The sequence below is a fragment of the Arachis hypogaea genome, chromosome 20 (assembly GCF_003086295.3).
Source record: "Arachis hypogaea cultivar Tifrunner chromosome 20, arahy.Tifrunner.gnm2.J5K5, whole genome shotgun sequence".
Lineage (NCBI taxonomy): Eukaryota > Viridiplantae > Streptophyta > Magnoliopsida > Fabales > Fabaceae > Arachis > Arachis hypogaea.
In genome coordinates, this window is record NC_092055.1 from 119,740,191 (window position 1) to 119,812,279 (window position 72,089).

General features: G+C 39.5%; 1 protein-coding gene and 1 non-coding gene across 2 annotated transcripts in view; both read right to left on the reverse strand.

Annotated features, from left to right (window-relative positions):
• Positions 1-29,192: 29,192 nt before the first annotated feature.
• LOC112787615 (small nucleolar RNA R71) lies at positions 29,193-29,300 on the reverse strand. Its single transcript, XR_003195019.1, has one exon. It is a non-coding gene; the product is annotated as a small nucleolar RNA R71 (small nucleolar RNA).
• Positions 29,301-60,796: 31,496 nt separating this feature from the next.
• Positions 60,797-72,089, reverse strand: part of LOC112786935 (uncharacterized) — a 16,219-nt gene continuing 4,926 nt past the window's right edge. The window contains exon 2 of the mRNA XM_029296632.1: positions 60,797-60,892. Within this exon, the coding sequence (XP_029152465.1) occupies positions 60,797-60,892 (96 nt within the window). The remainder of the gene's footprint in view (positions 60,893-72,089) is intronic.

The following is a 72,089-nucleotide window of genomic DNA, read 5'->3' on the forward strand; positions in this document are numbered from 1 at the left end:
TTCTTTGGTTCCTCATTAGGGAACTCCTTAGTGGTCAGTGGACGTCCATTGAGGTCTTCCTCACTGTAAATCACTGCCTCTTCCTCCTCTATAGGTTCGGTCACTTTGGATATATTGATGGCCTTGCACTCTCTCTTTGGATTCTCTTCTGTATTGCTTGGGAGAGTACTATGAGGGATTTTAGTAACTCTTTTACTCAGCTGACCAACTTGTGCCTCCAAATTTTTTATGGAGGACCTTGTTTCAGTCATAAAACTGAGAGTGGTCTTAGATAGATCACAGACTATGGTTGCTAAGTCAGAGAGGCTCTGCTTAGAATTCTCTGTCTGTTGCTGAGAAGATGATGGAAAAGGCTTGCTATTGCCAAACCTATTTCTCTCACCATTATTATTATTGAAGCCTTGTTGAGGCTTCTGTTGATCCTTCCATGAGAAATTTGGATGATTTTTCCATGAAGGATTATAGGTATTTCCATGGGATTCTCCCATATAATTCACCTCTTCCATTGCAGGATTCTCAGGGTCATAAGCTTCTCCTTCAGAGGAAGCTTCTTTAGTACTGCCGGATGCAGCTTGCATTCCAGTCAGATTCTGAGAAATCATATTGACTTGCTGAGTCAATATTTTATTCTGAGCCAATATGGCATTCAGAGTATCAATCTCAAGAACTCATTTCTTCTGAGTCATCCCATTATTCACAGGGTTTCTTTCAGAAGTATACATGAACTGGTTATTTACAACCATTTCAATGAGTTCCTGGGCTTCTGCAGGTGTTTTCTTCAGATGAAGAGATCTACCAGCAGAGTGGTCCAATGACATCTTGGATAATTCAGACAGACCATCATAGAATATACCTAAGATGCTCCATTCTGAAAGTATGTCAGAAGGACACCTTCTGATCAATTGCTTGTATCTTTCCCAAGCTTCATAGAGGGACTCACCTTCCTTCTGTCTAAAGGTTTGAACTTTCACTCTAAGCTTGCTCATCTTTTGAGGTGGAAAAAATTTAGCCAAGAAAGCATTGACCAACTTTTCCCAAGAGTTCAGGCTTTCTCTAGGTTGTGAGTCCAACCATATTCTAGCTCTGTCTCTTACCGCAAAGGGGAAAAGCATAAGTTTGTAGACCTCGGGATCAACCCCATTGGTCTTAACAGTGTCACAGATTTGCAAGAATTCAGCTAAGAACTGATGAGGATCTTCCAATGGAAGTCCATGAAAGTTATAATTCTGCTGCATTAGAGAAACTAATTGAGGCTTAAGCTCAAAGTTGTTTGCTCCAATTGCAGGAATTGAGATGCTTCTTCCATAGAAGTTGGAAGTTGGTGCAGTAAAGTCACCAAGCATCTTCATTGCATCTCCACCATTGTTCTCAGGTTCGGCTGCCATGTCTGCCTCTTTTTCAAAATTTGCTGTAAGGTCCTCTCCGGAGTGTTGTGCTTTAGCTTCTCTTAACTTCCTCTTCAGAGTCCTTTCAGGTTCAGGATCAACTTCAACAAGAATATCTTTATCCATGTTCCTGCTCATATGAAAAAGAAGAGAACAAAGAGAGAAGAGGAACCCTCTGTGTCACAGTATAGAGATTCCTTTATGTGTCAAAGAAAAAGAAGAATAGAAGAATAAGGTAGAGAGAATAAGAAGAATTCAAACACAGAGAGAGGGAGAGGGTTCGAATGATTAGATGAGTAGAAGAGAAATGTTAGTAAATAAATAAAATAAATAGAAAGAGATGAAAGAAAGAGTATTCGAATTTTAAGAAGAGGGAAAAGAAAAATATTTTTATTTTTATTTAATTAATTAAGTTAGTTTCAAAAATTTGAAAAAGAAATACAAGAAAATTAAAAACTAAAACAATTAGTTAATTAAAAATATTTTTGAAAAAGTGGTTAGTGATTTTCAAAAATTAGAAGTGGAAAAGTAGTTAGGTGGTTTTGAAAAAGATAAGAAATAGTAAACTTTTTAAAATTAAAACAAACAAGTCAAGTAGTTAGTTAAAAAATATTTGAAAATAAATTTTGAAAAGATAAGAAGGTTAGAAAAAAATTTTGAAATTAAAATTTTAAAAAGATATGATTGAAATTTATTTTGAAAAAGAATTGAAAAAGAAATTAAAAAGATTTGATTTTTAAAATTAAAGTTGATGACTTGACTAACAAGAAACTAAAAGATATGATTCTAGAATTTAAAGATTGAACCTTTCTTAACAAGAAAGTAACAAACTTAAAATTTTTGAATCAAAACATTAATTGATAGCAAGGATTTTTGAAAATATGAAATAAAATTAAGAAAAAGATTTTGAAAAATTAGTTTTAAAATTTTCGAAAACATTAAAAGGAAAATGAAAAAGATTTTCAAAAATTTTTAAAATGAAATTCGAAAATCATAAAAAAATGAAAAGAATTGATTTTGAAAAGATAAAGTTTTTAAATTGAAATTTTGACTTGACTAACAAGAAACAACTAAATTTTAAAAATTATTGACCAAGTCAACTCAAAATTTCGAAAATTATGAGAAGAATAAGGAAAATATATATTTTTTTACTTTTGAATTTTTAATGAGGAGAGAGAAAAACAACAAAACGAAACAAAACATAAAATTTTAAGATCAAAACAAATAATGCATGCAAGAACACTTTGAATGTCAAGATGAACACCAAGAACACTTTGAAGATCATGATGAACATCAAGAATATATTTTTGAAAATTTTTAAGAAAAGAAAGACATGCAGGACACCAAACTTAAGAACTTTTGCACTAAGGACACTAACAATTTGAAAATGCATATGAAAAATAAGAAAAGACACAAAACAAGAAAATGTAAAGATCAAACAAAGAAAATCATGAAGAACAACTTGAAGATCATGAAGAACATAATGCATGAATTTTTGAAAATTTTAGAAAAAATTAAATTAAAAAAAAATGCAGTTGACACCAAACTTAAAATTTGACACAAGACTTAAACAAGAAACACAATTTTTTTTTTTGGTTTTTATGATTTTATTAAACTTTTTGTATTTTTTTCAAAATTATTTTGGAAAAAGAAAAAAAGAAATTCAAAATTTTTAATAAGAATTCCAGGATTCATGTAATGTTAGTCTAAAGCTTCGGTCTAAAAGAATTAGACATGGCCAAATGGCCAGCCAAGCTGTAGCACAGAATTATAAATGAGAATCTAAAGGCTCCTCCAATAGCTACAATGATAAGTGGAAGCTTCAGTCCAAAAGATTAGACATGGCTTAATAGCCAGCCAAGCTTCAACATATCATCATGGAGCTCTAAGGTGGAATTCATTCTTAAAATTTTTGAAGAACATTTTTTTTCGAAAACTTTTTTTTGAAATATTTTTAAAAACTTTTTGAAAAGAAAATAAAGGTTGAAACAAAAAAGAAGGTTACCTAATCTAAGCAACAAGATGAACCGTCAGTTGTCCAAACTCGAACAATCCTCGGCAACGGCGCCAAAAACTTGGTGCACGGAATTGTGATCACACTTTTCACAACTCCAGTACAACTAACCAGCAAGTGCACTGGGTCGTCCAAGTAATAAAACCTTACACGAGTAAGGGTCGATCCCACGGAGATTGCCGACTTGAAGCAAGCTATGGTCATCCTGTAAATCTTAGTCAGACGGATTCAATTGGTTATGAGTTTTGATAATTGAAAGATAAATAAAACATAAATTAAAATGAAGATACTTATGTAATTCATTGGTGGAAATTTCAGATAAGCGTTTGGAGATGCTTTGTTGCTTCTGAACCTCTGCTTTCCTATTGTCTTCATCCAATCATACATGCTCTCTTCCATGGCAAGCAGTATGTTGGTGGATCACCGTTGTCAATGGCTACCATCCGTCCTCTCAGTGAAAATGGTCCAGGCACGGCTTCTGTACGGCTAATCATCTGTCGGATCTCTCGTCTTGGATGAAGAATACCAGGCACAGCTACCGCACGGCTAATCATCTTTCGGTTCTCACTTGTGTTGGAATAGGATCTCTCTATCTTTTTGCACACTGTCACTGCGCCCAACATTCGTGAGTTTGAAGCTCGTGTGTTCTAGCCTTTACCACGAAGGTTCTTATCTCTGTGAGTTTGACTGCTCTATTGTCAGGAGATGTAAGTCAAAGTCATGAACCAGAGGCCTAAGAGATTATACTCCAGCTGTCGTCCAATGACTATGTTGAACATCATGTAGACCGCTTGTGGTTGTCAGGCACACGGATCTTGGCTAAGCGAGTAATGAAGATAGTATGTGATTGTCACGGGTCACCCCTTCATTCTGACTTAATTGAATTAAGAATGAGAATATATCTTGGAGAAGAGACATGCGTGAATTGAAAGAGAAACAATAGTACTTTCATTAATTCATGAAGAACAGCAGAGCTCCGCACCTTAATCTATGAGGTGTAGAAACTCCACTGTAGAAAATACATAAGAGAAAAATGTCTTGGCATGGCCGTGTGGCCAACCTCCAAATGTGAAAAATGGCATAAGATGATGATACGAATACAATAGTAAAAAGTGCTATTTATACTAAACCAGTTACTAAGGATTACAGAAAATAAGTAACTAAGTGCAGATAGTGCAGAAATCCACTTCTGGAACCCACTTGGTGTGTGCTTGGGCTGAGCATTGAGCTTTACACGTGCATAGGCCTTCTCTAGAGTTAAACACCAGATTGGATGCCAGTTTGGGCGTTTAACTCCAGTTCTGGTGCCAGTTCCGGCGTTTTACGCTAGAAAAGGGTCTCTAGCTGGCGTTGAACACCAGTTTGGGCCATCAAATCTCGGGCAAAGTATAAACTATTATACATTGATGGAAAGACCAAGATGTTAGCTTTCCAGCCCAATTGAGAATGCGCCAATTGGACCTTTGTAGCTCCAGAAAAATGCGTTTGAGTGCAGGGAGGTCAGAATCCAGCAGCATTTGCAGTCCTTTCTCAGCCTCTTAATCAGATTTTTGCTCAGGTCCCTCAATTTCAGCCAGAAAATACCTGAAATTACAAAAGAATACACAAACTCATAGTAAAGTCTAGAAATTTGATTTTTGCATAAAAACTAATAAAAATATAATAAAAAGTAACTAAAACATACTAAAAACTACCTAAAAATAATGCCAAAAAGCGTATAAATTATCCGCTCATCAGCAGGTCAATTATATGTGAAGTTCCTCTAGAAGTCCCGATGATATTCCTTATTCTCAGAACTTTAACCAACGATGGAGAAATCACCCAAACTTTGGGTGGAGGGAGCAGCCTCAGAGACAGCAACCAAATTATGTCAACAACCTCCCTTCTCAACCTCCACACCCTCAGAGTACTCCTTACTTAGCATCCATTATTGCAGAACTCTCGAAAAGCTTTATACAGGAAGCTCGACCTCCTTTAGGAACCTGGAGATGTGAATGGACCAGATAGACCAGCGAATGTCTGAGCAAATTGCGCTAAATAATATGGTCCTCAATTGCAGAGAAGAGTGTCATGCAGTTCGACTGAGGAGTGGCAAGACAGAAGTCACTCAACATAAAAGTGAGGAACCGGGTGAAAAAGAGACACCGGAGCAAGAAATTACAGAGTTAAAGAGTAACGGGGTTGGCGCTGAATGCCCAAGAGGACTTAAGGAACGCCACCTCAAGGCACCCTGACTGTTCATACCCTGGGTCGAGCTATGCGACCCGGGCTGATTGAAGACAAAAGCGACCGACCTCCTCAGGTCAGGTCCCCCGACCTCTCCTTTAAAGAGTTCGGCCAAATCGCCATAAGAAGCCCAAGCAGGCCCAAACGAAGGGACACAGCCCAATCTAAAGGCAGCCCAAGCTTATAAAGATAAAGGCGGTTCCCCTTAAAGATAAGATGACTTCACTCAAAGATAAGATAAGATAACTAACTTATCTCAAAGGGAGGTCACTCTACACTACTATAAATACACTAGAGCACCCAGGTATAACTCATACTCTGATTCTACTAAAAACCTGCCTAAAGCACGTGCTAACTTAAGCATCGGAATCTCTTGCAGGTACCACCACTCTCCGGTGATCAAGGATCAGCAGCTCCACCAGATCCAACAAGTCAGACACAACAGCTCCGGCCACCACAGCAGATCTCATCCGAGATTGACCTTCAGTTTCAGGTAACCCTCAGAACATTGGCGCCGTTGCCGGGGAACCTAGAAGTCATCCCATCATCATGGCGGACAACCTTGACAATGATCACAACTTTGGTTTGGAAGAAAGAACCCCGCTTAAAAATACGGATGCCACATCAAAGGATGTGCCTCAAACCAAGGGAGACAAGCAATCTCCAAACACCAAAATCCTGGATGCTCTACAAGCTCAATATGATCATCTCAAACAGCTCGAAAAAGAGGCCGAGCATCAACGAGAAGCCGAGAGGGACCTCCGGAGAGAAACTAGGCGACGTTGAGAGTTAAAAGACAAGCTTCTAAAGCTCGAGGCTGATCTCAAAGCTAAAACCATTCAGTCCAGTCACGATGACAGCTCCCACAAGGACCAAGATCCCTTCACCAAAGAGATCATGAAGGCTAAAGTTCCAAAGAATTTTAAAGCTCCCGACATGACCCCATATGAGGGTACCTCTGATCCAAGCCATCATCTCAACAATTTCAGAAGCAGAATGTATCTCACTGATGCCTCGAACGCCATTCGATGCAAAGCCTTCCCAAGTACCCTAACAAAGACATCAATAAAGTGGTTTGACAGTTTACCTCCTAGATCCATCACAAGTTTTGATCGACTTAGCCAAAAAATTCCTTGCCAGATTCTCCATCCAGAAGGACAAAGCTAAACACGCCCCGAGCCTATTAGGGATCAAGCAAGGAGATTGCGAAAGTCTTTGGACAAACAAAGTCTGCCAACAGAAGCAGCCATCATGGGTCTCATCAATGGATTGCGAGAGGGACCCTTTAGCCACTCCATATCAAAAAAGCATCCAACATCTCTAAACGAGGTACAAGAACGGGCAGAAAAGTATATTAACTTGGAGGAGAATTCTCGACAAGGAGAAACCTCAAAACCTGGATTCTCCTACCCCTCTCGGGACAAGGATAAAGAGTCCAAGAAAAAAGAAGATCAACCCAGTGAGAAGCCTAGAAAATACCACAATTACACCCTTTTCGGGTGTCTCTTATGGATGTTTACCGAGAAATATACAACACTGAGAAGATCCCACCACCTCGACCAATCAAAAACAAAAGGGGAGGGAAGGGCGACTAGATCGATACTTAGCCAACAAAGCGAATGAACCAAGAAAAAGAAGAAGGGATGAAGAGGTCGGACGGGTTGAACGACCACCCCACACTCCTAAGAGACATGTTCATATGATAAATGGAGGATTTGCAGGAGGAGAGATCTCTAAATTATCTCGCAAAAGACACCTTAAAGAGGTATATCATGTCGGGGAAGGAGAGAGGTCATCCGACCTCCCCACTATTACCTTTACCCGAGAAGATGCAACAGGCATCATCCCGGGGCATGATGATCCCATGGTCTTACTATCATATTGGCCAATGCTAATCTCCATAGAACACTGATAGACCAAGGAAGCTCCGCGGATATCTTGTTTAAATCCGCCTTCGACAAACTCGGTTTGCAAGATAAAGAGCTAAGAGCATATCCAAATAGCTTGTTCGGACTGGGAGACACTCCAATCCAACCACTTGGATATATTTCACTACACACAACCTTTGGAAAGGGAACCCGGTCAAGGACACTCAACATAGACTACATCGTAGTCGACGTGAGCTCAGCTTACAGCGCCCTAATAGGTCGGACAATACTGAACCAGCTCGCCGCAGTAGTCTCGACTCCACATCTGTGCATGAAGTTCCCAACTCCGGAAGGGATTGCCACGATAAAAGAAGATAAAAAAATTGCACGACGCTGTTACAATGAAAGTATAAACCTTAAAGGCAACCCCAAATGAGAGAAAATCAACACTATTAAACTCGGGGGAGTTCGAGTTCGCGAGGAACTTCGTCCACAACCTGAAGGTGAGACTGAAGAAGTCCAAATCAACGATGCCTGGGATAAGACAACAAATATTGGGCCAACCTTAAAGGGAGACTTAAAGGAGCCTCTGATACAGTTCCTAAAGTATAACGCCGACCTCTTTGCATGGAAGGCCGCAGACATGCCAGGCATAGATCCCAAACTAATGTGCCACAAACTGGAGGTATACCCAAGATCTTGGCCAGTGCAGCAGAAGCATAGGAAGCTCAGACCGGAAAGGTCCCAAGCTGTAGAAGAGCAGGTACAAGCCTTACTGGAGGCAGGATTCATAAGGGAGGTCAAATATCCACTATGGCTAGCCAACATTGTCTTGGTAAAAAAGTCAAATGGAAAGTGGCGGATGTGCACTGACTACACCGATCTCAATAAAGCCTGCCCAAAAGATCCCTACCCACTCCCAAGTATAGACACTCTAGTGGATGCCTCTTCCGGATACAAGTACCTCTCCTTCATGGATGCTTATTCAGGATACAATCAAATCCCGATGTATCCACCCGACGAAGAAAAGATCTCGTTCCTAACCCCAAAAGCAAATTACTGCTATATCGTCATGCCATTCGGGCTCAAAAACGCAAGAGCTACCTATCAAAGATTGATGAACAAAGTCTTTGCAGACCACATTGGGAAACTAATGGAAGTTTACGTAGACAATATGCTGTAAAAACACCAAGTGAGGAATCCTTGTTGTCCGACCTCACCAAAGTGTTTGACACCATCAGAAAGCATGGTATGCGACTTAATCCCGCAAAATGCACCTTTGCAGTAGAAGCTGGCAAATTCTTGGGCTTCATGCTCACGCAAAGAGGAATTGAGGTGAACCCAGATAAATGTCGGGCTATACTCAACATGAAAAGTCCGACCTACGTCAAAGAGGTACAACAGCTCAACGGAAGACTGGCATCCCTGTCCAGGTTTCTAGCCGGGTTAGCCATAAAATCTCTCGCCTTTTACGCCACATTAAGGAAAGGAAAGAGGTTTGAATGGACCACAGAGTGCGAGCAAGCCTTCCAAGATTTCAAAAAATTCTTGGGGCAACCACCCATTCTTACCCGACCATGGGAAGGAGAAGCACTCATATTATACCTCGTAGTAGGAAATCGGGCAATAGCCTTAGCACTAGTCAGAGAAGATGAAAGTGGGCAACAACCCATCTACTTCATCAGCAAAGCTCTACAAGGGGCCGAGCTAAATTATCAAAAGATAGAAAAGTTTGCCTATGCTCTCATACTCACTTCTCGACAACTTTGCCTGTACTTTCAAGCTCACACTATCAAGGTTTGGACCAACCATCCCATAAAAGGCATCCTACAGAAGACAGACTTAGCTGGAAGAATCCTGCAGTAGGCAGTCGAGTTATCCAAGTTTGATCTTCAATATGAAGCTCGGACATCCATCAAATCACAATATCTGACCGATTTCATAGCCGAGTACACTGATACCCCGAGAACTCCCATAAAATAGAATCTCTACGTGGACGGCTCTTCAAACAAAACCGGGAGTGGTATAGGTGTGATAATAAAAAGCGATCAGAGAACCCAAATCGAACTCTCGCTAAAGTTCAGATTCCCTGCTTCCAATAATTAGGCAGAATATGAGGCATTACTGGCTGGTTTGAGACTGGCTAAGGAGGTAGGAGTTCAAAAGCTTACCATCTTCAGCGATTCACAAGTAGTTACCTCACAAATAGAATGAAACTACCAAGCCAAGGATCCTACCATGAAAAAATATCTGGACAAAACTAGAGAACAACTCGGACAATTCAGGGAATATGAGGTCAAACATATACCTCGAGAACATAATGCTCGGGCGGATGCACTCTCAAAACTACCCAGCACCAAACCAGGGGCAATAACAGAAGCCTCATCCAGGAAACATTGCAAAGCCCATCGATCTCGGAGGAAGAAAAGGTCCTAACCATATCAGATCAGGATCAAGGATGAATAGCCCCCATAATAAACTACCTCAAGTCAGAGACACTCCCCACAGATAAGAAGGAGGCAAAGAGGCTAATACGAGAAGCACAGTACTACACTATAGTGGAAGACATCTTATATAGGAGAGGGATCTCAACACCCCTCCTAAAATGCGTACCGACTTCCAATACAAGGGAAGTCCTGGAGGAAGTACACAGTGGCATGTGTGGCAACCACTTGGGAGCACGAGCTCTTTCCAAAAAGGTACTCCGAGAAGGGTTCTTCTGGCCAACTTCGCAAAAAGAATAGCAACCGAGTTCGTTAAAGCATGCCCACCATGTCAGAAGCATGCTAATTTTCATATTGCTCCACCAGAGGAACTCATCAATGTTACATCACCCTGACCATTCGCAAAACGGGGGCTCGACCTCCTCGGACCCTTTCCCCAGGGGTCGGGACAAGTCAAGTTCCTCATTGTAGGGGTAGACTATTTCACAAAATGGATTGAGGCAGAGCCCCTAGCTAATACCACCGCTCAAAGAAGTCAAAAATTTCTATACAGGAATATTATAACAAGGTTCGGGGTCCCTTACTCCATCACCACAGATAATGGCACCCAATTCAATGACACATGTTTCAGGAACTTGGTAGCTGACTTGAAAATAAAGCACCAATTCACATCCGTAGAACACCCACAAGCCAACGGACAGGCAGAAGCTGCCAACAAAGTCATATTAGCTGGGTTAAAGCGGAGACTACAGGATGCAAAAGGAGCTTGGGCCGAAAAGCTCCCATAAGTTCTAGGGGCATATCGGACAACTCCGCACTCCACCACAGGAGAATCACCCTTCCGACTCGCTTATGGAATGGAGGTAATGATCCTAGTGGAGATAGAACAGAGATCTCCCAGAATGATTGGTGCACGAATTGTGAATAACACTTTTCACAATTCGTACCACTAACCAGCAAGTGCACTGGGTCGTCCAAGTAATACCTTACGTGAGTAAGGGTCGAATCCCACGGAGATTGTTGGTTTGAAGCAATCTCTGGTTATCTTGTAAATCTCAATTAGGAGGTCAATTATAATTATCAGTTGACTTGCAAATGAACAAGGGAACATAAAATAAATACTTGGTATGCAGTAATGGAGAATATGTTGGAGTTTTGGAGATGCTTTGTCTTCTGAATCTCTGCTTTCTCCTTGTCTTCTTCTTTACGCACGCAAGGTTCCTTCTATGGCAAGCTGTGTGTTGGGGCATCACCGTTGTCAATGGTTACATCCCCTCCTCTTGTGAAAATGATCCAAATGCTCTGTCACAGCACGGCTAATCATCTGAGGTTCCCGATCATGCTGGAATAGGATTCACCCTCCTTTTGCGTCTGTCACTACGCCCAGCACTCGCGAGTTTGAAGCTCGTCACAGTCATTCAATCCCTGAATCCTACTCGGAACACCACAGACAAGGTTTAGACTTTTCGGATTCTCATGAATGCCGCCATCAATCTAGCTTATACCACGGAGATTCTGATGAAGGAATCTAAGAGATATTCATTCAATCTGATGTAGAACGGAGGTGATTGTCAGACACACGTTCGTGGATTGAGGAAGGTGATGAGTGTCACTGATCATCACCTTCTCCATAGTTAGGCGCGAATGGATATCTTAGATAGGAACACGCATGTTTGAATGGAAAACAGAAATACTTGCATTAATTCATCGAGACACAACAGAGCTCCTCACCCCCAACAATGGAGTTTAGAGACTCATGCCGTCAAAGAGTACAAAGTTTTGATCTAAAATGTCATGAGATACAAAATAAGTCTCTAAAAGTTGTTTAAATACTAAACTAGTAGCCTAGGTTTACAAAAAATTGAGTAAACTATGATGGGTGGTGCAGAGATCCACTTCTGGGGCCCACTTAGTGTGTGCTGGGGCTGAGACTTGAATAATTCACGTGCATAAGGCTGTTTTGGACATTCAACGCCAGGTTTGGATCCATTTCTGGCGTTGAACTCCAACTTTTGATCCTTTTCTGGCGCTGGACGCCAGAATTGGGCAGAGAACTGGCGTTGAACGCCATTTTACGTCATCTATCCTTGAGTAAAGTATGAACTATTATATATTGCTGGAAAGCCCTGGATGTCTACTTTCCAATGCAATTGGAAGCGCACCATTTTGAGTTTTGTAGCTCCAGAAAATCCACTTTGAGTGAAGGGAGGTCAGAATCCAACAACATCAGCAGTCCTTTTTCAGCCTGAATCAGATTTTTACTCATCTCCCTCAATTTTAGCCAGAAAAATACCTGAAATTACAGAAAAACACACAACTCATAGTAAAGTCCAGAAATATGAATTTTTCCTAAAAACTAATGAAAATAAACTAAAAACTAACTAAAACATACTAAAAACTATATGAAATTAACCCCAAAAAGCGTATAAAATATCCGCTCATCACAACACCAAATTTAAACTGTTGCTTGTCCTCAAGCAACTAGACAAATAAAATAGAAGACTAATAGGTTGAGAAGTAATAATATCTCAGAGTTTTTGAGTGAAGCTCAGATTCTAATTAGATGAGCGGGACTAGTAGCTTTTTGCTTCCGAACAGTTTTGGCATCTCACTTTATCCATTGAAGCTCAGAGTGATTGGCATCTATAAGAACTTAGAATTCAGATAGTGTTATTGATTCTCCTATTTTAGTATGATGATTCTTGAACACAGCTATTTCATGAGTCGTGGCCGTGGCCCTAAGCACTTTGTTTTCCAGTATTACCACCGGATACATAAATGCCACAGACACATAATTGGGTGAACCCTTTAGATTGTGACTCAGCTTTGCTAAAGTCCCCAATTAGAGGTGTCCAGAGTTCTTAAGCACACTCTTCTTTCTGCTTTGGACCTTGACTTTAACCGCTCAATCTCAAGTTTTCACTTGACACCTTCACGCCACAAGCACATGGTTAGGGACAGCTTGATTTAGCCGCTTAGGCCAGGATTTTATTCCCTTAGGCCCTCATATCCACTGATGCTCAAAGCCTTGGGATCCTTTTTATCACCATTGCCTTTTGATTTTAAGGGCTATTGGCTTTTTCTACTTTTCTCTCTTTTTTTTTTGCTGCTTTTTCTTGCTTCAAGAATCATTTTTTATGATTTTTCAGATTATCAATAACATGTCTCATGTTCACCATTCTTTCAAGAGCCAACATATTTAACAGTCTTAAACAACAAATTCAAAAGACATATGCACTGTTCAAGCATTCATTCAGAAGACAGAAAGTATTGCCACCACATGTAACTAATTAAAATTTCTCTTATTAAAACTCGAAATTTTATTGCCTCTTATTCAAAAGATCTACTATTTTATTCATGTTTGCTGATGATGAGAAAAATAAACTATGGCTTAATTGGAGATAAAATCGAAATAGATACTAATTACTACTATATGACTCCTAAGGTGAACTTCTATAACGACACTATCACAGAGTTAAAGCAGAAATTGGAATTTAACAACCTTAGTTTTGGGAAACGGGTGTTCCTCTGATCTTTGGGGTGCTTGGTCCTTCAAGAGATAACTTCTGACGCTTCAAGTCCCTCAAGTCACGCCCTTGCTCCTCTTGTTCTTTAAACATATAGGTGAGAATTTGACTGTGCTCCTTTTGTTCTTTCATTATTTGTTCCATAGCTTCCCGTATCTTGGTAACAGACGTCTCAAGATACTCCCAGTATTCAGATTGAGGGATTTCTGGGAGAGATTCCTGTGTTTTCTTCTTGGTGGAATCATCTTGCGCTTGTTGTTTTTCCATTGATGCTTTGGTGATTGGTTTCTCAACTGAGATATACTCAGTTATTCCCATCCTTACCCCAGCATCCTTGCAGAGCAGAGAAATCACGTTTGGATAAGCCAACCTGGCTTCTTTAAAATTTTTGTTAGCAATTTTGTAGAGTTCAGCTGAGATCAGCTGATGAACTTCCACTTCTATTCCCATCATGATGCAATGGATTATCACTGCTCTTTTAACTGTGACTTCATAACGGTTGCTAGTAGGCAACAGAGAATGCCCAATGAAGTCCAGCCATCCTCTGGTGACTGGTTTGAGATCTTCTCTCTTGAGTTGATTTGGGACACCCTTTGTGTTGGTGGTCCACCTGGCTCCAGGGATACATATGTCCTCTAGAATCTTATCCAGGCCCTTGTCTGTTCTCATCATTCTCCTGTTGAAGGAGTCTGGATCATCTTTCAGCTGAGGTAGCTTTAAGATCTCTCTGATCTTGTCAGGGGTGGTATGAACAATCTTTCCTCTGACCATGGTCCGATATTCATAGAAAGTAGTTCCAGATAGTTTTTGCTTGTCAGTCTGCCACATATTAGCATAAAACTCCTGGATCATATTCCTTCCCACTTTCGTTTCAGGATTAGCTAGGACTTCCCAGTTTCTGATTCGAATTTGCTCCTGGATCTCCGGATATTCATCTTCTTTCAGATCGAATCTAACTTCCGGGATCACTGATCTCAGACCCATTATTTTATTATAATGGTCTGAATGTTCTTTAGATAAGAACTTCCCTTGATTCCAAAGTGGTTTTGGAACGCTCTCTTTCTTGCCTCTTGGAGTGGGTTGTTTTCCTTTAGGAGCCATGATCTTAGTGATCGCGGATAAACACACCAAACTTAGAGGTTTGCTTGTCCTCAAGCAAAAGAGAAGAAAGGAGAGGGAAAGAAGGAGAGCTAGGTGCAATTGTTGATGGGAGGGGAGGGAGGCCGAACTCAAATTTAAAGGGAGGGAGGGTGGGTTTTTGAAAAAAGAGATAAAGATATGATAAAAAGATTGATTTTGAAAAGATAAGATAGAAGATATGATAAGAGAGGATATAGTTTAAAATTGAAAAGATATGAAAGATTTTTGAAAAAGATAAATCTAGATTTTGAAAAAGATAATGTAGAGATTTGAAAAAGATATTAGTTGGAAAAAAATTAGATTTGTTTTGAAAATAGGATTTGAAAAGAGTTGGATTGAATTTGCAAAGAGGCTTGGTGCTTATGGATTAAGATACATTTGATATTTTTAAAGTAGGATTTTTAGAAATTAGGGATTTTAGAAATCATGGTTCTTAACATGTTTATGCAAGAAATCATGAATTGAAGTATGAAAATCAAGATTAGAATGAAAAAATATGAAGAAAAATGAGTTTGCCTCCTCCCTGCCATCCAGGCGTTTGAACGCCCAAACACTGCCTGTTTTGGGCGTTCAACGCCCAAATGCTGATCTCCTGGGCGTTCAACGCCCAGTTGTTGCCCTTTTCTGGCGTTGAACGCCAGATTGCTACCTTTACTGGCGTTCAGCGCCCACTGGCTGCCCCTTTTGGGCGCTGAACGCCCAAAATAGGCTCTTACTGGCGTTTTCTTGCCAGTGAGCTCTTTTTCTCTGTTTTGTGTGCAGATTCCTTCTGTAACCCTGTGAACTTATGCAATTGATTCTTTACCTTGTCATCAATGAACTCTATATAAACAAATAAAAATAAAAATAGAAATAGGGCAAAATTCTTAGAGGATTGATGCCCCATGGCTGGGTTGCCTCCCAGCAAGCGCTTCTTTATTGTCTTTAGCTGGACCTTGCTGAGCTTTTAGTCTAGCTTCAGCCTTGAGCACTCTTGCTCAATGTTGCCTTCAAGATAGTGTTTGATTCTCTGTCCATTGACAATGAACCTCTTATCAGAATCGATATCTTGAAGCTCCACATAACCATATGGTGATACACTTGTAATCACGTATGGTCCCCTCCACCGGAATTTCAATTTCCCGGGGAATAGCCTGAGTCTAGAGTTGAACAGCAGAACCTTCTGTCCTGGCTCAAAGATTCTAGATGACAGCTTTCTGTCATGTCACTTTTTTTATTTCTCTTTATAAAGCTTGGCATTTTCGAAAGCTGTGAATCTGAATTCCTCTAGCTCATTTAGCTGGAGCAATCTTTTTTCTCCTGCTAATTTGGCATCAAAGTTTAGGAATCTGGTTGCCCAGTAGGCTTTATGTTCCAGTTCCATGGGCAGGTGACATGCCTTACCATACACAAGTTGGTATGGAGAGGTCCCTATAGGGGTCTTGAATGCTGTTCTGTAAGCCCACAGAGCATCATCCAAGCTCCGTGCCCAATCCTTTCTACAGGTACTTACTGTCCGTTCTAGGATTCTCTTTAATTCTCTGTTAGAGACTTCAGCTTGCCCATTAGTTTGTGGATGATATGGAGTAGCCACCTTATGGCGAATTCCATACCGAACCATGGCAGAGTAAAGCTGTTTATTGCAGAAGTGAGTGCCCCCATCACTGATTAGTACTCTAGGGACACCAAACCTGCTAAAGATATGTTTCTGGAGGAACTTCAGCACTGTTTTAGTATCATTGGTGGGTGTGGCAATGGCCTCAACCCATTTTGATACATAGTCAACTGCCACCAGAATATAAGTGTTTGAGTATGATGGTGGGAAAGGTCCCATGAAGTCAATTCCCCATACGTCAAACAACTCAATTTCTAAGATTCCTTGTTGAGGCATGGCGTAACCATGAGGCAGATTACCAGCTCTTTGGCAACTGTCACAGTTACGTACAAACTCTTGGGAATCTTTATAGAGTGTGGGCCAATAGAAGCCACATTGGAGGACCTTGGTGGCTGTTCGCTCACCTCCGAAATGGCCTCCATATTGAGATCTATGGCAATGCCACAGGATCCTCTGTGCTTCTTCTCTAGGCACACACCTACGGATTATTCCGTCTGCACATCTCTTAAAGAGATAAGGTTCATCCCACAAGTAGTACTTTGCATCAGTAATTAACTTCTTCTTTTGTATCCTGTTGTACTCCTTGGGTATGAACCTTGCAGCTTTATAGTTTGCAATATCGGCAAACCATGGTGTTTCCTGAATGGCAAATAAATGCTCATCCAGAAAAGTCTCAGAGATCTCAAGAGAGGGGAGGGGCGTCCCTTCTACTGGCTCTATCCAGGACAGATGATCAGCCACTTGGTTCTCTGTCCCTTTTCTGTCTCTTATTTCTATATCAAACTCTTGCAGAAGCAACACCCATCTGATGAGCCTGGGTTTTGAATCCTGCTTTGTGAGTAGATATTTAAGAGCAGCATGATCAATATACACAATCACTTTTGATCCTACTAAGTATGATCTGAACTTGTCAATGGCGTAAACCACTGCAAGTAATTCTTTTTCTGTGGTTGTATAATTTTTCTGGGCATCATTTAGAACGTGACTAGCGTAATAAATGACGTGCAAAAGCTTGTCATGCCTCTGTCCCAACACTGCACCAATGGCGTGATCACTGGCATCACACATTAGCTCAAATGGTAATGTCCAGTCTGGTGCAGAAATAACTGGTGCTGTGACCAGCTTAGCTTTCAGCGTTTTAAACGCCTGCAGGCACTCTGTGTCAAACACAAATGGTGTGTCAACAGCTAGCAGATTGCTTAGAGGTTTTGCGATTTTTGAAAAATCCTTTATAAACCTCCTATAGAATCCTGCGTGCCCCAGAAAGCTTCTGATTGCCTTAACATTGGCAGGTGGTGGTAATTTTTCAATTACCTCTATTTTTGCTTGATCCACCTCTATTCCCTTGTTTGAGATTTTTTGCCCAAGAACAATCCCTTCAGTCACCATGAAGTGACATTTTTCCCAGTTTAAAACTAGGTTGGTCTCTTGGCATCTTTTCAGAACAAGTTTCAGGTGATCAAGACAGGAGCTGAATGAGTCTCCATATACTGAGAAGTCATCTATGAAGACTTCCAGAAATTTTTCCACCATATCAGAGAAAATAGAGAGCATGCATCTCTGAAAGGTTGCAGGCGCATTACACAGCCCAAATGGCATCCTTCTATAAGCAAACACTCTAGATAGACATGTGAATGCTGTTTTCTCTTGATCCTGAGGATCTACTGCAATCTGGTTATAGCCTGAGTAGCCATCCAAAAAGCAGTAATAATCATGACCTGCTAGTCTTTCTAGCATCTGGTCTATGAATGGTAAAGGAAAATGATCCTTTCTGGTGGCTGTATTGAGCCTTCTGTAATCAATACACATGCGCCACCCTGTAACTGTTCTTGTAGGAACCAGTTCATTTTTTTCATTATGAATCACTGTCATGCCTCCCTTTTTTGGGACGACTTGGACAGGGCTCACCCAGGGGCTATCAGAAATAGGATAAATAATCCCAGCCTCTAGTAGTTTGGTGACCTCTTTCTGCACCACTTCTTTCATGGCTGGATTTAGCCGCCTCTGTGGTTGAACCACTGGTTTAGCGTTATCCTCCAATAAGATTTTGTGCATACATCTCGCTGGGCTTATGCCCTTAAGGTCACCTATGGACCACCCAAGAGCTATCTTGTGTGTCCTTAGCACTTGAATAAGTGCTTCCTCTTCCTGTGAATTTAAGGCAGAGCTTATGATCACTGGAAAAATGTCACCTTCTCCCAGAAATGCATATTTCAAGGATGGTGGTAGTGGCTTGAGCTCGGGTTTAGGAGGTTTTTCTTCTTCCAGAAGAATTTTCAGAGGCTCTTTCATGTCCTCTGAATCCTCTAGATCAGGCTGAACATCCTTAAAGATGTTTTCCAACTCTGATTCGAGACTCTCAGCCATGTTGATCTCTTCTACCAAAGAGTCAATAAGATCAACTTTCATGCAGTCTTTTGATGTGTCAGGATGCTGCATGGCTTTGACAGCGTTCAACTTAAACTCATCATCATTGACTCTCAGGGTTATTTCTCCCTGTTGGACGTCAATGAGGGATCGTCCAGTTGCTAGGAAGGGTCTTCCTAGAATGAGAGTAGCACTCTTGTGCTCCTCCATTTCCAGCACAACAAAGTCAGTGGGGAAGGCGGATGGCCCAACTCTGACAATCATGTCTTCAATCACGCCTGATGGGTATTTAGTGGAGCCATCAGCAAGTTGGAGACATATCCGGGTTGGTTTAACTTCTTCAGTTAAGCCAAGCTTTCTGATAGTGGATGCAGGTATTAGGTTGATGCTTGCCCCAAGATCGCATAAAGCTGTCTTGGTGCATTGACCTTCTAATATGCATGGTATCAGAAAACTCCCAGGGTCTTTGAGCTTCTCAGGAAAGCTTTTCAGAATAACTGCACTGCATTCTTCAGTGAGGAGAACTCTTTCTGTTTCTCTCCAATCCTTTTTATGACTCAAGATCTCTTTCATGAACTTGGCATAAGAAGGTATTTGCTCAAGTGCTTCTGCAAATGGAATCTTTATTTCAAGAGTCCTGAGATAATCTGCAAAGCGAGCAAATTGCTTATCCTGCTCCTCTTTCCGGAGTTTTTGAGGATAAGGTATCTTGGCTTTATATTCTTCAACCTTAGTTGCTGCAGGTTTATTGCCTACAGAAGTGGTTGAAGAAGCCTTTTTAGAGGGGTTGCTTTCAGCATTTGTGTGTGTCTGATCCCTCACTAGCAATTGAGTGCCAGAGTTAGAGACTGGAGTGACGTTAGATGCCAACTCCTTGTCTGTTCCTGACGTCTGAACGCCAGGACTGTGCCCATTTTGGGCGTTCAGCGCCAGATCTTGCCCATTTTGGGCGTTCAACGCCAGATCCTTACCTATTTCTGGCGTTGAACGCCAGTCCTGCCTTGTTTCTGGCATTGAACGCCAGTCCTGAGCATGGTCTGGGCATTCAATGCCAGCCTTCCACCAAATTTCTGGCGTTTTAGTTCCAGAATTACTTTTCCCTGGGCTCTTACTGTCCTCAGGTGAATTTTAGGTGGTTTGCTCATTTCTTAGCTTTTTGCTGCCTTGAGGTGGGGTATTTAATGTTTTCCCACTTCTCAGTTGAACTGCTTGGCATTCTTCTGTTATTTGCCTTGATAGCTGCTGCTTTGTTTGCTTAAACTATTCGTCCATATGTATATTAGCCATCCTTGTCTCTTGTAGTCTATCTTTGAATTCGGCTAACTGCTTTGTTAGAAAGTCCAATTGCTGATTGAATTCTGCAGCTTGTTTTACAGGACTGAGTTCAGCAGTTGCTGTTTTAACCTCTTCTTTCATGGAAGGGTCACTGCTTAGGTACAGATGCTGATTCCTGGCAACTGTATCAATGAGCTCTTGAGCCTCTTCAATTGTCTTTCTCATGTGGATAGATCCACCAGCTGAGTAATCTAGAGACATCTGAGCTCCTTCAGCAAGCCCATAATAGAAGATGTCTAACTGAACCCACTCTGAAAACATTTCAGAAGGGCATTTTCGTAGCATCTCTCTGTATCTCTCCCAAGCATCATAAAGAGATTCACTATCTCCTTGTTTAAAGCCTTGGATGTCCAGCCTTAGCTGTGTCATCCGTTTTGGGGGAAAGTATTGATTCAGGAATTTTTCTGTCAGCTGTTTCCATGTCCTTATGCTGGCCTTAGGTTGGTTATTCAACCACCTCTTAGCTTGATCTTTTACAACAAATGGAAACAGTAATAGTCTGTAGACATCCTGATCTATTTCTTTATCATGTACTGTGTCAGCAATCTGTAGAAACTGTGCCAGAAACTCTGCAGGTTCTTCCTGTGGAAGACTGGAATACTGGCAACTTTGCTGCACCATGATAATGAGTTGAGGATTCAACTCAAAGCTACTGACTCCAATGGAAGGTATGCAGATGCTACTCCCATATGAAGCAGTAGAGGGGTTAGAATATGACCCCAGAGTCCTCCTGGACTGTTCATTTCTGCTTAGGTCCATGATGGAGAAAGGGGGATGATGTAAAATAGAGAAAATATTTTTATTTTTTTTTTTTGAAAATAAGATAAAGATAAATAAAGATGGTGAAGATTTTCGAAAAATTGAGGAGAGAGGAAGTGGTTAGGAAATATTATTTTAAAAAAGATACGATTTGGAAAAGATTTTAAATTTAAAAAAAAAAATCTGAATTTTAGAAATAAATTTCGAAAATTTGTTTTAGAAATAGAGAGAAAATATATTTTTGAATTTAGTGAGGAGAGAGAAAAACAATAAAATAGCACAAGATTTAAAATTTTTAGATCTAATGCTCCTAGTTTTCGAAAATTTTGGAGGGAAAACACCAAGGAACACCAAACTTAAAAATTTTAAGATCAAGATACAAGGAAAACTTAAGAACACTTTGAAGACTCACAAGAACACAAGAACATGAAGGAAGAACACCAAACTTAAAATTTTTAGAAAACCAAACTAAAATTTTTGAAAAACACAGAAAAATCAACAAGAAAACACCAAACTTAAAGTTTGGCACAGGATTTAATAGAAAAATTATTTCTGAAAAAGATTTTAAAAAAGAAAATAAGGATTCTAAAATTTTAACACGATAATAATAAGAGACTCTAAACTAAAAAGGGAAATTTTTCCTAATCTAAGCAACAAAATAAACCGTTAGTTGTCCAAACACGAACAATCCCCGGCAATGGTGCCAAAAACTTGGTGCACGAATTATGAATAACACTTTTCACAATTCATACCACTAACCAGCAAGTGCACTGGGTCGTCCAAGTAATACCTTACGTGAGTAAGGGTCGAATCCCACGGAGATTGTTGGTTTGAAGCAATCTCTGGTTATCTTGTAAATCTCAGTTAGGAGGTCAATTATAATTATCAGTTGACTTGCAAATGAACAAGGGAACATAAAATAAATACTTGGTATGCAGTAATGAAGAATATGTTGGAGTTTTGGAGATGCTTTGTCTTCTGAATCTCTGCTTTCTCCCTGTCTTCTTCTTTACGCACACAAGGTTCCTCCTATGGCAAGCTGTGTGTTGGGGCATCACCGTTGTCAATGGTTACATCCCCTCCTCTTGTGAAAATGATCCAAATGCTCTGTCACAGCACGGCTAATCATCTGAGGTTCCCGATCATGCTGGAATAGGATTCACCCTCCTTTTGCGTCTGTCACTACGCCCAGCACTCGCGAGTTTGAAGCTCGTCACAGTCATTCAATCCCTGAATCCTACTCGGAATACCACAGACAAGGTTTAGACTTTCCAGATTCTCATGAATGCCGCCATCAATCTAGCTTATACCACGGAGATTCTGATGAAGGAATCTAAGAGATATTCATTCAATCTGATGTAGAACGGAGGTGATTGTCAGACACACGTTCGTGGATTGAGGAAGGTGATGAGTGTCACTGATCATCACCTTCTCCATAGTTAGGCGCGAATGGATATCTTAGATAGGAACACGCATGTTTGAATGGAAAATAGAAATACTTGCATTAATTCATCGAGACACAGCAGAGCTCCTCACCCCCAACAATGGAGTTTAGAGACTCATGCCGTCAAAGAGTACAAAGTTTTGATCTAAAATGTCATGAGATACAAAATAAGTCTCTAAAAGTTGTTTAAATACTAAACTAGTAGCCTAGGTTTACAAAAAATTGAGTAAACTATGATGGGTGGTGCAGAGATCCACTTCTGGGGCCCACTTGGTGTGTGCTGGGGATGAGACTTGAATAATTCACGTGCATAAGGCTGTTTTGGGCGTTCAACGCCAGGTTTGGATCCATTTCTGGCGTTGAACTCCAACTTTTGATCCTTTTCTGGCGCTGGACGCCAGAATTGGGCAGAGAACTGGCGTTGAACGCCAGTTTACGTCGTCTATCCTTGAGCAAAGTATGGACTATTATATATTTCTGGAAAGCCCTAGATGTCTACTTTCCAACGCAATTGAAAGCGCGCCATTTTCCATTCATATGTATATATTCTTGTCTATATTCCTATTTTCCATTTGAATAAAATTTTTCAGATTCCCTAAAAAGTTTCCTATCAAGATGCATTAATCTGAGCGCAAAAAATTCATCGCCCGATTACAAAGAAGTCGGCAAGGTGAAAATCAAATTCATCGCCCGATTACAAAGAGGTCGGCAAGGTGAAAACCAAATTCATTGTCCAATTACAAAAAGTCGGCAAGGTGAAAGCGATAAAAACAAATTAATGAAAGAAGTTATAAAAAGTAATCCATAAAAAGTGGCCTGACAAGGTCTGACTAAAAATGGACTACTAAAAATAACTTAAGAAGGACCGACAGGAGAAGTCGGACCAATGAAAGGATCACTAAAAAGGGACAAGGCACCTCCAAAAGGTCTGAGCCGCTTAGCTATAAAGGTACAAGTCTTGCAAAAAGGATACTACCTAAAAAGCAAAAAGCACAAGTCAAGACGGCGCTAAAAAGTCATCCAAACAAACTATAAAGAAAAGGTTCCTTAGCGGAACACTACCTAAAAAGTTGTTGGAATGTGTCTAAAAATCCCGGGTAACGAAGCCCTACAGGTCGACATCGGCCAAAAGGCGCAAGCACAATCTCAAAAGAACAAGCCGGAAGGTTGAGAAACAATCCAAGGCTTAAAATGCCTGGCAAAAGGGGAACAACTCCACTCAAAACAATGGAACAGGGCTACAAGGAAGTCGACAACTAAAAAGGTTCTAGGAGAACACTAAAAAGTTGTTAGACAAGTCGGCCCGGACACCAAGGGATCACCTCACTCAAGCAGAAAGTAAAGCGTGATCCAACAAGAGCCAAAGGCTACACTTCAAAGGAGGTTGGACAGTACAAATACCAAAATCCACAAAAAATATAAATGTATGATCAACATATCAAAGAAACATAACCAGCAAAATAAAACATTAAAGACTCAAACGGCTACTTAAGGGGCAGCCTCTGAGTTTAAAAGTGTTTTGTTTTTTCAAAATAAAGTTGCATAGAAGCATCCAAAGTATCAGAAAAGTCACCCACACAAAGAGTTACAAAAAATAAAAGTTCAAAAGTCCACAGGCCGGACTATGCAAATATACAGAAATCATAAGGGGTCCAAATTCTCCCCAGTAGCGACATCCTTGGCTGAAGGAGGAGGAGCAGTCGCGAGCGGGACGGCATCAACAGTTCCATCGGGGCGAGTTAAGATCTGCACGTCGGGATTGGACTCTGGCTGGTCGACCTCAGAGTGCGCGGAAGATGCTAAAGTAGCTGCAGCTTTACCTGGTGGCACAAGGGGAGGGCTTTCATCCTTATTATCAGGGACATGCACTATCTTGCCGTCTTCCACCACATTATCCAAGCTGAAGAGAGTCAGGTCGAGCTCAGGGGTAAGGACCCGGACTTGAGCCTTCAAGTTCTCATAAGCATCAGTCACACTACCCACCAGGTGACCCTAAAGCTCGGCATAGTCAGCATGAGCAGATTGAAGCCTTTCTGTGATCTCTAGTAGCTCTCCATATGTGCAAGTGTAGCTCTCCTTGTGTTTTTTTGCCGTTTCCTCCGCCAAGTTCGTAGCTACCTCAGCTCTGGTAGCTCGGGACTTTTCCTTCTCCAGATCCAACTCCAGCTTAATTACCTTAGCATCAAGCTCATCCTTCAACCCCTTGATTCTATCAAATTCCGATTTAGCATCCTCCATAAAAGCCTTAGTCGCATGGACCGGGGAACCCTGGACAGTACAGAACAAGGCTACACCCATATGGGCCATCCGAACACTATTGCTGATAATGAAATCCAAGTGGCGAAGGATGGACACATCGTCCATTAGAAGATGGCCATAAGGAGCAATCTGATTGTCAACAAACCCCACGGCGTCAAAATCAGGGGCATTCAAGTCACAGGGATAAACTGTCTTTTTCCTTTTTGGAGGAGGACCAGAAGTAGGAGCAGAAGCCGCACTAGAAGTTGGCTGGAGAGGGTCGGAAGGAACCACACGAACATGGGGAGTCGGAATGATCTTCCTCGGTCCAGAAGTATCCGAAGTCAGCTTCTTCGGGGGAACTTAAGAAGATCCTTCTCCGGAAGCCTTTGCCGAGATGTTTTGGGTAGCTGTTGCTTTCTTAGCCCTAGGAAAGTGTTTCATGGAGTCCATAGATTTCACTATCTCTGTAAAACAGAAACCAGGAAAACAAGTCACAAACAGAAAGAGGCAAAAATCAACCACAAAGTAAAACTATAAAAAAGAAGTCGGCCACTACCCAGTTCAGCACGAAGGAGGGAAGGATCTCCTAGAAAATTTTTCGTATCGATATGAGGAGGCTCTCCCCAATTCTCCTCTAACACACTCACAAAAGCCGGTTCAACCTCATCCAGGCTCTCCCAAGAATACTTAGTAGCAACTACATCTTTTTGCCAACACAAAGGAAAAGTTGGCTCGTTATTTTCATCTAAAAAGAAGGGGTGGACGTCTTTAACAGCTCGGACTTTAAAGTAGTAATTCTTAAAATCCTGAAAAGATTCATCATACATAGAAAACACCTTCTTTCCCTGAGTAGCTCGGAACGAGACCCAAGAAGCCCTTTTCTTGGCTACTCCAGGTTTGGTCAACACGAATAGATAAAGGAAGAGAGATATGGAAGGTCAAACACCCAACTCTTGACATAGCAGTTAAAAAATCTTAATGAAGGCCCAGGAATTCGGATGAAGTTGGGAAGGGGCCATGATGAGCGGATAATTTATACCCTTTTTGGCATTGTTTTTTCATAGTTTTTAGTACGTTTTAGTTACTTTTTATTATATTTTTATTAGTTTCTATGCAAAAATCACATTTCTGAACTTTACTATGAGTTTGTGTGTTTTTCTATAATTTCAAGTATTTTCTGATTGAAATTGAGGGACCTAAGCAAAAATCTGATTCAGAGGCTGAAAAAGGACTGCAGATGCTGTTGGATTCTGACCCTCCTGCACTCGAAATGGATTTTCTAAAGCTACAGAAGCCCAATTTGAGCTCTCTCAATTGTGTTGGAAAGTAGACATCTTTGGCTTTCTAGAAATGTATAATAGTCCATACTTTGCCCGAAATTTGATGGCCCAAACTGGCATCTAAACGCCGGTTAGAGACCCTTTTCTGGAGTAAAACGCCCAAACTGGCACCAGAATTGGAGTTAAACGCCCAAACTGGCACCCAAGCTGGTGTTTAACTCCAAGAATAGCCTATGCACGTGAAAGTTTCAATGTTCAGTCCAAGCACACACCAAGTGGGCCCCGGAAGTGGATTTTTGCACTATCTGCACTTAGTTACTTATTTTCTATAATCCCTAGTAACTAGTTTAGTATAAATAGCACTTTTTACTATTGTATTGGAGCTCTGGATGTTTAGTCTTTAGACTTGGAACACTTGGAGGCTGGCCACAAGGCCATGCCAAGACTATTTTCTCTTATGTATTTTCTACGGTGGAGTTTCTACACCTCATAGATTAAGGTGCGGAGCTCTGATGTTCCTCATGAATTAATGCAAGTACTATTGTTTTTCTTTCAATTCACGCCTACTTCTTCTCCAAGATATACTCTCGTACTTAATTCAGTTAAGTCAGAATGAAGGAGTGACCTGTGACAATCACCCAATCTTCGTTACTCGCTTAGCCAAGATCCGCGTGCCTGACAACCACAAGCGGTCTACATGATGTTCAACATAGTCATTGGACGACAGCCGGAGTATATTCTCTTGGGTCTCTAAGCCATGATTCGCATTGTCTCTTCTGACAACAGAGCATCCGAATCCGTGATTAAAACTTTCGTGGTATAGGCTAGAACCAATTGGTAGCCATTCTTGAGATCCGGAAAGTCTAAACCTTGTCTGTGGTATTCCGAGTAGGATCTGGGAAGGGATGACTGTGACGAGCTTCAAACTTGCGAATGTTGGGCATAGTGACAATGTGCAAAAAGATAAGGGTCCTATTTCGACGCTAGTGAGAACCGACAGATGATTAGCTGTGCGGTAGCTGTACCTGGTATTTTTCATCCGAGACGAGAAATCTGACAGTTGATTAGCCATGCAGAGATCGTACCTGGTATTTTTCATCTGAGAGGATCATACAGCTTGCCATGGAAAGGAGCACGCATGATTGGAAGAAGACAATAGGAAAGCAGAGGTTCAGAAGCAACAAAGCATCTCCAAACGCTTATCTGAAATTTCCACCAATGAATTATATAAGTATCTTCATTTTATTTTATGTTTTATTTATCTTTTAATTATCTAAACCTCATAACCAATTGAATCCGCCTGACTGAGATTTACAAGATGACCATAGCTTGCTTCAAGCCGACAATCTCCGTGGGATCGATCCTTACTCACGTAAGGTATTACTTGGATGACCCAATGCACTTGCTGGTTAGTTGTGTGGAGTTGTGAAAAGTGTGAATCACAATTTTGTGCACCAAGTTTTTGGCGCCATTGCCGGGGATTGTTCGAGTTTGGACAACTGACGGTTCATCTTGTCGCTTAGATTGGGTAATTTTATTTTATGTTTAATCTTTTTATTTTTATTTTCGAAAAAAAATACAAAAGAAATTAATAAAATCATAAAAACCAAAAAAAAATTGTGTTTCTTGTTTGAGTCTTGTGTCAAATTTCAAGTTTGGTGTCAATTGCATGTTTTTAATTCTTCTTAAATTTTCGAAAATTTATCATATGTTCTTCTTTGATCTTCAAGTTGTTCTTGGTGATTTTCCTTGTTTGATCTTTAATTTTTCTTGTTTTGTGTCTTTTCTTATTTTTCATATGCATTTTCGAATTCATAGTGTCTAAAGTTTAAAAAGTTCTAAGTTTGGTGTCTTGCATATCTTTCTTTTCCTAAAAATTTTCAAAAATATGTTCTTGATGTTCATCATGATCTTCAAAGTGTTTTTGGTGTTCATCTTGACATTCAAAGTGTTCTTGCATGCATTATTTATTTTGATCTTAAATTCTTATGTTTTGTGTCATTGTGGTGTTTTTCTCTCTCCTCATTAAAAATTCAAAAATAAAAAATAATATCTTTCCCTTATTTTTACTCACAAATTTCGAAATTTTGGGTTGACTTAGTCAAAAAATTTTAAATTTAGTTGTTTCTTGTTAGTCAAGCCAAAATTTCAATTTAAAAACTCTATCTTTTCAAATCTTTTTCAAAAATCAAATCTTTTTTCATTTTTCTTTCCTGTTTTTCGAAAATTCTTCAAATTAAATTTTTCAAAAATCTTTTTCATAATTTTTGAAAATATCGCTAACATTTAATGTTTTGATTCAAAAAGTTTCAAGTTTGTTACTTTCCTGTTAAGAAAGGTTCAATCTTTAAATTCTAGAATCATATATTTTAGTTTCTTGTTAGTCAAGTCATCAGCCTTTATTTTCAAAAGCAAATCATTTTTAAATTTCTTTTTCAAATCTTTTTCAAAATAAATTTCAATCATATCTTTTTCAAAACTTAATTTCAAAATCTTTTTCTAACCTCTCATCTTTTCAAAATTTATTTTCAAATCTTTTTCAATTAACAAACAAGTCAAGTGGGATTTTTCAAGTGTTTGTTTTCGCTTGTTTGTTTTTATTTTAAAAAGTTTATTATTTCTTATCCTTTTCAAAACCACCTAACTATTTTTCTCTTTCTCTTATTTTCGAAAATCACTAACCACTTTTTCAAAATTCTTTTTATTTAACTAATTGTTTTAAATTCTAATTTTATTTCTTTTAATAATTTTGAATTTTAACTAATAATTAAAATAGAAACAAAAACATTTTTCTTTTATTTTAATTAATATTCGAATACTCCTTCTCTCTTATCTCTTTCTATTTATTTTATTTATTCACTAACATCCCTCTTCTTAAAAAATTCGAACCCTCTCCCTCTCTCTGTGTTCGAATTTCTTCTTCTTCCTTCTTCATTCTATTCTTTCATTCTTCTACTCACATAAAGGAATCTCTATACTGTGACATAGAGGATTCCTCTTCTCTCTTTGTTCTCTTCTTTTTCATATGATCAGGAACAAAGATAAGAATATTCTTGTTGAAGCTGATCCTGAACCTGAAAGGACTCTAAAGAGGAAACTAAGGGAAGCTAAAGCACAACACTCTAGAGAGGACCTTACAAATTTTTTTGAAAAAGAAGTAGAGATGGCAGCCGAAAACAACAACAATGGTGGAGATGCAAGGAAGGTGCTTGGTGACTTTACTGCACCAACTTCTGACTTCTATGGAAGAAGCATCTCAATTCCTGCAATTGGAGCAAACAACTTTGAGCTTAAGCCTCAATTAGTTTCTCTAATGCAGCAGAATTACAAGTTTCATGGACTTCCATTGGAAGATCCTCATCAGTTCTTAGCTGAATTCTTGCAAATCTGTGACACTGTTAAGATCAATGGGGTTAATCTCGAGGTCTGCAGACTTATGCTTTTCCCCTTTGCTGTAAGAGACAGAGCTAGGATATGGTTGGACTCACAACCTAAAGAAAGCCTGAACTCTTGGGAAAAGTTGGTCAATGCTTTCTTGGCCAAATTCTTTCCACCTCAAAAGTTGAGCAAGCTTAGAGTGGAAGTCCAAACCTTCAGACAGAAGGAAGGTGAATCCCTCTATGAAGCTTGGGAAAGATACAAGCAATTGATCAGAAGGTGTCCTTTTGACATGCTTTCAGAATGGAGCATCCTATGTATATTCTATGATGGTCTGTCTGAATTATCCAAGATGTCCTTGTCACTCTGCTGGTGGATCTCTTCATCTGAAGAAGACGCCTGCAGAAGCCCAGGAACTCATTGAAATGGTTGCAAATAACCACTTCATGTATACTTCTAAAAGAAATCATGTGAATAATGGGATGACTCAGAAGAAAAGAGTTCTTGAGATTGATACTCTGAATGCAATATTGGCTCAGAATAAAATATTGACTCAGCAAGTCAATATGATTTTTCAGAATCTGACTGGAATGTAAGCTGCATCCGGCAGTACTAAAGAAGCCTCCTCTGAAGGAGAAGCTTATGACCCTGAGAATCCTGCAATGGAAGAGGTGAATTATATGGGAAAATCCTATGGAAACACCTATAATCCTTCATGGAGAAATCATCCAAATTTCTCATGGAAGGATCAACAGAAGCCTTAATAAGGCTTCAACAATAATAATGGTGGAAGAAATAGGTTTGGCAATGGCAAGCCTTTTCCATCATCTTCCAAACAACAGACAGAGAATTCTAAGCAGAGCCTCTCTGACTTAGCAACCATAGTCTCTGATCTATCTAAGACCACTCTCAGTTTTATGACTGAAATAAGGTCCTCCATCAGAAACTTGGAGGCACAAGTGGGTCAACTAACTAAAAGAGTTACTGAAATCCCTCCTAGTACTCTCCCAAGCAATACAGAAGAGAATCGAAAAAGAGAGTGCAAGACCATAAATATAACCAACATGGACGAACCTATAGAGGAGGAAGAGGCAATGATTTCCAGTGAGGAAGACCACAATGGACGTCTACTGACCCCTAAGGAATTTCCTAATAAGGAACCAAAAGAATTTGAGGGTCATACAGAGACCATAGAGATTCCACTGAACTTACTGTTGCCATTCATGAGCTCTAATGAGTATTCTTCCTCTGAAGAAGATGAAGATATTGTTGAAGAGCAAGTTGCGCAGTATCTAGGAGCAATCATGAAGCTGAACGCCAAGTTGTTTGGTAATGAGACTTGGGAGGATGAACCTCTATTGCTCATCAATGAACTGAATGCCTTGGTTCAACTGAAATTACCTCAGAAGAAACCGAATCCCGAAAAGTTCTTAATACCCTGTATCATAGGCACCATGACCTTTGAGAAGGCTCTGTGTGAGATGGGGTCAGGTATAAACCTCATGCCACTCTCTGTAATGGAGAAACTAGGGATCTTTGAGGTACAAGCTGCAAGAATCTCACTAGAGATGGCAGACAAATCAATAAAATAGGCTTATGGACTTGTAGAGGATGTCTCAGTGAAGGTTGAAGGCCTGTACATCCCTGCTGATTTCATAATCCTAGACACTGGGAAGGATGAGGATGAATCTATCATCCTTGGAAGACCCTTCCTAGCCACAGCAAGAGCTGTGATTGATGTGGACAGAGGAGAGTTAGTCCTTCAATTGAATGAGGACTACCTTGTGTTTAAGGCTCAAGGATCTTCTTCTGTAACCATGGAAAGGAAGCATGAAAAGCTTTTCTCAATACAGAGTCAAACAGAGCCCCACACTCAACTTCTAAGTTTGGTGTTGGGAGGCCACCATTAAGCTCTGAGTCTCTGTGAAGCTCTCTAAGAGCTCACTGTCAAGCTATTGACATTAAAGAAGCGCTTATTGGGAGGCAACCCAATGTTATTTAACTATATTTAATTATATTTCATTGTTATTTTATATTTTCTTTAGGTTGATGATAATGTGAAGTCATAAAAATAGCTACAGAATTAAAGCAAAATCAAAAACAACATCAAAAATAGCACACCCTGGAGGACAGCCTTACTGGCGTTTAAACGCCAGTAAGGATAGCAGAATGGGCATTAAACGCCCAGTATGGCAGCATTCTGGGCGTTAAACGCTAGAATTGGCAGACAGACTGGCGTTTAACGCCAGAAAAGGGTGTCTGATGGGCGTTAAATGCCAGAAAGGGGCATCAGCCTGGCGTTTAACGACAGAAAAGGTAGCAGAGTTGGCGTTAAACGCCAGAAATGGTACACATAGGGCATTTAAACGCTAGAAAGGTGCAGGGAGCAGAATTCCTTGACACCACAGGATCTGTGGAACCCACAGGATCCCCACCTACCCCAACTCACTCTCTCACCTCTTCACACCTCTCCATAACACTCTTCCCCAAATACCCTTGACCAATCACATCAACACCTCTTCCCCAAACACCATTCACCTATCAAATCCTACCTCACCATTCAAATTCAAACCATTTCCCTCCCAAACCCAACCCCCTCTTACACGAATTCCCTCTCCCTCTTACCCTATAAATACCCCTCCTTACCACCTTCAATTTCACACATCATAAACACTCCTACCCCCCTTGGCTGAATCTAAAACTTACCTCCATCTCCTCCATTTCTTCTTCTTCTCCTCCTTTCTTTCTTCTTTTGCTCGAGGACGAGCAAACCTTTTAAGTTTGGTGTGGAAAAAGCTTTGCTTTTTGTTTTTCCATAACCATTAATGGCACCTAAGGTCGGAGAAACCTCTAGGAAGAGGAAAGGGAAGGCAGTTGCTTCCAACTTCTAGTCATGGAAGATAGAGAGATTTATCACAAAAGCCCATCACTAGAAGAGGATGGAGCAAACAAGAGAGCCCACTCATGGACCTTAACAAGAGCATGAGGAAATTCCTCATCAAGAAATCCCTGAAATGCCTCAAGGGATACACTTTTCTCCATAAAACTATTGGGAGCAACTAAGAGTGGAGCACCAAGAGCACTCCATCATCCTCCATGAAATTAGAGAGGACCAAAAGGCCATGAGAGAGGAGCAACAAAGGCAAGGAAGAGACATAGAGGAGCTCAAGCACTCCATAGGATCTTCAAGAGGAAGAACTAGCCGTCGTCACTAAGGTGGACCCGTTCTTTAATTTCCTTGTTCTTATTTTTCTGTTTTTCGGTTTCTATGCTTTATGTTTTATCTATGTTTGTGTCTTTATTACATGATCATTAGTGTTTAGTGTCTATGTCTTAAAGCTATGAATGATTCCATGAATCTTTCACCTTTCTTAAATGAAAAATATTTTCTGAAAAAGAAAAAGAAGTACATGGATTTTGAATTCTATCTTGAAATTAGTTTAATTATTTTGATGTGGTGGCAGTACTTTTTGTTTTCTGATTGAATGCTTGAACAGTGCATATTTTTGATATTGTTGTTTATGAATGTTAAAATTGTTGGCTCTTGAAAGAATAATGAAAAAGGAGAAATGTTATTGATAATCTGAAAAATCATAAAATTGATTCTTGAAGCAAGAAAAAGCAGTGAAAAACACAAAGCTTGCAGAAAAAAAATGGCAAAAAAAAGAAAGAAAAAGAAAAAGCAAGCAGAAAAAGCCAATAACCCTTTAAACCAAAAGGCAAGGGTAAAAAGGATCCAAGGCTTTGAGCATTAATGGATAGGAGGGTCCAAGGGAATAAAATCCTGGCCTAAGTCAAGCTGTCCCTAACCATGTGCTTGTGGCGTGAAGGTCTCAAGTGAAAAGCTTCAGACTGAGCGATTAAAGTCGTGGTTCAAAGCAAAAAGAGTGTGCTTAAGAGCTCTGGGCACCTCTAACTAGGGACTCTAGCAAAGCTGAGTCACAATTTGAAAAGGTTCACCCAGTTATGTGTTTGTGGCATTTATGTATCCGGTGGTAATACTGGAAAACAAAATGCTTAGGGTCACGGCCAAGACTCATAAAGTATATGTGTTCAAGAATCAACATACTGAACTAGGAGAATCAATAACACTATCTGAATTCTGAGTTCCTATGGATGCCAATCATTCTGAACTTCAAAGGATAAAGTGAGATGCCAAAACTGTTCAGAAGCAAAAAGCTACTAGTCCCGCTCATCTAATTGAAACTAATCTTCATTGATGTTTTTGGAATTTATTGTATTTTCTCTTCTTTTTATCCTATTTTATTTTTATTTGCTTGGGGACAAGCAACAATTTAAGTTTGGTGTTGGGATGAGCGGATAATTTATACCCTTTTCGGCATTGTTTTTACATAGTTTTTAGTATGTTTTAGTTACTTTTTATTATATTTTTATTAGTTTTTATGCAAAAATCACATTTCTGGACTTTACTATGAGTTTGTGTGTTTTTCTGTAATTTTAGGTATTTTCTGGCTGAAATTGAGGGACCTGAGCAAAAATCTGATTCAGAGGCTGAAAAAGGACTGCAGATGCTGTTGGATTTCTGACCCTCCTGTACTCAAAATGAATTTTCTGGAGCTACAAAGGCCCAATTGACGCGCTCTCAATTGCGTTGGAAAGTAGACATCTTGGGCTTTCCAGCAATATCTAATAGTTCATACTTTGCCCCAGATTTGATGGCCCAAATTGGCATCTAAACGCCGGCCAAAGACCCTTTTCTGGAGTAAAACGCCCAAACTGGCACCCAAGCTGGCGTTTAACTCCAAGAATGGCCTATGCACGTGAAAGCTTCAATGCTCAGTCCAAGCACACACCAAGTGGGCCCTGGAAGTGGATTTCTGCACTATCTGCACTTAGTTACTTATTTTATGTAATCCCTAGTAACTAGTTTAGTATAAATAGCACTTTTTACTATTGTATTGGAGCTCTGGACATTTAGTCCTTAGACTTGGAACACTTGGAGGCTGGCCACATGGCCATGCCTAGACTATTTTCTCTTATGTATTTTCTACGGTGGAGTTTCTACACTTCATAGATTAAGGTGCGCAGCTCTGCTGTTCCTCATGAATTAATGCAAGTACTATTGTTTTTCTTTCAATTCACGCCTACTTCTTCTCCAAGATATACTCTCGTACTTAATTTAGTTAAGTCAAAATGAAGGGGTGACCTGTGACAATCACCCAATGTTTGTTACTCGCTTAGCCAAGATCCGCGTGCCTGACAACCACAAGCGGTCTACATGATGTTCAACGTAGTCATTGGACGACAGCCGGAGTATATTCTCTTGGGTCTCTAAGCCACAATTTGCATCATCTCTCCTAATAATAGAGCATCCGAATCCGTGATTAGAACCTTCGTGGTATAGGCTAGAACCAATTGGCAGCCATTCCTGAGATCCGGAAAGTCTAAACCTCGTCTGTGGTATTCCGAGTAGGATCTGGGAAGGGATGACTGTGACGAGCTTCAAACTTGTGAATGTTGGGTGCAGTGACAATGTGCAAAAGGATATGGGTCCTATTCCGACGCTAGTGAGAACCGACAGATGATTAGCCGTACGGTAACTGTACCTGGTATTTTTTATCTGAGACGAGAAATCCGACAGTTGATTAGCCGTGCAGAGATCGTACCTGGTATTTTTCATCCGAGAGGATCATACAGCTTGCCATGGAAAGGAGCACACATGATTGGAAGAAGACAATAGGAAAGCAGAGGTTCAGAAGCAACAAAGCATCTCCAAACGCTTATCTGAAATTCCCACCAATGAATTACATAAGTATCTTTATTTTATTTTATGTTTTATTTATCTTTTAATTATCTAAACCTCATAACCAATTGAATCTGCCTGACTGAGATTTACAAAATGACCATAGCTTGCTTCAAGCCGATAATCTCCGTGGGATCGACCCTTACTCACGTAAGGTATTACTTGGACGACCCAGTGCACTTGCTGGTTAGTTGTGCGGAGTTGTGAAAAGTGTGAATCACAATTTTGTGCACCAGGCCACGTTACAAGACCACAACAGGTCGGTCTCAAAAGAAGTAAAAGGAATGGTGATATTTAACAAACTAAAGAAATAGTCATATGCATAGAAAAAGGGCCGTTCTCCCTGAGTTAAGGATGGAAAGCTAACCCTCTCCTCAAGGTCAGGCGACACCAATTCATACTTCTTCTCCTCATCCCTATTACTACAAACCCTATAAGACCTCCTAAGTCTAACACAGTATTCAGGGTCAACCACTATAACACACATTAGGACTATAGAGTACAACCAGTCAGACATGCCTTCAGGGACCTTGGTAGACATTTTAACAATATTTTTTTGTGAAGACATAGGCTAACTATCCCTACATTAAGAAAAAAAAAAGAAGAAAAAGGATTACTACCAAACAACTCAGGCAAATAAAGAAACAACTCAGACAACAAAAATCAGCAAGTATAGTGTTCATACCCTAGGTCGAGCTATCCGACCTAGGAAGATTGAAGACAAAGCAACCGACCTCTTCAGGTCAGCTTTCCCGACCTCTTCTTTATAAGAGTTTGGCCAAATCGTTACAAGGGTCCAAATAGGCCCAAACTAAGGGACATGGCCCAATCTAAAGGCAACTAAAAGCCTAGAAAGATAGAGACAGTTCTCCTTAGAGATAAGATGACCTCACTTAAAGATAAGATAAGATAACTAACTTTTCCTATCTAGAAAGGTCAGCCCACACTACTATAAATACCTGGAGCACCCAGGTATCACTCATACTCTGATTCTACAAAAAACCTGCTTAAAGCCCATGCTAACTTAAGCATCAGAGTCTCTTGTAGGTACCACCACCCTCCGGTGACAAAGGATCAGCAGCACCACCAAGTCCAACAAGTCGGACACGACAGCTCCGGCCACCACAACAAATCTCATCCGAGATCGACCTTCAGGTTTAGGTAACCCTCGGAACATTGGCACCGTTGTTGGAGAACCTGGAAGTCATCCCATCATCATGGCGGACGACCTTGACAAAGATCACAACTCTGGTCTAGAAGAAAGAACACCACATAAGAACACGGACATCACACCAAAGGATACACCTCAACCAAACGGAGACAAGCGTTCTCCAAATACAGAAATCTTAGATGTCCTCCGAGAATAGCAGGATCGTCTCAAACAGCCCGAAAAAAAGGCTGAGCATCAACGAGAAGCAGAGAGGAACCTATGGAGAGAAACTAGGCGACGACGAGAGCTAGAGGACAAGCTCCTAAAGCTCGAAACAGATCTCAAAAACAAAACTACTCATTCCAACCATGAAGATAACTCCCACAAGAATCAAGATCCCTTCACCAAAGAGATCATGAAAGCTAAAGTTCGAAAGGATTTTAAAGCTCCCGACATGACGTCATATGACGGTACCTCAGATCCAAGCCATCATCTCAGCAATTTCAGAAGCAGGATGTATCTCACTGACGCCTCGGACGCCGTTCGATGCAAAGCCTTTTTGACCACCCTGACAACGACAGCAATTAAGTGGTTCGATAGTTTGCCTCCAAGATCCATCACAAGTTTTGACGACTTAGCTAAAAAATTCCTTGCCAGATTTTTCATTCAGAAGGACAAAGCCAAACACGCCCCAAGCCTATTAGGGATCAAGCAAAGAGATCGGGAAAGTCTTCGCAACTACATGGAAAGATTCAATAAAGCATGTCTGGACATACAAAGTCTGCCAATGGAAGCAGCCATCATGGGTCTCATCAATGGCCTACGAGAAGGACCTTTTAGTCACTCCATATCAAAAAAGCATCCAACATCTCTAAACGAGGTACAAGAAAGGGCAGAAAAGTACATTAACATGGAGGAGAACACTCGATTAGGAGAAACCTCAAAATCCAGATTCTCCTACCCACCTCGGGACAAGGATAAAGAATCCAAGAAAAAAGGAGATCAACTCAATGAGAAGCCTAGAAAATACCACAACTACACCCCCCTTCGGGTGTCTCTTGTAGATGTTTTCTGAGAAATATATAACACTAAGAAGATCCCACCACACCGTCCAATCAAAAGCAAAAAAGGAGGGGAAATCGGACAGAGTACTGTGAGTACCACCGAATTTACGGACATCCCACTAATGAATGCTTCGACCTGAAGAATGTCATAGAGAAATTGGCAAGAGAAGGTCGACTAGATCGGTACTTAGCCAACAAAACAGATGAACCAAGAAAAAGAAGAAGGGATGAAGAGGTCAGACGGACTGAACGACCACCTCCCACTCCTGAGAGACATGTCCATATGATAAATGGAGGATTCGCAGGAGGAGGAATCTCTAAATCATATCGCAAAAGACATCTTAAAGAAGTATATTATGTAGGGGAAGGAGAGAGGTCATCCGACCTCTCCACTATTACTTTCACCCAAGAAGATGCAACAGGCATCATCCCGGGACATGATGATCTCATGGTCATCACCATTATATTAGCTAACGCTAACCTCCACAGAACATTAATCGACCAGGGAAGTTTCGTGAACATCTTATTTAAAACCGCCTTCGACAAACTCGGCCTACAAGAAAAAGAGCTCAGAGCATATCCAAATAGCTTGTTCGGACTAGGAGATACCCCGATCTAATCACTCGAGTATATCTCACTACACACAACCTTTGGAAAGGAAACCAGGTCAAGGACACTTAACATAGACTACATTGTAGTCAACGTGAGCTCAGCTTACAACGCCCTAATAGGTCGGACAACACTGAACCAGCTCGCCGTAGTGGTCTCGACTCCACATCTATGCATGAAGTTTCCAACTCCAGAAGGGATCGCCACGATAAAAGGATACCAAAAAACTGCACGTCGCTGTTATAATGAAAGTCTGAACCTCAAAGGCAACCCAAAAAGGGAAGAAGTCCACACTATAGAACTTGGAGGAATCCGAACTCGCAAAGAACTCTGCCCTCAGCCAGAAAGTGAGACTCAAGAAGTTCAAATTGGAGACGATCCAAGCAAAAAAAAACAAATATAGGGGCAAATCTGAGAGAAGACTTAAAGTAACTACTAATAAAGCTCTTAAAAGACAACTTCGACCTCTTTGCATGGAAGGCCGCCGACATGCCTGGTATCGATCCCGGACAAATGTGCCACAAATTAGCCGTTTACCCAGGGTCTCGGCCAGTACAGCAAAAGCGTAGGAAGCTCGGCCCGAAAAGGTCACAAGTTGTAGAGGAGCAGGTACAGGCCTTGTTGGAGGCAGGGTTCATAAGGGAGGTAAAATACCCATTATGGCTAGCCAATATGGTGTTGGTCAAAAAGTCAAATGGAAAATGGCGGATGTGCACCGATTACACTGACCTCAACAAAGCCTGCCCAAAAGATCCCTACCCACTCCCAAACATCGACACACTAGTTAACGCTTCGTCAGGATATCAATACCTCTCCTTTATGGATGCTTACTCAGGGTACAACTAGATCCCAATGTATCAACTTGACCAAGAGAAGACATCATTCTTGACCCCAAAAGTGAATTATTGCTACATAGTTATGCCCTTCGGACTCAAGAACGCAAGGGCTACACACCAAAGACTGATGAGCAAAGTCTTTACAGACCACATTGGGAAGTCGATGGAGGTTTACATAGACGACATGCTGGTAAAAACACAAAGTGAGGAATCCTTGTTGCCCGACCTCGCCAAAGTGTTCGACGCCATCAGAAAACATGGAATGCAACTTAATCCCACAAAATGCACCTTTGCGGTAGAAGCTGGCAAATTCTTGGGCTTCATTCTCACACAAAGAGGAATCAAAGCGAACCCAGATAAGTGTCAGGCTATACTCAACATGAAAAGTCCGACCTACGTTAAAAAAGTACAACAGCTCAACGGAAGACTCGCAGCCCTGTCCAGGTTTCTAGCCGAGTCGGCCATCAGATCTCTCCCCTTTTACGCCACATTAAGGAAAGGAAAGAGGTTTGAATGGACCACAGAATGCGAACAAGCCTTCCAAGATTTCAAAAAATTCTTGGGGCAACCACTCATTTTTACCCGACCACAGGAAGGAGAAGCACTCATATTATACCTTGCAGTAGGAAATTGGGCAATCACCTCCGCACTAGTCAGAGAGGATGAAAGTGGGCAACAACCCATCTACTTCATCAGTAAAGCCTTACAAGGGGCCGAACTGAACTATCAAAAGATAGAAAAGTTCACCTACGCACTCATACTCACTTCTCGCCGACTTCGCCCATACTTTCAAGCGCACACTATCAAGGTACGAACCAACCAGCCCATAAAAAGCATCCTACAAAAAACAGACTTAGCTGGAAGAATCCTATAGTGGGCAGTCGAGTTGTCTGAATTCGATCTTCTATATGAAGTTTGGACAGCCATCAAGTCACAGTATCTGGCCGACTTCATTGTTGAGTATATAGATACCCTGAAAAATCCCACAAAGTGGAAACTCTACGTGGACGGCTCTTCAAACAAAACTGGGAGTGGCGTAGGCATGATAATAGAAAGCGATCAGGGAACCCAAGTTGAACTCTCATTAAAATTCGACTTCGTTGCTTCAAATAATCAAGCCGAATACGAAGCATTACTGGCTGGTTTGAGGCTGGCTAAGGAGGTAGGAGTTCAAAAGCTTACTATCTTCAGTGATTCACAAATAGTTACCTCGCAAATAGAAGGAAATTACCAGGCCAAGGATCCCACCATGAAAAAATATTTGGACAAGACCAGAGAACAGCTTGGACAACTCAGGGAATATGAGATCCAGCATATACCTCGGGAACAAAATGCTCGAGCTGATGCACTCTCAAAACTAGCCAGCACCAAACCAGGGGGCAACAATAGAAGCCTCATCCAGGAAATACTGCAAAGCCCATCAATCACAGAGGAAGAAAAGGTCCTAACCATATCTGGCCAAGATCAAGGGTGGATGACCCCCATAATCAACTACCTCAAGACACAAGCACTTCCCACAGATAAGAAGGAGGCAAAGAGGTTGATACGAGAAGCACAATACGACACCATAGTAGGCAATATCTTATATAGAAGAGGGATCTCAACACCCTCCTAAAATGTGTACCGGGCTCCAACACAAGGGAAGTCTTGGAAGAAGTACACAGTGGCATATGTGGCAACCACTTGGGGGCACGAGCTCTTTCCAAAAAGGTACTACGAGCTGGATTCTTCTGGCCAACCTTACAAAAAGAGGCGACATAATTTATTAAGACATGCCCACCATGTCAGAAGCATGCTAACTTCCATGTCACCCCACCAGAGGAGCTCATCAGCGTAACATCACCATGGCCGTTCGCAAAATGGGGGTAGACCTCCTTGGACCCTTTCTCCAAGGATCAGGACAAGTCAAATTCCTCATTGTAGGAGTGGACTATTTCACAAAATGGATTGAGGCAGAGCCCCTAGCCAATGCCACTGCTCAAAGAAGTCAAAAGTTTATACAGGAATATTATTACAAGGTTTGGAGTCCCTTACTCCATCACCACAGATAATGCCACTCAATTTACTGATACAGGCTTCAGGAACTTTGTAGCCGACTTGAAAATAAAGCACCAATTCACATCTGTAGAACACCCACAAGCTAACGCACAGGCAGAAGCCGCCAACAAAGTCATACTAGCCGGGTTAAAACGGAGGCTACAGGATGCAAAGGGAGCTTGGGTAGAAGAGCTTCCACAAGTCCTATGGGCATATCGGACAACTCCGCACTCCACCACAGGAGAATCACCCTTCTAACTTGCTTACGAAATTGAGGCAATGATCCCAGTGGAGATTGAGAAAGGATCCCTCATTCCTATACAATGAAGAAGCCAACTCCCAAAACCAAAGGGAAGAGCTCGACCTACTACCCGAGGACCGAGAAAGAGCTCGGATTCGAGAGGAAGCGCTAAAGCGTCGAATGACTTCAAGGTATAATCAGAAGGTAATCCAGCGAAGCTTCGCCAACAACGATCTCATTCTAATCTGAAATGACATCGGAGCAGGTCGATTAGGGGAGGGGAAGCTAGCAGCAAACTGGAAAGGACCTTACCGAGTTGTAGAGGTACTGGGAAAAGGCTACTACAAGGTGTCCGACCTCGAGGGACGAGAGCTACCAAGGTCATCACATGCCTGTAATCTAAGAAGGTACTATAATTAGAAAGTAATTAAGATCTTAGGTCAAGGTGCACTCTTTTTCCTGAAAAGGTTTTTTAATGAGGCGCCAAGCCAAGATCTACAAAATTGCCCAATTAGAAGGGTAAGCACTCATATGTATATATGCTTGTCTATATGCCTATTTTTCTACTTGAATAAAGTTTTTCAGATTTCCTAAAAAGTTTTCTACCAAGACACATTGATCTGAGCGCAAAAAATCACCGCTCGATCACGACAAGGTCGGCAAGGTGAAAACCAAATTCACCGCCCGATCACGACAAGGTCGGCAAGGTGAAAACCAAATTCACCGCTCGATCATGACAAGGTCGGCAAGGTGAAAACAATTAAAACAGATCAATGTAAGAAGTTATAAAATGTAATTCATAAAAAGTGCCCTGATGAGGTCTGACTAAAAATGGACTACTAAAAATAATTTAAGAAGGACCGACAAGAAGAAGTCAGACCAAAACAATCAAAGCGACAAAGTTATAAAAATTAATCCATAGAAAGAGGCCTGACGAGGTCTGATTAAAAATGGACTACTAAAAATAACTTAAGAAGATCGGACAAGAAGAAGTCGGACCAAACCAAAGCGACAAAGTTATAAAAAGTAATCCATAGAAAGAGGCCTGACGAGGTCTGATTAAAAATGGATTACTAAAAATAACTTAAGAAGAATCGACAAGAGAAGTCGGACCAACGAAAAACGTGCGCTAAAAGGGACACAGCTCTGCCCAAAAAAGCCACGGCTCCACGACAAGGCTATCAAAATTGTTCAAAGACTAACTAAAAAGGTTCTACTAGAACACTAAAAACTTGTCGAACAAGTTAGCCCCAAGGGTCCTCTCGCCCAACCAGAAGATAGACAAAGCAAAGATCTAATCAAAAAGAGGTCGGACAACAGAGCACCAACACCCTATAAACATCTACAAAATCTGCAAAGGTTGCAAAAGAACGACCAACGTATCAAAAGAAACATAGCCATCATTAAAAAACTCAGAAGGCGACCTTAAAGAGGGCCTCAAGAGTTCAAAGTATCTTGTTTTTTCTACTTAATAAGTTGCATAGAAGCAACTAACAGTCAAGGGAACCAAACCATAAACAAAGATACAAAAAACGGAGTTCAAAAGCCCACAAATTGGGCTGTACAGATAAAATAGAGATATCATAAGGGATTTAAAGTTTCCCCAGTGGTAGCATCAATGGTTGAAGGAGGAGCAACGATTTTCATAGGAGTGGCGTCCACAGTCCCGTCTTCACGATTGAGAATTTGATAGTCAGGATCAGGTTGGAAATGGTCGACCTCAGCAGAAGGATTTGAAGAAGTCGTGGCAGCAGAAGCTTTGGCTGGCGGTGCAGGAAGAGGCCCATCATCTTCATCATCTGGAGCAGGCACAATTCTGCCATCCTCCACTACATTATCTAAGCTAAAGAGAGTCAGGTCGAGTTCAGGAGCAAGAACTCGAACCTGGGCCCTCAAGTTGTCATAATCACCCGTCACATTATCTACCAGATGACTTTGGAGGTCGGCATAATCCATATGGGCAGTTTCAAGCCTCCCCCTCAGCTCCAACACCTCAGCATAGGTGCGGGTATAACTCTCCTTGTGCTTTTTTGCCATCTCCTCTGCCAAATTTGCAGTTGCCTCAGCCCTGATAGCCCGCGACTTCTCCTTCTCCAAATCCAACTCCAGCTTAATCACCCTGGCGACCAGCTCGTCCTTCAAATCTTTGACCCTATCAAATTTTGACTTGGCATCCTCCAGGAAAGCCTTAGTTGCATGAACTGGAGAACCTTGGACAGTACGAAACAGAGCCGCTCCCATATGGGCCATCTGGATACTATTATTGGTAATAAAATTCAAGTGATGTAGGATGGACACATCATCCATTGGAAGTCGACCAAAGGGGGGCAATTTGATTATCCACAAACCCCACAGCATCAAAATCTGGGGCATCCAAGTCATAAAATTCAACAGTTTTTTGTTTTTTAGGAGGAGGGCCAGTAGTAGGAGAAGAGGCAGCACCAGTAGATGGTCAAACTGGGTCAGAAGGAATAATTCGGACCTGAGGGGTTGGAATAACCTTCCTCGGCCCAGAAGAACTCGATGTTGGTTTTTTTGGAGGAACCTGAGAAGACTCTCCCTCCACAGTCTTGGCCGAGATGTTGGAGGCAGCTGTCGCCTTCTTAGCCCGACGATAAGCCTTCATGGAATCTACAGACTTTACCATTTCTGAAATAGGAAAACAGGAAAAATCAAGTTACAATTAAGAAAGGGATAGATTGGCAAACAAACAAACAAACAAAGAAAAGCTACAAATAAAGTCGGCGACTACCCAATTCAGTCCGAAGAAGGGAAGGATCTCCTAAAAACTTCTTCGTGTCAAGATGGGGAGGCTCTCCCCAAATTTCCTCCAACACATTCACAAAGGCTTGCTCGATCTCATCAAGACTCTCCCAGGAATACCTAGCTACTATTACATTCTTCTGCCAACACAAAGGGAAGGTAGGCTCATCATTTTCATCTAAAAAGAAGGGCCGATCTCCCTAAAGGACTCGTCATACATAGAGAAAACATTTTTTCCTTGAGTGGCTCGGAAAGAAACCCAGGAGGCTTTCTTCTTAGATGCCCCAGGCTTCGTCAACACAAAAAGATAAAGAAAAAGAGTTTGGGTAGGTCGGATATCCAGTTCCTGACACAACAATTGAAAGATTTTTATAAAGCCCCAAGAGTTCGGGTGGAGTTGAGAAGGAGCTACATTATAGGACCACAACAACTCGATCTCAAAAGGGGTAAAAAGAATGGTAATATTCAATTGACTAAAGAAATAGTCGTAAGCATAGAAGAAGGGACATTCCCCTTGAATCAAAGAGGGAAAACTTACCCTCTCCTCAGGATCAGGTGACACTAACTCATAATTCTTCTCTTGATCCCTATCACTACAAATCCTATGGTGCCTCCTACGTCGTACACAATACTCAGAATCAGCAACTGTAACACACATCAACACAACAGAGTCTAGCCAGTCAGACATGCCTTCCGGGATCTTAGTAAACATTTCAACAATGTTCTTGCAAGAAGACATGGGTCAACTATTCCTACAAAAAGAAAAAGAAAAATGGGGTTACTACCAAACAACTCGTGCAGATAAGGAAATAACTCGGATGATAATATATGATCACCAAGAATCAGAAACAGCAGTAAAAGAAAAACCCCAAGATTCACCCTAAAGTCCAAGGGCACCCTTTGGAGGCAGTAACAAGGCAAGAACCCGGAAAGAAAGAAATCGACAAGTCTATTTCCTAAAAAATCTCTCAAAATACAAATCCTTCTCTAGCAACATCACTCCACACAAAGTAGTAAGAAAGTCATCATCATCAAACAAGAAACATCAAAGTTACAGCCTCTCCTACTGACAGTTTATCATCAAAGCCACAAAAACTTTTCAAAATTATAAACCTCCAATCTACCAACAAATCCACAAAAACTAAGACTTTGATCAAGGAGACGCAACCAAAAGAGAATAAAACCCTAAGGAAGCAGAAACTACCAGGCACATGCATCACAACAAAGTGCAGGGATCACCACAAAGATGCAAGCTTGTTCAAGAAAATCTTAAAAACACAAATGACGAAAAGAAAGATACAATCTTTTCTCAAAGGGATCAAGACTCTCAGAAGCAAAATAAAAATCACATGCAACAGTGAGAACATACAAAAAGGCGACAAAAAGCATAAAAGAAAAGAAAATGCCAACCTGAAGAGGAAGAAGAAACAAGCGCAAGGGGAGGATCAGGAAGAAAACAGCAACAAGCCCACTCCAAACAGCCGCTTTCGAAGCGAGGAAAGGGAAACACAGAGATGCGAAAACAGAGGGTGTAGAGGAACGAAACGTCTTGCGAACAATAAGAAAAGAAGACAGAGAAGAGTTAGAGAAGGAAACTGTAAGGTGAATGTTTTGAAAAAATTCAAAATGAGATGCCAAAGAGGGAAAAAGGAAATGGCGAAGGGGTATTAATGAGCTTTTAAACCATCGCACGTTTCCAAGAAAAGTGCAATGCGCGCTACAATTAAAAAGGAGGAAAACGCTTCGCATTCAAAGGAGCCCAGCAGGAGTTATATAAAGATCGACAAAAGGTAAAATGCTTGAGCTCGACTTCTCCAAAAGAGTCGAAGTCTGAAGACGCGACCCAAAAATAAGTAAAGATCGAGCTCAAGCAGGGGCACTGTTCATACCCTGGGTCGAGCTATCCGACCTAGGGAGATCGAAGACAAAGCAACTGACCTCTTTAGGTCAGCTTCCCCGACCTCTTCTTTATAAGAGTTCGGCCAAATCGTTACAAGGGTCCAAATAGGCCCAAACTAAGGGACATGGCCCAATCTAAAGGCAACTAAAAGCCTAGAAAGATTGAGGCGGTTCTCCTTAGAGATAAGATTACCTCACTTAAAGATAAGATAAGATAACTAACTTATCTTAGCTAGAAAGGTCAGCCCACACTACTATAAATACATTGGAGCACCCAGGTATCACTCATACTCTGATTCTACAAAAAACCTGTTTAAAGCCCATGCTAACTTAAGCATCGGAGTCTCTTGCAGGTACCACCACCCTCCGGTGACAAAGGATCAGCAGCACCACCAAGTCCAACAAGTCGGACACGACAGCTTCGGCCACCACAGCAAATCTCATCCGAGATTGACCTTCAGTTTCAGGTAACCCTCGGAACATATAGGCAGTAAAAGGGAAACCCCAAGACTCACACTGAAGTCCAGGGGCACCCTTTGGAGGCAATAACAAGGCAAGAATTCAGGAAAGGGAAGTTGATAGTCTACACCCTAACACCCCTCAACGGAAAATACAAGAAGTTCAACTCTTTTCTGATAATGTCACTCCATACAAACAGCAAGAAAACCACCATCATCAACAGACCATGCAAAAATAATCAAGGCTACAATCTCTTTCCTACCAACAATTCAACAAAGGCTAAAACTTTGTACAAGAAGATGTCATGCAAGGGTGAAAAGAGACAGAAACAGTGACAAACAAAAACCCTACGGAAAGCAAGATCACCAAAAAGAACGCATTTTCCTCAAACAAAAGCAAATAAAGGGAATCAGCATTGATCAAAAATAAAAAGATGCAATCTTTGGTAGAAAGGATCAAGCTTTTCAAAACAGACTTGGTGAAAACCAAAAATTTCACAGACATGCAGTATAAAGGCTACCATCGAAATGAAAAAATGAAGGAAGAAATACCAACCTATAAAGAAAGAGGGAACAAGCACGAAGGAAGAGGCAACGATCGAAATCTGCACCAGTAAAACATTCTCAAGCAGAGAAGACAGAGAGCTTTGGGGCGTGTGAAAACAGATGAAAGAAGCACCTAAGCGGATAAAGAAGCAAAGAGTGAAGAGAAAAGAAACTGAAAGATGATACTTTGAAATTCAAAATGAAATGTAGAAGAGGGAAAGAAGGAAACGGCAAAGAGGAGTTAATGGGCATTAAACCCTCGCACGTTTCCAAGAAAAACACAAACGCGCACTACAATTAAAAAAGGAAGAGAAATGATTCGCATTCAAGGAATCCCAACAGGAGATTGATTCAAAGCTAAATGCTCAAACTCGACTTCCTCAAAGGGTCGAAGTCTAAAAAACACAACCTCAAAGGAAAGACCGAGCTTAAGCAGGGGCACTGTTCATACCCTGGGTCGAGCTATGCAACCCGGGCTGATTGAAGACAAAAGCGACTGACGTTAGGATTTTTGCTAGTAAAGAATTTTATAAAAATAGTTGCATTGTAGATATAGATTCTAAACCAACAGAAATCCCTTCGTCCAAACATTTTGGTTGTCACAAGTAACAAACCCCTTTAAAATTGATAACCGAGTATTTAAACCTCGGGTCATCTTCTCAAGGAATTGCAGGGAGGTGTTCTTATTATTGGTTATGAGTTTTGTAAATTGGGGGTTTTGAAGGTAAGGAAGCAGTATGTTGAATGATAAGAAGAATAAAATAAATAAATAACTGTAAAATAAAATCTTGGCAAGGTATGAAAACTGGAAGTCCTATCCTGGTTATCCTTATCAATTGTAATGAGAATTGGTTTTTCTCCCACTTTGTTAACCTCTAACTATGAAGGTAAGTTAAGTGGATGAATTAATTCTGATTCTTTAGGTCCTAGTCTCTCCTTGGAAAAGGCTAGAGTTATTGGAACTCGAATTAATTCTTGAAGAATTCCAATTTTCAATCAACAATGAGTTTGATAACTCAAGTGTCTCCAATTATTTAACCAAAGCCAAAAGCAAGAAAATATCTAAATTAAATTAAAAGCATCAATATAAATAAAGCAAAGCAATCTTAAATCTGAAATACCTCAAATAATATTAATTAAGAAAATCATAACATGAATGTAGCATAAGCCAAATAGGCAACATAACTAATATAAGCATTAAAGTATCTGAAGGTAAGAGATAAATATAAAGTAAAAGAATATTGAACCTGGGATTGAGAGTCACTCCTAAAACTAAGAGAAATCTTAAATCCTAATCCTAAGAGAGAGGAGAGAACCTCTCTCTCTAAAAACTACATCTACTCCTAAAATTGTGAATGTGAAAGCTTATTTTTGAATGGATGCATTCCCCCACTTTATGGCCTCTAATCTGTGTTTTCTGGGCCGCAAACTGGGTTGGAAACAGCCCAGAATTCGCTAGTTGTGAATTCAAACACACTGATTTTTCATCACTGCGACGCGTCCGCGTGGATGACGCGTTCGTGTCGCCTAGCGTCAGATCAACTATGGCATATTATATATCAAATCGAAGCCCCGGACGTTAGATTTCCAACGCAACTAGAACCGCATCATTTGGACCTCTGTAGCTAAAGTTATAGCCGTTTGAGTGCGAAGAGGTCAGGCTGGACAGCTTAGCAATTTCTCCAACTTCTTGTATTCCTTCCACTTTTGCATGCTTCCTTTCCATCCTCTGAGCCATTCCTGTCCTGTAATCTCTGAAATCACTTAACACACATATCAAGGCATCTAATGGTAATAAGAGAGGATTTAAACATAGGGAACTTAAGGCCAAAGAAGCATATTTTCAATCAAAGCACATAATTAGGAAGGCAAATGTAAAACCATGCAAATAGTATGAATAAGTGGGTAAAGAGTTGATAAAATCCACTCAATTGAGCACAAGATAAACCATAAAATAGTGGTTTATCAACTTCCCCACACTTAAACAATAGCATGTCCTCATGCTAAGCTCAAGAGAAGCTATAAAGATGAAGAGGAATGGTAGATTAATATGAAATGCAACCTATTTATATGAATGCAACTACATGCAAAATGTTTCTACCTACTTAGTTAAAAGTAAACAAATCTTTCAAGAAGAAATATGAACTGGATTTCACTAATTCAAATCATGAAAATGAAGTACAAATAGACTTGCAAGAAGAAAATAGCTCATGAAAGCAGGGAACAAGGAATTGAGCATCGAACCCTCACTGGTAGTGTATACACTCTAATCACTCAAGTGTTTAAGGTTCGATTCTCTCAATTCTCTACTAACCTTGCTTTCTAAGGCTTGCTTTTCTTCTACCAATCAACAAAAATTTAATGCACAGATACACATATCAAGAGGTCTTTTGAGGGTTGTAATGGGGTTAGGGTCAAGGTAGGATTGTATTTGGCCAAGTGGACTAAAATCTGAATCCTTAATTAACTTAAACTTTCCACCTAACTTTAGACAATCTATGTAATCATAATACCACATCTAACTATCCATTAACTATGTTTTTCCACATATTCATGCATTCTAATTTCAAGTACAGTACATATGTATTGCTTTCACCACTTACTTTGGGGCATTTTGTCCCCTTTTACTTATTTGCTCATTTTCTCTTCTTTTTCTCTTTTTCTTCTTTTTTTTATTTTTCTTTTATTAATATATATATATTTCTCAATGCATATGATTAATTTATTGAATGCATGAACATATTCTCAACATTCTTTCACATTTTCATAAAGATATATAACACCCAATTCTCAAACCAAATGTTTTGAAATTCAACTTTTCCCATACTTAATTCATGAGCACTCTCACTAGTCTAAGCTAACCAAGGATTCAAATTAAGGACATTATTGTTTTCTGCTTAGAGTTAATGATGTGCTAAAGTAAAGAACAAAGGGGTATAATAGGCTCAAAATTAGTTTGCAAAGGATAATAAAAGGGTTAAGGCCATATGGGTATGTAAGCTCAGTGAAATAAGGCCTCAATCATGTAAGTGTATGCATACATTAAACAATGGAAATATAGAATCAAGCAAGACAAAGATCACAATTTTAGAGAGAAAAACACACACCAAAAAAATAAAATATTGGTTGGTAAAATGCAACCAATCAAATAGGCTCAGAATTTCACAGGTTTTGTGTGTTCGAGCTCTAAACCATGTTCCAGTATAATATTTCTTCAAACAAGTGTAACATTAAATTTTATTCAAATTAGTGAAATGCTCTGAAAAGGTTTCTTGAAAAAGAAAATATTACTTCAACCAAGTGGTAGAATATGCACAAAATCAAATAATCATGTAATCAAACATGCAAATGCAACAACTAACAAGGAAAATAACATATTGGTGTTGAGAAGAAAATAACTAACCCATGGAGATCGGTATCGATCTCCCCACACTTAAAGATTGCACCGTCCTCGGTGCATGCTAAGATGTGCAAGTGGACGGGTTGCTTCAACTGACGCTTTTCTCATCAAGGAATGTGCAGATGGACTTGTCTGTCTCCCTGTTTAGAAGTTTCTCCCTTTTTCCGTCTTTGGTGGCCAGCCTGAAAGAAGAGAAAAAGAAGAACAGTAACCCAGAGATAAAGATAAGAAAATAAATGAAGTATAGGTGGGTTAATGCCAACTGATAAGGGTCTCATTTACATGGAAGCTTCAACATGTACGTGAGAAAATAATAGAAGCCATGGCATACCAGTGGTGCAAAATATGCAACAATGGGGAAGAGAGTGGGTAAGGAGAGATAATATAAATTCATGTCAATGCAAAAGTAATACAGGTATAAAAGATTAGCATTGATTTAAATAATATTACCTAACCAGAATAAAACAAGTCACGAAGCACCCAAAATAATTCAAGAAAAGATGCAACAGTTAAATAAGAAAATTAACACCAAAGGAAAAATAATGAATTTAGAAAAGAAAAGAAAAATATGCACAAAATTAAGATGCAGTGAATGAAATATTCAAATAAATTAAGTAAAATAAAATGAAAGATAAGAAGAATGAGAAGGGAAAGAAGGGAGGAAGAAGTAAGTAAGAAAGGAGGGAGGAAAAAATTAGGATTGGGGAAGAAAAGATAAGATAAGTGGCAAATCAGGAAAGCTGTGCGGCACAATCGACGCGGTCGCGTGGGGCACGCGGTCGCGCGACTTGCGCTTATACTGATTGACGCGGTCGCGTCGGTCACGCGGTCGCATGACCCGTTTTATGCCACTGGCGCGAGGGCAGCCTCGCACTCGCACAACTCTCGGTTCAAAATCATTAATTGCCAAATATTGGGTGACACGATCGCGTGGGGCATGCGATCGCGTGAGTGGTCAATAATTGGGATGTGACGCGATCGCGTCGGTCACGCGGCCGCGTGGAAAGGATTATGCGTCCAGCACCAATCCAGCACCACTCTGGCACAACTTTCGGTCGTGCACCCATTTTTACGTCGAAGTCCAGGTCACGCGGCCGCGTGAGTGATGCGGTCGCGTGGGAGGCCAGTATTCCCACTCGACGCGTCAGCGACGCTGGCGCATCGCGTGGGTGCTTTTTTTTTTAATAATGCAGTATGCAGAATGCAATGCTAATATGAATGTTAGGCAAAACTCCAGGTTCAATACAACAAAATAAAATAAAACTTGAAAACAAATAAGACTAAATAGAAATAAAAAAGGAACGATCATACCATGGTGGGTTGTCTCCCACCTAGCACTTTTAGTTAAAGTCCTTAAGTTGGACATTTGGTGAGCTCCCTGTTATGGTGGCTTGTGCTTGAACTCATCCAGGAATCTCCACCAATGTTTGTAATTCCAATGGCCTCCGGGATCCCAAATCTTGTTTCTACACTCGTCTTCAAGTTGATTATCATGATTCCATCCGGGTGGTTCAGCTTTAGAATTCTCAGTGAAGCTTCCAAACAACTTCCTAGACCCATGCAGTTGAGCTTTACACCAACCTTTGAGTTTAAACTTAAAGTTTCCAACCATAATGAACATTGCAGGACAATTCTTACCACTGGCCATCTTCCTCTTACTCTTAATGCCACAAAGAGCTCTAAGTTGACCATCCGTCTCCAGTAGCCCATATTCAAGTGGGATTAGAAAGCTAAGGGATATGAATTTTACCCACTTAAATGTTGTGAAGGATGATGGCAACTTAGGGGGAGGGGTTTCCAATAACTTTGGCAAGGTAATTTCAAGCTCCACTCCCTTGTGCTCTTTGACAATTTTCACCTCTTTGCAAACTTCTTTAATTTCAACCTCTTCCTCTTGGTAGCTTTCTTCCAATTCAATCTCTTCTTTATTGCTCACCAAGGGCATGGGAGGTTGTGCTTCTTCTTCTTTAATCTCCATCTCTTGATCAACATCTACAAAGTCTTCAACCATGATCTGCCTTGGAGGTTGTACGCTCTCCTCAACATCAACATCAACATCAAACACCGTGAAAGGAGGCTCTGTGACTGGACTTTCCAATGGAGGTACAACATCTCTTAAGTTTGCAACCACTTCTTCCTTTTTAATAATTGCTGCTTTGTCCAGTTGTTTAAGTATAAAATCATACTCATCCTCGATGATTTTCTTTCCATGACAACTCCTTTCAACTACTCCTTCATCTTCAAGGGTCTCTCCTACCTTTACCCGTAGGGCCTCCTCTAGCTCTTTATGAAGTATGGATTCGCGAAGATGATTCCTTCTTTCCTGTTCCATATCAATAGCATAATTGGGATCATCTTGCTCTTGGATTGATGGATGTGGGTTCTCTTCCATGGAGGGTGGTGATGGGATGAAAAGATCATTATGTGATTGAAAAGAAAGTGCACTAGAGCTTGAGGGTTGAATATTGGAGGTAGAGTGTTGGTTCATGCGGGATATAAGATTTTGGAGTGTAGAGGTGAGACCAATGATGTTAGAGATGAGTGTATTGTTATCCAATAGAGGTTGGGGTGGATCTATGTATGACTCATTCGGTTCATAGGGTGGTTGGTATGGTGGATGTGGGTTAGGGTCATATGGAGGTGTTTGGGGGTAAGGGACTTGTGAGTATGGTGGTCCAGAGTTAATTTAAGGAGAGGGTTCATAGGCATATGGTGGTGGTTGTTGATAGTCCATTGGAGGTGGTTATTGCCATGAGGGTTGATCAAATCCTTGTGGCTTCTTCCATCTTTGATTGTTCCAACCTTGATGCCTGTTCTCCTTGTAATTTCCTCTTCCTGCAACATAATTGTAACCAGACTCATAGCCAAAGGGGTGAGAGTTCATAGTAGCAAATAAAAATTAAAAACGAAAATAAAAACAAATTTAAATTAAAAGGTTATTTAAATTTTGAATTTGAAAATAAAATTTTGAAATTTGAATTTTAAATTTTTGAAACTTGAAATTTGAAATTTGAAAATTTTTAAATTTGAATTTTGAAAATTTTTTTTAAATTTGAATTTTGAAATTTGATTTTTGAAATAAGATAAGATAAGATAAAAATTTTAAAATAAAAATTTGATTTTTTTTTTTTTGAAATTTTGAAAATTCAATTAAAATAAAGAGAAAAGATATTTTTGAATTAAATGAGGAAAGAGAAAACAATAAAATGACACCAAACTTAAAATTTTAGATCAAAACGAAGAAAACAACTAAGAATAACTTGAAGGTCAAGATGAACACGAAGAACTACTTGAAGATCAAGATGAACACAAAGAACAATATTTTTTTTGAAAATTTTTTTTTATAACTAAATAAAAACCAATAACCTCTTAATTTATGAAAAAGCAAAAATAAAAACAAAAATAAAAACAAATAAACAAGCAAAAAGCAAATATTTACAATAACCAATAATAAGGCACATGTTTGCAATTCCCTAGCAACGGCGCCATTTTGACGTTAGGATTTTTGCTAGTAAAGAATTTTATAAAAATAGTGGCGTTGTAGATATAGATTCTAAACCAACAGAAATCCCTTCGTGCAAACGTTTTGGTTGTCACAAGTAACAAACCCCTTTAAAATTGATAATCGAGTATTTAAACCTCAGGTCGTCTTCTCAAGGAATTGCAGGGAGGTGTTCTTATTATTGGTTATAAGTTTTGTAAATTCGGGGTTTTGAAGGTAAGGAAGCAGTATGTTGAATGATAAGAAGAATAAAATAAATAAATAACTGTAAAATAAACTCTTGGCAAGGTATGAAAACTGGAAGTCCTATCCTGGTTATCCTTATCAATTGTAATGAGAATTAGATTTTTCTCCCACTTTGTTAACCTCTAACTATGAAGGTAAGTTAAGTGGATGAATTAATTCTGATTCTTTAGGTCCTAGTCTTTCCTTGGGAAAGGCTAGAATTCTTGAAGAATTCTAATTTTCAATCAACAATGAGTTTGATAACTCAAGTGTCTCCAATTATTTAACCAAAGCCAAAAGCAAGAAAATATCTAAATTAAATTAAAAGCATCAATATAAATAAAGCAAAGCAATCTTAAATCTGAAATACCTCAAATAATATTAATTAAAAAAATCATAACATGAATGTAGCATAAGCCAAATAGGCAACATAACTAATATAAGCATTAAAGTATCTGAAGGTAAGAGATAAATATAAAGTAAAAGAATATTGAACCTGGGATTGAAAGTCACTCCTAAAACTAAGAGAAATCCTAAATCCTAATCCTAAGAGAGAGGAGAGAACCTCTCTCTAAAAACTACATCTACTCCTAAAATTGTGAATGTGAAAGCTTATTTTTGAATGGATGCATTCCCCCACTTTATGGCCTCTAATCTGTGTTTTCTGGGCCGCAAACTGGGTTGGAAACAGCCCAGAATTCGCTGGTTGCGAATTCAAACACGCTGATTTTTCGTCACTGCGATGCATCCGCGTGGACGACGCGTTCGCATCGCCTAGCGTCAGAGCAACTATGGTATATTATATTTCAAATCAAAGCCCCGGATGTTATATTTCCAACGCAACTAGAACCGCATCATTTGGATCTCTGTAGCTAAAGTTATAGCCGTTTGAGTGCGAAGAGGTCAGGCTGGACAGCTTAGCAATTTCTCCAACTTCTTGTATTCCTTCCACTTTTGCATGCTTCCTTTCCATCCTCTGAGCCATTCCTGCCCTGTAATCTCTGAAATCACTTAACACACATATCAAGACATCTAATGGTAATAAGAGAGGATTTAAACATAGGAAACTTAAGGCCAAAGAAGCATATTTTCAATCAAAGCACATAATTAGGAAGGCAAATATAAAACCATGCAAATAGTATGAATAAGTGGGTAAAGAGTTGATAAAATCCACTCAATTGAGCACAAGATAAACCATAAAATAGTGGTTTATCAGCGACCGACCTCCTCAGGTCAGGTCCCCCCGACCTCTCCTTTAAAGAGTTCGGCCAAATCGCCATAAGAAGCCCAAGCAGGCCCAAACAAAGGGATACAGCCTAATCTAAAGGCAGCCCAAGTCTAGAAAGATAAAGGCGGTTCCCCTTAAAGATAAGATGACTTCACTCAAAGATAAGATAAGATAACTAACTTATCTCAAAGGGAGGTCACTCCACACTACTATAAATACACTGGAGCACCCAGGTATAACTCATACTCTGATTCTACTAAAAACCTGCCTAAAGCATGTGCTAACTTAAGCATCGAAGTCTCTTGCAGGTACCACTACCCTCCGGTGATCAAGGATCAGCAGCTCCACCAGATCCAACAAGTCAGACACAACAGCTCCGGCCACCACAGCAGATCTCATTCGAGATCGACCTTCAGTTTCAGGTAACCCTCGAAACACTGACAATCCCTTTCTGGTCACTCTTGACACACATCCTGCACTACCCAAGGCCCCAGAGTACAAGGCCAAATTACCATACCCTCAGAAACTTCAGAAAGCAGAAAAAGACAAGCAATTCTCTAAGTTTCTAGAAGTTTTTCGGAAGCTTGAGATCAACATCTCCTTTGCAGAAGCCCTTGAACAAATTCCTCTTTATGCTAAGTTCATGAAGGAGTTGTTGAGCAACAAGAGGGATTGGAAAGAAGTAGAGCCAGTGGTACTTACTAAGGAATGCAGTGTAATCATCCAAAAAAACCTCCCTGAGAAACTGTAGGATCCCAGGAGTTTTTTTATTCCTTGTACCATTGGAGACACCATTATTCAGAAGACTTTGTGTGATCTTGGAGCTAGCATCAACCTTATGCCAGTATCATTAATGAGGAAGCTCCAAATTGATGAAGTAAAGCCTATCCGTATTTGTTAACTTGCTGACCGTTCTATCAAGTACCCTTTTGGAGTGGTTGAGAATCTACTTATGAAAGTAGGGTCTTTTATCTTTCCTATTGATTTTGTGATATTAGATATGGAAAAGGACAAAAATGTATCTATCATTCTTGGAAGACCCTTCTTAGCCACAAGAAGAGCCCTTATAGATGTTCAGAAGGGTGAAGTAACACTGAGGATCAATGAAGAGGAGATTGTGCTAAATGTTTTAGAGGCTTTGCAACATCCTGATGATTCTGAAAGATGCATGAGAATTGATATTATTGAACCTCTGGTTGAAGAAGTGTTCGAAGCTGAAAAGCTTGAAGATGCTTTGGACTCTTCCCCTGAAGACACTTTGCTTGAATTAGATGAGTCAGCACCTCAAAGGGAGACACTTTGCATGCCTGGTACTGAGGAAGGACCTCCTAGGCTCGAGTTAAAGCCTTTGCCTCCATCTTTGAAGTATGCATTCCTAGGTGACAAAGACACTTATCCAGTGATCATAAGTTCCTCCCTCAGACAGGAGGAAGAGGAGGCGCTCATTCAGATGCTCAAGAGTCACAAAAAAGCTCTTAGATTGACCATTAGTGACTTAAATGGGATCATTCCAACCAAGTGTTTCACAAGATCTTGTTTGAAGATGATACTAAACCAGTTGTGCAACCACAGAGGTGACTGAATCCAACCATGAAAGAAGTGGTCCAGAAGGAAGTTCTGAAGCTCTGGGAAGCCAGAATTATTTACCCTATTTCTGATAGCCCATGGGTAAGTCCAGTATAAGTGGTTCCCAAGAAAGGGAGAATGACAGTGATTCAGAATGAAAGGAATGAGCTTATCCCCACAAGAACTGCCACAGGATGGCGCATGTGTATTGACTATAGGAGGCTTAATAATGCTACAAGAAAGGATCACTTTCCCTTACCTTTCATTGATCAGATACTTGAGAGGTTAGCCAGCCATGCCTTTTATTACTTCTTAGTTGGATACTCTGACTATAATCAGATTGCAGTAGACCCTTAAGACCAGGAGAAGATGGCGTTCACTTGTCCCTTTAGAGTATTTGCTTACCAAAGGATGCCGTTTGGACTCTGTAATGCCCCAGCAACTTTTCAGAGGTGTATGCTTTCTATTTTCTCAAACATGGTTAAAAAGTTCATTGAGGTATTTATGGATGATTTCTCTATTTTTTGTGATTCTTTTAATTCTTGCCTTAAGCATCTAGCCTTGGTCTTGAAATGGTGTCAAAAAATAAACCTTGTTTTAAATTGGTAAAAATGTCACTTTATGGTAACTGAGGGAATTGTTCTTGGTCACCAAATTTCAAACAAAGAAATAGAGGTTGATAAAGCCAAGGTGGAAGTAATTGAAAAATTACCTCCACCCACTAATGTTAAGGCAATAAGAAGTTTCTTAGGACATGCAGGATTTTACAGAAGGTTTATAAAAGACTTTTTTAAGATTGCTAAACCTCTGAGCAACCTTTTGATTGCTGACACTCCTTTTGTTTTTAACAAAGAATTCTTGCATGCCTTTAAAACTTTAAAAGCAAAGCTTGTCTCTGCACCCATCATTGCCCCTTCCAACTGGGAATTGCCATTTGAACTAATGTGTAATGCCAGTGATTATGCTATAGGGGCTGTCTTGGGACAGAGGCAAGATAAGCTTATGCACATCATTTACTATGCCAATCGTGTTTTGAATGACGTGCAAAAGAATTACACTACTACAGAGAAGGAGTTACTGGATGTTATCTATGTAATTGATAAGTTTAGATCCTACTTACTTGGTTCCAAGGTTATTGTTTATATTGACCATGCTGCTCTTAAGTACCTTCTAACCAAACAAGATTCTAAATCAAGATTGATCAGGTGGAACTTCTTCAGGAGTTTGACATTGAGATTAGAGTTAGGAAAGGATCAGAGAATCAAGTAGCTGACCATCTATCCAGGATTGAGCCTGAAGAAGGGATGCCACCCCCCCCCACTGCTGTGATTGAGACCTCCCCGGATGAACAACTCCTTATGATTCAAAAGGCTCTATGGTTTGCAGACATTGAAAACTATAAGGACATGAGGTTCATCCCCAAGGAGTACACCAAACGATAAGTCAGAAAACTTTTACATGATGCTAAGTACTACTTGTGGGATGAACCTTACCTTTTCAAGAGATGCTCAGATGGGATGATTAGGTGTTGTCTCAGATGAGGAAGGATGGCAGATCCTTTGCCATTGTCACGGTTCTGAGTATGGAGGCCACTTTGGGGGCAAAAGGACAGCCACCAAGGTCCTTCAGAGCGGGTTCTTCTGGTCGACCCTCTATAGAGACTCACAAAAATTTGTAAGAAACTGTGACAAGTGTCAAAGAGTTGGGAATCTCTCTTACAATCATGAAATGCCACAGCAAGAGATTTTAGAGATTGAGTTATTTGACGTATGGGGGATTGATTTCATGGGACCTTTCCCACCCTCATCCTCAAACACATACATTTTGGTGGCAGTGGATTATGTGTCCAAATGAGTGGAAGCAATAGCGTCACCCACCAATAACACCAGAGTCGTGCTGAACTTCTTGCAACGATACATCTTCAGCAGGTTTGGTGTCCCAAGGACATTAATCAGTGATGGGGGCAGCCACTTCTACAATAAATAGTTAGACTCACTTCTGCAAAGGTATGGAGTCCGTCATAAAGTGGCAATTCCCTATCATCCACAGACAAGTAGGCAGGCTGAGGTTTCAAACAGGGAACTCAAGAGGATCCTAGAAAAGACAGTGAGCACCTCAAGGAAGGACTGGACAAGGAGACTTGATGATACTCTCTGGGCATACAGGACAGCCTTCAAGACCCCTATTGGAATATCTCCGTACCAGTTAATCTATGGTAAGGCCTGCCATTTGCCAGTGGAGTTGGAGCACGGGGCATATTGGGCAAAAAAATTTCTAAACTTTGATGCCAAGGCTGTAGGAGAGAAAAGGCTGCTCCAGCTGAATGAGCTTGATGAGTTCAGGCACTCTGCTTATGAGAACGCCAAGCTCTACAAGGAAAAAGCCAAAAAGTGGCATGATAAAAGGATAGCTTCAAGAGTATTTGAGTCTGGCCAGAAGGTTTTGCTATTCAACTCTCGGCTCAAGCTCTTTCTTGGGAAGCTCAAGTCTAGGTGGTCAGGACCCTTTATGGTCACTGGAGTGTCACCCTATGGTCATGTGGAACTTCAAGATAAGAATTCAGATAGAAAATTCATAGTTAATGGCTAGCGGGTAAAATATTATCTTGGAGGCAAGATTGATCGCCAGAGATCCACCCATCTACTGACATAATAGTAATGACTGTCAAGCTAATAACAGTAAAGAAGAACTTGTTAGGAGACAACCCAACCTTAAGTATCGTTTAGTATTTCTGTTTTAATTTTAGTTTGGTTTTGATTGAATTTCATAGTGTTCCTAGGTTTAATCTAGTTTGTGATTAGGTACAGAGCTTAGAACAGGGACAGGAGGACTTAAACAGAAGAACAGAATACTTTGGAGCTAAAGAAGCTTGGGTGCTAAATGCCAGGGAGAGCGTTTAGCACCAGAAGAAGAGCAGAGGCTTGGCGCTAAATGTCAAGGAGGGAGTTTAGTGCCAGAAAGGGACCTTTGAATGGGGCGTTTAACGCCCCAATGGGCATTCCAATTCAAAACCCTTACCCCCCTTGGGGCGTTTAACGTCACCAATTTTAAAAAAAAAAAAAAAGAGGGGGGAGAGTCTGGCCTTTAGCGCCAGCAGTGATGTTTCACACCATTAGGGGACAGAGCCACTCCCACTTGGGCACTAAATGCTGAAGGTGGCATTTAGCGCCAGCAAGGGGGTTCAATTTCATCCCATATCCCACTCATAGCTTTTCATATCACATATTTTTTTTATCTTCTCTCCTTCCTTCTCTCTCACTACTTACCCTCATCCATCAATTTCTCTTTGTCCCAATCATTTTCATACTATATCTCACCATATCCTACTCATATCTTTTCATATCATATCTCCAACATTCAAAATTCACTCCATTTTCCCACCCCCCAAGACCAAATTTGAGATCCCCCCACCCCTATAAATACCACTTCAATTCTCACCTCTCCTCACCCCTTCACTCTACTCTCTATTCTCCCTTTCATCTCCCCTTCTTTATTCCTCCTTTCTCTTCTCCTTCCTCGAGTTGGAGCGCTCTGCTTTTCCTTTTCTTCACACTCCCTATGGCACCAAAAGTTGGAGAACTCTCTTCAAGAAAGAGGAAGGAAAAGACTCCCTCCACAATCCCACATGAGGTCCACCAGTTCTACACTAAAGTTTATGAGGAGCACTATTATAAGATTATTAGCAAAAAGAAAGTGATACCAGAGGTGAAGTTCGTTTTGAAAGCTAACGAGTATCCAGAAATTCAGGAACAGATTCGAAGCAGGGGTTGGGAAGTTCTGGCCAACCCTGTAATTGAGGTTGGAGTCCTGAAGGTTAGAGAGTTTTATAAAAATTTGTGGATGACTGACAAGCACAAAAATGAGCATCCCGAGTTCAAGACTTGGCGCAATATAGTCCGAGGGAAAACTCTACAATTTGGAATGGAGAGAGTAAAGGAAATACTTCAGTAGCCCCCATCCAGAGATGACCTCACTCCTACACTAGGAGATCAAAGCTGATTAGAGATTGGATCAAGTCCTTAAGGATATATGCTTACCTGGAGCACAGTGGAGGAAGGATGCCAAAGGCCGGCTATACCAGCTGAGAAGGAACGATCTGAAGTCAGTTGCTAGATGATGGCTGGAGTTTATTCAGCGATCCATCCTCCCCACTAGTAACAGGTCCGAGGTTACTGTAGGCCGAGCCGTGATGATTCACTGCATCATGCTTCGCAATGAGGTGGAAGTTCATCATGTGATCCCTCTGGAAATATACAACATCATAGCAAAACCCTCTACCCTCTCTAGATTGGCCTTCTCTCACCTCATCTCCCGCTTATGTGAAGCTGCCAATGTCCAGATTGATAGAGATATGCTTATTGCAGTTGACAGACCAATCACTAAAATGGGTATGGAGTACACTCGGGAACTTGGACAAGCACCACCTCAAGCGCCGATTCTCCCTCCTCAGAAGGAGCATCTTGAAATACCTCAGGGACAAGATCTACCTCCACGCGAGTACTTCAGCTAACAGTATCCATCAGACAGCTGATATCTACTATGGATCAGCTGAAACAGGAGCATAAGAGCCAGTCCACCATCCTCCATAAGCTGACAGAGGAGCTGCAGAAGTAAGGGCATGAGCTGGAAGAACTTAGGCACTGGAGTGGATCCTCAGGGGGAAGTAACAACCACCAGGACTGAGGTGGTTGAGTTTCATTCTCCTTCCCTTATCTTATTTTCTATTTTTCAGTATTTCATTCTATTTTCTGTGTTCTATTCTAAGTTTGCATGATCACTAGTAGGATTTTCTTGCTTTTCAATTAGTTGTTTATTTTGGTACATTACGTTTATCTTAAAAAGATGTCTCATGTAATGTATTGCTCACTGAGCTTAAAGAAATATCAAAAGAAAAAGAAGTAGTAAAATGCATGAGATTTTGAATTTTATATATTGAGTTGTTCTAGTTACTTTGATGTGGTGGCATTATCTCTATTTTTGAATGTATAAATTAACTGTGCATATTTGATACTAGAATTAAGAATGTTGGTTCTTGAGGAACAGGAACTTAGAAAAGTATTATTGATTCTCTGAAATAAGAAAAAGATTGATTTTTGAAGCAAAATAAACAGAAAAAAGTAATAAAAAGAAAAATCAAAAGAAAAATGTCCAAGGCTTTGAGCATCAATGGTTAGGAGGGTCAAAACTGATCTAAAGCTCAAAAGAGTGGATTTCCCTAACCATATGCTTGTGGTGTGAAGGTGTCAAGTAACCCTTGAGACGGAACACCTAAAGTCGTGACCCATTGTTGTTACAGACTACGCCTAATGCTCTGAGCACCACTATCTGGGAGAAATAGAAAGAAAAATTAGAACTCAAGGAGTTCCCCAGTTAAGTGCTTGTGGTGTTCTTGTATCAAGTTAAGCTTGAAGACAAAACACTTAGAGTCACGGCTAGGCTCAAGGTGCAAAGCACCAAAGAAAAGAAAGAAAAAGCTGTGTTCAAGAATCAATTAGAGCCTAAAGAAGAGAATCTATGATACCATCCGAGTTTTAGATCTGAAGGATACCACTATTTCTGAGCTTCAAGGGATAGTGAGATACCGAAGCTATTCAGAGTTAGAGTATCATCAGCCCCACTCAGTAACTAGACCTGAGCTTAATTGACAACTCAAGTCTCAAGCATTTTCTCTTCTCAGTCCTATATTATTTTTGGTTGCTTGAGGACAAGCAACAGTTTAATTTTGGTGTTGTGATGCGTGAGCATCTTGTACCCTTTTCCCTTGATTTTTAAGTTATTTCTAGTTAGAATTTAATAAATTTTGCTATATTTTAGTGCAAATATCCTCTTTGAATGCTACTTTGAGTTGCTTTAGTATTTTTTTATGATTTCAGGTGAAATTTGGAGCAATTTGGTAGAGTTTTAAGCTGAAAAAGAGAAGATGGCAGCATCTCCCCTAGGTGCTAAACACCAGTTGGGCATTTAGCGCCAGCAAGACCACAATCCAGCATTGTTGCTACCCCCTCTAGGGCGCTAAGCGCCCATCTGGCGTTTAGCGCCAGGCCAGGTAGTCGGAATTTACTCTCTTTAGGCTTCTCAAGTGGATTTAGCATTTATTAGTTATTTTATATTTTCATTTTTTAATTTTTATTTATGAACAATATCTTTTAGTTTTAGGATTTATTATATTATTTTTTTTCCGAATCAAATTAGGTTAGTATAAAAGGGAAAAGATTCACCCTTTGTGAGGATCTTCTCTCTTCCGCACGTTTCACTTTTCAGAACCCTAGTTTTCTCTGTAAGTCATGAGCAACTAAACCTCCTTGGTTAAGGTTAGGAGCTCTTTTTATTTCTATGGATTAAGACTATTAATTTTCTATTTTAATTAATGTATTGATTCAATTTCAAGGATTGTTTTCGTTCTTAATCTTATGAATCTGGGTGGAATGAGAGTATGACCCTTAGAGAGTTATCTCGCTCGAACAACAACTTGAAAATAAAATTCTCCTAAATTGCTAATTACATGAACTAATTGGGATATGTGATATATAATCCTGTTAGCTTTGGATAATTAGAGTTTTTGTGGCCATACACTAGTTTTGTACTTAACCCTCTAATCGGAGCTAAGTGACTACGAGAGTGGTGGTTAATGAAGGTTAGAGGAGGCTAAATCACTAAGAGATTAGGGTTTAGTCATTTACAGTTTGCCATGAAATGAATCATGCATTGTTAAAATAGTTGGTAAGAACTTTTGATCTGAAAAAGTAAATATCTCCGAAACTTTAACTGTTTTCTCTCACTGTTTTACACCAAACCTTTTAATTGCTTTCTTTATTCTCTTATTTACTGCTTTATACGAATTACATCATCAAACAACCTTTTCTGTCTGCTTAACTAAGCCAATTGAATAACCATTGTTGCTCAGTCCAACAATCTTTGTGGGATCGACCCTCACTCACCTGAGGTATTTCTTGGATGACCCGGTGCACTTGCCGGTTAAGTTGTGCAAGTTCACAATTCGCGCACCACTAATCTACTCATTTTTTGCTTTAGCTCTAGTCTCCATAAGATATATGATAGAGGGTTTGTGCTCTTTGCACATATTTTTCAGTTCAGAAACTATCGTAGTCGCCCCGATACCACAGCAGTTCCAGCTGAGGATGATTATGGCTGAGGTGGGGGCATGGTTAGACCCGCCTCCTCTGCATTTTTGAACTCTCCCTGCTCAGCTATGATGATCACCCCTATTCCTTGTTCCTCTCCTCTTTTTCCTCTCTTCTTTCTCCTTGATTCCCGTTTTCCGTCACAATTGAAACCAATCAATTTTAGGTTCTCTTTATTGCTTCTTTGCCTCTTGAAGTTCACGTAGTCTTGTATTCCTCTGCTAAGAGCTACCTCCCAGTAGTTTTGTTCGCTGCCAATTAGGTTGCTGGGTTTTGATTCTTCCTCTTCATCATCTTAAACTAACTCCACATAATACGTTGCACCTCTCTCATCTTGGTAAGCATGCCTCTCTTTCTGTTTTATATGACTTCTCATCCAATTTTGTTCAAACTCTCTGACTTTTATCTTTTTAGTGCTAATGATTTTTGTCTCCTTAATTTTTGTAGCAACTCTTCTTTCTAGGCTTTTTTCATGTTTATTGTTTGCTTTGATCATCCTGCTTGTTTCTTGGGCTCCTTCTTTGTTGATTATATTTGCTGAACTTATTTTTTTGTGATCTCCTAATCACATCCTTGTATCTATATCACCTTCTTTAGCATTTGGGTTTTGATGGTTTTGTTGGTTCAGCTGGTCCGATTTCTTCTTTTTCCAATCTTTAGTGCTGTTGTGATTGGGCCTGATTCTAGGTGTCCAACTTGCTTTTCTAGGATTTTTTTCATTTTGTCCTCATTTGCCATTTTTCTTTCCAATTCTGCCCTTGCATTACTTTCTTATCTACTTTTCCTGATGGCTTCGACGAGATGGTAAGGTTAAGGCATATCTCTTCTATTCTCTTTTCTTGTTTAGTGGATTTGTATCCCCGACATCATGATCCGCTGCTCTGATCAAATGCTTTCTTTCTCTTTCCATCATGTTGTGTTAGGAAATTATTTAATTTTTTAATTTATTTGTGGGTAATACATATATTAATTATAATCACAAGCTACGTTATTTCAAATTAAATGACTTATATAATGATGATCTCATTTATTGTTATAAATACTAAATTGAATAAGTCATAATTATTTTTTATTTGGAATTAAATGAGAATAAAACCAGATATTATCTTTTGGACTTTAGATATATTATCTTTTGGACTTTAGATACTATTTTTATTTAGGCTTTAGGGTTTAATGGGTGCCATGTTCAAATATAAATAGTGTCTTCAGGGTTTCGGTCTCCAATATACTAAAGCTGCCTCAGCAACTCTTTTTCCATCAGAGAAGTTGTAATTCAGCCGCCCTATTAGGGATACAGAAGGTTTTGGTTTAGGAAGACTGAGATAACCCTTCCATCAATTTCTAATTTCTAATTTCTAATTTCAATCATGATTCATATTTATGAATTTAGGTACGCTTCTGCATTCAAGTACTTTATTTCTTAATGATTTAACATGGATAATCTTTGGGTTAAAGAATTTTGAGAAAATTCCAACAAAAAGTATCAGAGCCATCCATGACTAGATTATTAAGTAATAATTAATTCCATTGTTATTTGTTTTTACTTAATACTGGCATATTATATCAATATTTTTTAATTTGAATCAATTGATATGCATATATATTCGGTATGTATATTGTGTTTTGCTTTCCTGTTATGCGCCACTATCAGTGTTCCTCCATCTTTGATTATGTGAATGCACGCATTATATCATTGACATTGTAGTCTTCTGTATATGTAGCTTTCTTAATCCATTGCAAAATATTGGTAATTCCTTTATGTATTATTATTATTGTTGGTTAAAATCACTTATGTGCTATATATTGTGATTTCAAAATAAATAATAATGATACCAGTTTTTAAATTAATCTGTGTCTCGATCCCAAATATTGGAGTAATAGTAATGTTAATTCATAAAATTAAAAGAATTTAATTAATTTCTTGATCATGGATGTGCAACATCCATAGATTTATCATACTTACCATAAATTTTTTTGTATGCACTATGGTTTAATATGTGAATATAAATTCAGAATTTTTTGGGACATGAATTTGTTGCATAATTATAATCATGTTTTTTCTTTAAGGTCTGAAAAGACACAATTGAGAATTAATTCCTTTTGCAATTTAAATTTTTTTTATTATTACATAAGGAGACTAGTAATAATTTGGATTATTATACCCACCTAATTTATAAAGATTTAGTTTTCAAATAAATTAATTGAACATGATGCTGCAAAAGTAACTTCTTTTGTGAAAATTGATTTATTTAAAACAATAGAAATATGGTGATGTGTAATTTATGCGAATATTGGTTAGCCCAAAGGAAGGTCTATATTTGCTGAATTACATACACATATTAATGATAAAGATATATTTGGATAACTAATTAAGAATAAAGCAATGCTTATTAATTTTTGCGAACAATAATGGCCCAAAGGAAGTTAATTATTTGGCCAAATAATAAGCATTGCACACTTTTGTTTATTTTCTATTAATTATGCGGTCAATAGTCGGCCCAAAGGAAGGTTATTGTTTGGCCAATTAATAGAAAATATATGCGGTAATAAATAGGCTGCGAAGTTTAAGTTTTTATGTGTGCATTCAGTCGGTCCAAAGAAAGGCTTAATGTGTGATAGGAATTTTGATAATATTTGATTACTGCAATGAGAGTATCACTTACAGTTAATTTTTCTATCCAAAGATTGAAAATTAATGTTGTTCTAGATATCTCAATATGGATTTTTTTTTCATTATTTAACTAATATTTACTGCATGTTTTTCTTGTTCTAATTCAGAAACTATGGCTTCAACTATCAATGTTTCTGCACAAATTAGCAGTATTCCTATACTAAATGGTTCAAACTTTAGGGTTTGAAAGAATACCATGGAGATTGTCCTCGGTTGTATGGATCTGGATATAGCTCTTTGAGAGGAGAAACCCACTTCCACTCCAGAAAATCTCAATGAGGTTAAAATTGAGAAGTATGAGAGATCTAATCAAATAGCATTATGATCATGAAATGCTCAATTTTCGAGGCATTTTGGGGCTCAATTACTGAGGATAAAGATGCCAAATAGTTTCTAAAATATGTTAAAAAAATCTTTGCTAAGAATGAAAAGGCAGAGGCAAGTAGCCTTTTGAGCAAGCTTATCTCCATAAGGTATAAAGGTAAAGGGAACATAAGGGATTACATTATGAAAATGTCTCATCTTGCTTTTAAATTGAAAGCACTAAAGTTAGAGTTATTTAAATATTTACTCGTTCATTTTATTTTAATCTCCCTTTCTGCATACTTTGGGCAATTCAAAGTGAGTTATAACACTCTGAAGGACACTTGGTCCCTAAATGAGCTTATATCTCACTATGTACAAGAAGAAGAGAGGTTGCAGCAAGATAAGACTGAAAGTGCTCACATGGTTTCATCTGCTCAGTATAAAAGAAAGCGTGATACTACTGCGGATGTATCTTCTCAACAGAAAAAGGCTAAGAAATAGGATAAAGCTTCAACCTATTTCTTCTATATGAAGGTGGGACATATGAAGAAGGATTGTACCAAATATGCCACTTGGCATGTAAAGAAGGGTATAATTCTTACTTTCGTTTGTTATGAGGCTAGTTTAAGTTATGCACTTGTTGATACTTGGTGGGTAGATTGTGCTATTACTACTCATGTAAGTGTTACTATGCAGGATTGCCTGTGGAGCCGACCACCAAGTGATGTTGAAAGATACATCTATGTGGCAGATGGCAATATAGTTGCAGTAGAAGCTATAGGAACCTTTAAATTATATTCCATGGGTGAATTTTAATTGGATTTTTATTTGAGACATTTTATATTCCGTCATTTAGATGAAATTTAGTTTCTGTTTCTCGTTTGGACAAATCAGATTATTTTTGTTCGTTCGGAAATAATAAAGTTAGTCTCTTTTATAATTCGAATAATATTTGCTCTGGTCGTTTGATGGATAATCTATATAGGCTTGATTTGAATTTCTATAATAATGAAATACTGCAACCAGGTACAAAACGAAAACTAAATGAGAATTCGACATCATTATGGCACAAACGCCTATATCATATCTCTAAACAGAGAATTCAGAGGCTCGTATCGAATTGGATTCTTGGACCTCTAAATTTGGAGGACTTTGAAGTCTGCATTGAGTGCATAAAGGGGAAAAGGACAAACGAAAAAAATTAGGTGTTGAGAGGGCTAAAGATGTCTTAGAACTGATACATACCGATATATGTGGCCCATTTTCTACTGTCTCTCGGAATCGACAATGGTATTTTATTATGTTCATAGATGATTACTCTCATTATGGGTATCTATATTTAATTCATGAAAATTCCCAAGCCTTGGATGTTTTCAAGTCTTATAAAACTGGAGTTGAACTTCAACTTAGGAAGGAAATTAAAGCTGTCAAATCTAATCGTGGTGCTGAATACTACGAAAGATATGATGGTTCAGGTGAGCAACGTCCCGGATCTTTTGCACTTTTCCTAGAGGAGTGCGGTATTGTTCCGCAATGCACCATGCCAGGAAAACCTAGCATAAATGGTGTTATAGAACGAAGGAGTCAAACTCTTAAGGACATGGTGAGAAGTATGATTAGTCATTCTTTCTTGCCTGAATTACTCTAGAGAGAAGCTTTAAAAATCGCAGTGTACATCCTTAATAGAGTACCAAATAAAGCAGTTAACAAAACCCCTTATAAAATTTGGACTAGGAAAATGCCCAGCAAAAAGCATCTACACATTTGGGGATGTCCAGCTGAGGCGCAACCTTATAGGCCTCATGAAAGAAAATTGGACTCAAGAACAATTGGTTGCTATTTTGTTGGTTATGTTGAGCGTTCACGGGGTACAAATTTTACAATCCTGCATCAAGATCTATTTTTTGAAACGAAAAATGCAAAATTTCTTGAAATGTTGAGTTTGGGGGGAAGGAAATATTATGAATATTGCTTTTGATGAGGATTCTGTAACTGATAATAGTCAGGTCTTTGTACCTGTCATTGTTCAAGATACAGTTATAGTACAAGAGCACAATGAGAATCTCACTCAATCCCAACCCATACAGCAAGCTCAACAACCTCAAGAAGTATCATTAAGGAGATCCAACAGAGAAAGGAGAAGTGCAATTTTGGATGAATATGTAGTCTATCTCCAAGAACATGAGGATGGCATTGGTTTGACAGAAAATGATCTAATCATTTTTCATCAAGCCATGCAAAGTTCTAACTCTGAAAAGTGGATTGATGCCATGAAAGAAGAGATGAAGTCTATGAAAGACAATGATGTTTGGAACCTCGTAAAATTATCTAAATGTGTGAAACCAATTGGTTGTAAATAGATATCTAAAACCAAAAGGGATTCTAAAGGTAATGTCGAGAGATATAAAGCTCGTCTAGTCGCTATAGACTTTACTCAAAAGGAAGGCATAGACTATAAAGAGACTTTCTCTCTGGTATCATCAAAAGACTCTTTTAGAACCATAATGGCACTAATAGCTCATTTTAACTTGGAGTTACATTAGATGGATGTGAAGACAGTATTTCTCAATGGTGACATTGATAAAACGATGTATATGGTACAACCAAAAAATTTTTCATCAGGTGATTCAAAATCTATTGTTTGTAAGTTAAAGAAATCCATTTATGGTCTCAAACAAGCTTTCCGTCAATGGTATCACAAGCTTCATCAAGTCATTACCTCATGATTTTGAGGTAAATATTATAGATGAATGTGTGTACCACAAGTTCAGTAGGAGTGTCGGGTAGATACTTGAGCAATCTAGGTATGGATAATTGGATAGCTGTTAAACGTGTAATGCGTTATCTGAATAGAACAAATGATTACATGCTTACTTATCGGAGATCAGAAAATTTGGAGATTATTGGGTACTCTGATTCCGATTTTATGGCATATGGTTACGAAACTTTGTCACTAAGCTTCGTATAATAGATGACATTGAAAGGCCATTGAAGATATTTTGTAACAATAAGTCAGCAGTACTATACTCCAACAACAATAAGGTAGCGTTTGTTTTGAGGTACTGAGACAGAGACTGAGAGACTAAGACTCAGTATCATGTTTGTTGGTTCAGAGACTGGTACTAAAATTTCTGTCTCTGTCCCCAAAATTTCAGTATTTCAGTACCTCCAAAAAGTAGGGACACAGGGGACTAAAATTTTTAGAGATAGAGACTGAAACTTTAATAACATTTTATACATAAAATACCTTCATTTCAATTAATTAATTCTAATTTTACCCTTTGTACAAATTAAAATTTCTGTCTCTCACTTTGCACCAAATAGAATACTGAGATTTATTTCAATATCTGTCTCTTAGTCTCTTTCTCTCAGTCTTAGTCTTTTTGTCTCTGTCTCTCCACCAAACGCTATCTAAGAGCTTGACAAAATCGAAGCATATAGACATCAAGTTCTTAGTTGTCAAGGAGAAAGTTTATGAAAAACAGATTTTCATAGAACATATAGAGACATAGTATATGCTAGCAGATCCATTAACCAAGGGATTGATTCCTAAAGTCTTTCATGAGCACAATGCTCGGATGGGTGTCAATATTTATGATGCCTTGGTTTAGTGGGAGTTTATTTTATGCTATATGTCCTATGACAGATATTGAATTATCTTTCTGCAGAATTAAGTTGATGGTTGATTTCATGTTATTTGCAACGTTTACTTTGCAATGTTTGTTTTGTGTTTGATCTCAATAAAGTTTTAAAGTTAGACTAGCTAGAAATAGACATGCATGAGATTACATGGCATATAATTTCCATATTACACATCCAAATTTGATCTATGTCGTTAAGTATATTAGAATGATGATTATCGTTGTTCAGCCACGATGTTAATATGATAAAAATTGCAATGATTTCATGTCTAATATATGAGACGTGTAACACCCTACCATACAGAGTCTTATGCTTAAGTCATAATTCAGAGATGGCAAGGTATTACGACCTCTAAAACAAAAATTTAGTACGTATAGTAGTATGAATGATAGATTATAGCTAGGAGCCTTTGTAGAAAGAGGGTAAACAAAAACCGTAACTCGAAAGCGCAACACTCCGATCGATAACGTAACGAACAGGGATAAGCTAACGCGAGATTATATATATACAAGGGAGTGTCAAAAACAGGAATATCAAGACTCAAAATCCGATTGCGAAGATAACCGGTCCGAGCATAGTAATATATACATATAATAAAATAAGGAAACCCCAAAGGAAACCTAAAGGGACACAAAAACAGAGAACCAATTCTCCAAAAATCTCCCATAAGAGGACTCATCACAGTTTGTATTGTTTAATGGAGATAAAAGTATCTAAACAAGATATATAAACCAAAACAGAGTCCCGAGAACAAGAATCTTCGATAATCCAGAAGTCTCCAGCATGCCTCAGCGAGAAACCTCACGTCCTGCATCTGAAAACCACAAAATCCGCATGGGTAGAATAGCTGGGCATTTGGTGTAGCACATTGACGCGCCCGCGCACACCACGCGCACGCGTAGATGGTGCTTTCTCGAAGAACGGCGCGTACGCACCAACTGTGCCTACGCGCGGAGGGTCCTTCTGCTAAAAATTTTCTAAGTTAAAAGTTGCAGAATTTACAGATTCAACCCCCAATCTTCCGACGGACATAATTTTCTCATTTTAAATCGTTTTTCACCCGTTCTTCGAACGGCATGGACATCCCAGATCCAATTTCATTTTTAAACAAATTTCGCACAAAACAGAGATCCGTAGTCCAAGTTATGTCCTGTCAAAGTATGCCCAAAAACCATATTTTCATACAAAACCACAAAGTGCCATTTTCAAAACAAGCCACTTTCAACTCTTTTCAAAATCAATCAAAACATGCCAATTTCATCCCTTTTCTTTGAAATCAATCAAAATGTACCAAAATCAATATCAAGCCATCCTCAACTCACACATTGACACTTTACCAAAATTCCCAAAACCACATCTAACCATTTTAACACTTCTCAATCAAATGGCTAAAGGACAAACACAATATCATATCATACATCCTTCCTCATCCCAATTTCCAATAATACCATTTACAATCAACCATCATTATACATAATCATCATCATACTCACCATCAACATGGTACCACCCACCAATTCAACCTTAATCATTCATCAAGCATATATTACAACATGCATTTTCTCATACATCACACAACCAAGGCATCAATATCCATAATCATATATATGGTTACATCATATATCTCAACCAATCAACAACATCATCAATTCAATGCCTATATTAGAGCCTCTAGCCTAAGTATTTCCTACCACATTACATATTAGATACGAGAAACCGAAACCATACCTTAGCCGATTTTCCAAGCTCAATCGGAGCACTTCTAAACCACTTGTCCACAAGCTCTCAAGGTCTCAACACCTCCAAGAATAGATTTTATCACACAAAACCCTCTCCCAAGCTTTTCAAAATCACCAATCAAGCTCCAATATTCACATATACACAACCTAAGCCACAATCATCATACCCATACACAACATCTCAATACCCAACATCATAGAACAACAAATTATACTAGGGTTGAGAATCTTACCACACCCAAGGTCCAAGGAGACAAGATTAACCTTTTCCTTCAAGAGAGTTGGGTCCTATAACATCA